At 42.4% G+C, this 72089-nt stretch overlaps 1 protein-coding gene across 5 annotated transcripts; it reads right to left on the bottom strand.

The window, feature by feature from the left end:
• Positions 1–39428: 39428 nt before the first annotated feature.
• On the bottom strand, positions 39429–71201 carry RAP2A (RAP2A, member of RAS oncogene family). 5 transcript variants are annotated; one of them, XM_038134496.1, is made up of 4 exons: positions 69959–71201; positions 68748–68804; positions 63818–63848; positions 43431–43489 (listed from the first exon to the last, which is right to left on the bottom strand). In XM_038134496.1, the coding sequence occupies exons 1-2, from the start codon at positions 71125–71127 to the stop codon at positions 68762–68764; spliced, it is 1212 nt and encodes a 403-aa protein (XP_037990424.1). In that variant the 5' UTR covers positions 71128–71201; the 3' UTR covers positions 43431–43489; positions 63818–63848; positions 68748–68761. The 5 variants fall into 5 exon arrangements, with proteins under 5 accessions (XP_037990405.1, XP_037990415.1, XP_037990434.1 ...); XM_038134487.1 differs by lacking the exon at positions 63818–63848 and having other exon boundaries at positions 43360–43489; positions 69959–71200; XM_038134506.1 differs by lacking the exon at positions 68748–68804 and having other exon boundaries at positions 43368–43489; positions 69959–71199.
• Between the last annotated feature and the right edge of the window lie 888 nt (positions 71202–72089).

The raw sequence follows: 72089 nt of genomic DNA, 5'->3' as shown, positions 1-72089 counted from the left end.
TCCCACGCACTAGACACACGTGTGTCAGTTGTGCTTGCGTCATTGTTAAAAGCCTTAATGACTGAGTCATTTTTCTATGGCATGTGGCGAATGTAGGCTGGACTTCTGCAGGCTCTCGGAGCCAGGGAACAGGAGGAGGCTGAGGGGAAATAATATCTGCAGGAGGGCAGGCTCCAGGAAGGCAGCACAACAGGCAAGGCTCACCCCACCAAGCTCTGTCTGTCGTTTCTCCGTCTTGCTTTGGCTGCTCCGTGTGATGTGCTTGTAGCCAGGCATTCGCTTTGCAAACTGATCAGCTGATGGAAAACCATGCTGGCTCCAGCTAAGTGCCATGACTTCTCCAAGGGAAGTGACCACCTCCCCCTTACATTTCTGTCAGCAAAGGGGGTGGCACAAGCACATCTTCAGGGATTTCGGGAGAGCTTTATGTTTGCTTGGCTCCAGCTGGTTGCACCAACCCAGCTCACCTAAGCCGAGGAAGAGGCAGGAGCAGAAGAGGTGCTCATATATACAGGACAAACATTGGCCAATGTCACCATTCTCTAATATCTTCTCACATAGAAAGTTGCTTGATTGTTTTGGGGAGTGTTGCATCAGCCATCACAGTGTCCCAAGAGGAGCAGTGTCCTGTTTTTTGTCCCAGGCTTCCTTAGTATCATCATCACTTTTGGAATTAATAAGTGATGATGTTCTTGAAAAATTGGTCAGGTTGGGCCAGAGTAAACATGTCTCAAAGCCAATCTCAGATATGTACAAAATGGGGTAATGGATGGACAGGCAGCTTCAGCAGTGATGTTTAACAGTGGCTGTAAAGTCAGGTGGATCAAATGTCTCAATTTCACACGGCTTTGAAATAACAACAGCTGTCTGCAAAAGGTACCAACATTCTGACTTTTCCATGCATCTGTTTTACACCTGCTGTGGCGTTATGGCAGGGTTACCTTGCTTTGGTGGCCAGAGGGCAAGGCTTTTCCAAACCTGCTGCATGTGACTTGCGTCCTCCATGAGACTGGCATCCCCTGTGGGACTGGCAGCCTCCATGCTGCCATACAGCAGGTGCCATCTGGGCAGTGGCTAAGCACAGCTTCTTCTCACCTTTTGGATAACACATCTCAGCCCATGTTGCAAGCAGCTCACTTTCAGAAGGAGGAGACAGACATCCCTGCTTGTTTTCTGGCTTCTCTCCTGCAGCAGCAAGAGTATCAATTAACATCAGCAACGATGCCAGTTAATTAGTGGTGGTAGGCTGGAGGACACTGATGCCTTTTTTCTTGTATGTCCTCTTGAGAACAGATTAATCCCAGGCGGGTCAACCAACTGTGTGGCAGATGGCTGCAACCCTTCCTGCTGCTCAGCTTGGCTGGGGCTGGTCTGGAAGCCCAGCACTGCCTGCCTTGGTGTTCAACATAATCTTCCCAGGCCATTGTTCAACCACACAGAATTTGGGGTGACATGTTAATTTTTCAGCTTGGTTTTGGAGATGTAGATGGGAACCATAAACACTCATGCCACAGCTACATTTTGTCAGAAACAAATCTTCCAAGGAGTGAATTCCTCCAAGTGAAATTTCTATACAGTCGAATAGGTCAATTCAAAGTCATTACATACTAATGCTGCTGCAATAACCTGTGCACGATTCTGCTTTATGATACTCAACTATCATTTCAAATAAAGCTAATCTAAGACCTCATTCATCTTTATTGATTCCACAACAAAGGCACTAAAAGCAGTCTGGGAACACCTAGGATCAGCTCCAGGCTTTACAATGCACTTTGCCATGTCACTCCAGTTGCACATTCATGTTACCTCTAGACTCAGTTGTCTTCCCCTCAAAGTTAGTTGTGTTGGCTCCTCCTAAGACGCCAGAGAGTGTGCTGACCTCATCTTGTTCAGGTGACCAGAGATGAGAAGACAAATTGCCCTCTGGTGACCCTGTAAGAGGTCCTCTTGACTGGTATTTCTCTTTTGTCCAGACATTTGTTCCCTTTACTTTTAAACTGTGCATTCTTGGCAGTGATATATGGGAGGCAGACAAAGGCTTGTGCAGTTGAGTTCTGCACCTCTAGATCTACTCTGCAGCTTTGTGACAGATGCAAGGATCAAGCTCAGTTTCAAAGTGGGCTGCACAACTGCTGGAGGAATATTAGGTCTGAAATGATCTTACCTACAACTTCTCTCCAAGACTTTTTACTACACTTTACATGCAGCTGGTTACAGAGAAAATCACATTTCCTTCAGTGTCAACAGTGAAGAACCAGGCTCATCTGGCTCCAGTGTGTGTACCACCATGGAGGGGTCAGTGGGTTCTGGGGCAGCTGATCAAAGGCTGGAAATAGTTGCACCTTCTGAACCTTACTGTGCCCAAACATGGCTGTTCAAAGAGCAGTGATTTCATCCTTCAACTGCTCTGAAACTTTCCAAGTCTAACAAGTTTTAACTACTGCAACTCCACTTCTCAGAGCAGGAAACCATGAAACAAACTTCTTTTATATGTGTCTCCAAGAGCAAGGGCTTATTATAATGTAGTACATTTATATTTTTTGTAATATCTCTCCGCCCATCTTTTCCCACAGATGAAGGTTGCATTTCTGTGGGTTTTGTTTCTACATTTTGCTTGAAAAGAGGCTTGAATGCTGGGACACAGGTGGGTGCTGTGGGGGCACAACACTTTCCAGCTGGGATTGGCACATAGATCTCACCAGGGTGGTGGGTCTCATGGCTTCAAAACTCCAAAAGAAGGAGAAATCCAGCTAATGATATGCTAGAGACATAGGCTTAAAATCAGACACCAGTTATAACTTGCTTGTTAATTCATGTTCACAGAAGGAAAGTCCTTTTATCTGGATAAGCTATACTTAACTGCTCCACCTCATAGAACTGGGAATTGAGAAGCTTTCCCAGTTGAGGAGGCACCGATGTGGAAGCACCAGCTTTCATGTGCTTCTCATTTGGCTGGTCCAGGTGAGGGCCAAGACTAATGCAAACATCCAGCAAGCTACTTCCCACATGGAGAGGATGCTTCTCTTTCAGCAGGCTTGCCTCTTCAAAGGTGCAAACTGCTCAGAGCAGTGAAGTCAAAATGAAAAAGGTGCTGTAGAAACACTGCTTTCTTTTGCCTTTCCTCTCCCATGTGACTAGATTTTCCAGTTTTCAATGATCTCTTGAAAAAGTGGTCCAGCCCTCAGAGATGAAAGTCAGCAGCGCCAATTATCACCTGATGGGCAGGGTGGCAGAAAACCAGTCCCTATGGTCTTACCACAATCATCTGGACGTCATACCCCATGTGGGTGAAGCATCCCCAAGCTCTTGTGGCCTGCAGCCAGGGAAATAGTGAGCTTGGCTTCCTCAGCATGTCTCAGTGCTGATCACACCGTGGTTTGAGAAACAAACCGAGCGAGCACCAGATGAGACAGAACACAAGGAGATGTGTAAGTAATCTGCTGTTGGCTGCAGTGATTAACCAACCATACAAGATGTTCCTGGGGCGATAACATTACACAAAATAAGAAGCAGGAGCTTGAGACAGGTTCAAAATTATGAGGAAGAAACTATAGTTGTCCAAACAGAGCTGCCCTGCACCTGTGGGGGCGCTGCGAGAAGTTTGCTGCTTCTGCTGCTTCTGCTCTTCACTCGTTTTTGAGTGTGGTGAAGAGCGGGTATTAGATACTGGGAATTAAGAGCAAGTATTTTTAGGAATGCCTGACTGAGTCTGTATCCAACCTCTTCTCTCTGTCCCAAGGCCTCCTAATTACCAAATTTTTTCCTGTGGCTGGAAAGCTGATAGAGACAAACTGCTGCTAGGCGGATAATAGCAGATGTGTTTGCCCCCGAGCTATTGGCAGCCAAATTATGACTTGACCCAAAGTTCCATAAAAGATCACTCCAAGTTTTTCTCTTACTTGCATATGGATGCAACTAGTTGGTTGAGGAAAAATTTAATCAATGAAGGCAGCAGCAGCACAAAATGTGCCATGTGAGATCAGATTCAACTGCTGTCAGGAGGAAGAAGCTGTATATAACATTTCATTTTGGATCCATCCCAAATCAAACTATTTCTGAATTCTGGACAAACATAAAGGATTTCCTCAATCAATTTAAATATTATATTCAATCTCCAAATGTTTTTTGAATGCTTTCTTTTCATCTGAGCAAGGAGTTGAAATGTTCTAGTCAGCAGTGTGGTGGAAATAGGAGGAGGATGCAGATAGACCGAGGTTCTGACCTGGGGCAAAAGATAAATGAAAGAAGGAAAACTAAGTTATGTCACACCTCAGAATCGTGTCCTGACTGCTGGGAGTGCCTCTCCATGCTGCATGGTTTTCTGACTGATGGTTGCACAAATTTTCTCAAGTTTTCTCTCAAGCAGCGAGTATTCCTCAGAATTCACAGATAATTAAGTCTGGCTGAAACAGATTTTTTTTCCCTGCCAAGATCTTTTTCCAGGCAAGACATAATTCAGAATTGATACCAGGTATGTAGCAGAAGTCTGCCTGACTGTGCAATACAGAGGTAATAGAGCCTGCAAAATGACCCCAGAGGGACAGGATTCGTGCCTTCCCCCAGCCTTTGGTCGTGATTAGCCATTGTTAGTCCTATAGTGTATTCATCTCAGAGCTGCAGAACCCCTTTGTAACAAAGACAAATGTATATTGTATTTCTCTAGCTAAAAAGAGATGAAGCTGGCAATTTATAATGTTGAATTGCAAGTTCAGCCGAGTTTGGTGGTTTGCAGAGCTTAATCCTCTTTATTTAAAGTTTTATTCAGTGCGGCTGCTTCATTCTGAGCAAATTTTTCAATTGACCCTCAGAAGATGGGGAATCATTTACAACCTTTGACAGATTTGATCTCTTATCATTTTTAACTGGGGATTTGGAGATGTAATTATTTTAATGCTTTATAATTTGAAAATTAAACTTGCATTTATTTTATGAATAAAAGGACTAATGAGTTCCTCAGAGGGAAGGCCCTGCAATGAAATAAGAGAAGTGTACAGTAAGAATACAGCCTTAGAGCCGGTTTGGGAGGGGCTGTCTTTGAGCCAATTCTAAGACCAAGATTGTTGCCATGTTCATTTTTGGAAGCCTCCTCCATTGATTTTTCATTTGTGTATTCATTAGACTGAAAGCCCACAAAGTGCAGTTGATAATTACCATCAATGGTCTGGTTTGAATTCTTTTCAGACGAAGTTGATAATTCAGCTAAGTATCTGAATGGCTGAGGCTGCTTGATGCCAGCCTGCTATGTTGCCTTTCATTTCTTCTCTTGAAGGTCTTTGTGAAGCAAAGCGAGGGCACACACGCTGATTATCCCCAGCTTTTCCTGGTGGTGAGATGCCAGCTCCCCCGTTGATGTCTATCATATTTTTCCTGCAGGAAGTTTGGGCACAACAACCTTGTTTTAACAGAAATTAACAATCTTTTATTTTACAACAATGCAGATTGAAAATAGTTGTATCAAGCAGCAGATCAAAATGGTCTCTCCTACCTGTGATTTAGGCAAAATATTGACCATTCACTCTTCAAGAGCAGGGATGCAGCAGGTACTGCTCTACTGTGAGTTTCCCCATTCTTTAAAAGGTGGAGAAAAATGTAGGGTGACAACAGGCCCTCCACTACAAAAAGAAGGTGGAAGATGATAAAAAGGTGTTTTTTTTCAGGTTTTTAATGGCTGTTCAAGGCCAGTAATAGCTTGTGCTAAGAGTTATTTTTTAAAAAACTTAAAAATGTGTAACAAATGATTTAATGAGAAAAATGACTTGAACACAGCCCAGTCTCCTGCCAGCCCACAGGACAAGACTCCACAAATAAGGACTGGAAGTGAAAGAGGTTGAACACCCCTAAATGCTTCAGATGCAGCTTCTAGACTGTAACTAGGCTCTCATCTTCCCCCCGCCGTGGTGGCTGCTTTGTGGGGGTGGAAGAAATAGTTGCTGAACATGCAGAGCACCGAAGGGTGCTCCTGGCTGAGGCTTCTGATAAGCCTGCTGTTAGTGTGTTCTCCATGTAATCATCCATATTTATTATTTTTTAAATGACTAGTTGAAAGTTCCCCAAAATTTAAATAAAATTGGCTTGCTAATGAAAATCAGAAACATGTGAGAACTGTGACCTTGATAAAATTTTCAGGGTTTAAATATTTCTGGTACAGTATATTTATGCTTTTTTTTGCAAGGAGTGCCTAGGAGAGGGTGCTATGAAACTGTCAGGCATCAGCAAACAGATAACTCTACATTTTGATAGTTTTGACTATGTAGCTCACAACACCCAGAGATCATGAAATACCTGAAACTTCAGACTACTCCTGCTTCATAGATTAGAAGAGAAAGGGGATAGCTCTTGGTTCTCTAGTAATGTGCTAAAAATGAGTGGAAACCTTTCCTTTGCATTATTTTATCACACTTTAAATCTGTGTGACTTTCCCCCCCCCCCCCCCCCCCCCCCCCCCCCGACAATGTGATAATTTAAGTAGATTTCTGTACTGGCAGGCACAACACAGAAGGTATGGCGAAATTCACGGAACTTCTTTTGTAAGAGAGCTGTCGTGCCTGAACACGCCGATTGTTATTTTTAATATCTCAGCTCCGAGACAGCTCTCGTTGAAAGACAACTCCTGCAGCATGCTCAGCACCCACGCTCCCTACCCTGGCTCCAGGTGCTGGGGGAGGTGGTGCTGATGGAGGTGAGGGTGCTGGGGCAGCTGGTCTCAGGTCACCCATGGATCCCTGTGGCTCCCCCCATGCTGTGCCAGCCACAGTGCTGCTGCGAGAACCGACTGGAGTAGGGGGATGAATGGAGTTTGGGATGGTTTGCCAGAGCAGATGACACTGGGGTCTGTCACAGCAGGTTAAATGAAAGCATGCCTTTTGATTTACAGTACTGTCCAGGTTTGCTAATATCGAGAATTTCAGGCTTGTGTTGAGGGGCACATCACAATCAGATTCTTATTTTATTTTTCTTCTGAATAGAAATGAAATGTTGTAAAATATTTTATTCTCCTAGCCTGGTTATTTTTTCAGCACGGGTCATTACCAAATCACTGCACCACCGTTGACATGCCTGAAATACTTATCTTGCTTCAGTTACGTTTCTCCCGAGCTCTGGCTGGCTGTGTCTGCCAGATAACTGAGGGTGCGCCTGGAGCTTTGCTGAGGGAGCCAAGGTAAGTCATATTGTGTAGGCTGAGGTGTTCTAGCTTCTGCATACTATTGCTCATGCCTTGCAGTCCTTGGAGTCACCTTGCTGCCTTACTCTACAGACTTTTTTAAGTGCTGCAGTGCTGCTTGTTACTAGGTGGAGAGCAAGCCTGAAGATTGCTTTGAGGAGGAGATTGTTGCAGCTCTGGAGTGGCAGCATCCAGACCCTATTTACATTGTTCTTCTGGTCTCCTGTCTTCAACTGTAGTTATGCAGAGAGAAGCTGTTTACTTATTTTGCATGGCTCCCAAATGTCATTTAAGCATTATTAACACGAGGGTTACTACCTCCCAAATTTCTAATTAAGGTCTTCCCTTCAGTCTATTAGCTGTGCTTTTCTGGACATATTCTTTAATTAGTTCTGACTTTCTGACTCCAGTGCGAAGTAGTTTTTAACTACTGTCTGCAATGCCCACGAGTGGTGAGTCAACCTATTAAAAATTAAAAATCAATTTTAGTTTCACCAAATGAACCAACCAAGTACTATTTCATCTTATTTTCATTATCATGATGCCTAAGAATCCAGGTGTTGGAGAAAGCTTTACAGAGAGCAAAACCAGCCACATAACAGGCCCTGGGTGAGGGAGGTGTTGTGCCCCCATGACCATACCAGACCCTCATCTCAAGGAAAGGAGGGGATGTATAGTAGAAGGAAATACAAGGTGGACACCTTGGTAGGATGGGGATGCTGAAATCCCTGAATTTTGATGTCTGCCCTGTTGTGGGTGCTGACGTGGTCTCAGCTGGTCGCAGGTCTGGGGGAAGGAGACCCCACGGATGCTTCCCTTCCTGGTTCTGCCACTCTGAAAAAACACTGTGTTTTTTCACAGCCCTGGGGAAAACATCTTAGAGACTTCAAGCAGCAAAACCCTGAAGATGATGGCTCATCATAACCTCAGGCCATTTTTACCTGAGTCCATACTTACCTTTTGAAGTCACACCTATGCACTCAGCACATAAACATCCAGCCTGGGTCCAGTGCCTGCTATGGTTCCTGTCCTGGGTGTGATAGAGTGTAGGGTAACACACGTCAACCCAGCTAATGACTACCACCCACAAAAAGCCATTCCCACTCTTCTCTCCACCTCCCACTAAAGCCCTTGTACCCCTTCAAGGAGCTAAACTGGCAGAAAACTCCCCTTCTGCTGGCTGGGGAATGGGACAGGGACATAACCAAGCCTGGGCCAGGGAGAACCATCATCGTCTCTTGCAGTGGCTGCTAGTATTTAATGGACTGTAAGGAGCAATGTGTGGACACCAGAGTGTCCAGGGGGATCAGAGGGGAAAGGACACCCACCTGGAACACGGAAGAGCATGACTCCCCTCGAACATATGTGAAGATTCACATCTAGGTTTGCAGCTCTCAGAAAAGGAAAATTTTGAGGCAGAGCGCTATGATCGGGCCCTTTGTTCATGCTGCCATGATCGGGGGCACACTGGATCAGAATTCTGCTCAAAGCCACTTGCAAGATCAAGGCCTTTCTTTGTAGCCTCTTGTAGACCAAAGATGGTCTCTTTTTCTAAAATGCTTCATGTTCCTGCAGCTTTTGCAAAAGGAGGAAATTATGCCAGCCCTCTAAAACATTAATGTGAAAACTTTTTGGTTCAGACTTGGTGTTCACCTTTGTGCTCAGGCTTGATTTTCTAAGTGTGTGCATAATTACTAATGTATTCATTAAGAGTATTTCCCATGGTGTCAAACAACTCTAAATAGACACCAGAACAGAGGGTCAATCCAACCACTGTGCATAAAAGGTGGAAAAAAATCTGTAAAAACAGGTCAAGAGGAGTCTAATTATGGAGCATCTTTTGAAAAAGATTCATATGTAATTTTGGGTATATATTTCAAAATTAAAAAACTCACAGACCTTACTGATTCTGTGTTAACAAGAACTAAGGATAAATTATTTTCACAAATCTAAATATAATAATTCTGTTGTGCATATAATTTAAAACATACTAGAGCACATCAAATGCTCTTTGAAAATAGTAAATTATTCACAAATATTGACATTGTTTGTCAAAATTTCGTGCTTGGCAGTTTGCCACAAGTAGAAGAAAACCAGTGTGGTCTAAAGTGTTTTCTGGACCATGTAAATTTTCCCCAAGTGTTTTTGCCTTTGCTTTAACCAAGTAGCATCTGAGTGGCAAAAATTATGCAGTACTACATTATGAGGTGCTGGGAAACAAGTCTTAATTCCAGGGCTTCTACTGTAATTTTGGTTGAATTCTTTCTTCTAGGATCATGGCCAGTAGGAAAGGAGGACTTTCAGAGCTCAATTAACAGATTGAAAGAGGGTATAAAGAGAAGCAGTTTAAATGCATTTGCCATTGGAGAATGTTTTGAATGAAAGAACCTGGGGCTGGGACTGACTAGGTGTAGGAAACAAAAACATAATGCAAGAATGATTGAACAATGGGACAGGTTGCCCTGACAAGTTGTGCAGTGTCGGAAAATGGAGGCTTCCAGCATCCAACCGGACAAAGTAACATGGTCTGAAGCCAATGCTGACCTAGTTCTGAGCCATAAGTTGGATCTGAGATCTGATGTCCTTCCTGTCTGAGCGACTTGGCACTTTAGAGTGAATGGGTCTACCACAGCATAACGTGAGGTGGCTTTGTAGCAAAAACTCCAGTCCCAAACACCTGGCAATGCGTGTTTGGAGTTCACCAAGTCTGACTGCCTCAGAACAACCCAGAGCTCAGGGCAAGGGAACTTCATCCCTCACCAAGTCAGGATCTGTGTATGGCAATAGGAGCATGATCTACCCATCTGTAGGACCTGTGTGCTCCATTGCTCCTTTTCCCCTGCCTAAAATGGGCCTTACCCATTTAGGTCAGACCCATAACCTAAAGGGATGCTCATGGAAACCATTTCCCTCCCACTACTGATGGGGAAGAGCCTCCAAGAGAGAGACAAAAGCAGAGGAGAGGCTGACAGGGCTGTGTTGGTATCTTCCCCACTCTGGAAGCTGCCTCCCTTGGATGGAGAACTCAGCCCCTCATCCTGGTTCTGATTTTGCTCCATTTTGCCTTGGTTTGTTTTCATGTCCAGCACCTGCACTGCTGGGGTCCCCCCTAAGACCTATTGGCATGGAGGGGTCCACACAGCAGACACCAGCTGGGGATCACCTGTGATGCCCAGGTCATCAAGACCCTCCATCTTTCTCAGCTCAAAAAGACAATGTCTTCGCATGCTGGCGTGTGAACTCAATGACACATCCATGGTCCAGAGGACTGGCTAAAATAGCCAGTCACCAGGAGGATATCTGGGGGTCTGGGACTCTGGCTGGGCTCTGTGCAGCTCTTCTTCTCTTTGACGCTGCTGGAAAACCACGAGGCATGATGGGCATCTGGACCCAGAGATGTTGTTCTGCCTGGTACATGTAAGGGATGACCCCCAACATCCCAATAAGCACCAGGATCTCTGCAGCCAGGGCTTGGCTCAGCACACATTGAACAAGCCCCTGTGAGGAAGGGGAAAAACCTACCCACAAGGTCCTTTGCCTCCCACCATCTGATCAGCTCAGCACTGCAGCTGGATCCTCAAACATGGGTTGCAGGAGAGTTTTATTGCATCTCAAAAGAGAAAGACTTATTTCCTCACATCTTCAGCAGAACATCCCACCTGTTTTGCAAATCCTTTGGCAGTATTAGTAATTTATAAATATAAGTAATGATTTTCCAGGCCTCTCTTCGCAGCCAGTAACTAGGAGAAAAAAAATACACCAGAACAGAAATTGTTTGTGTTTCTAAATCACAAACATCAGCATTGTGTTATCCTAACAGCTATCATCTTTATTTTTAGGATATTTAATCAACTTGGATGCTTTCAGATATATTTTAGTCAGACCACTTTGCTCTAGCTTACCTCCCAGTTCTGGTTGCCATGGCATAACAATGATTTCTCTTCTAGCTAAAAATAAACCTTCAGCAACAAATGTATTAGCCATTAAAAAAAAAACAAACCAACCCAAAACAACAAAAAAACTGCCCCAAAAACCAACAAAAAAACAAACCATGATGAAAGCAAAGCACCTCCCCATACACCAATTCACATTACCCCACAGAGCTGCTCCTTTGGCATCAGTTGTACAAGGTCTTTGATGGACTCTCTCTGCCTCTCCTTTCCTTTTCACACTTCTATATTCTGGTTAAGGAAAGACAGACAAATGTGTAAAACATTGCAAACATTTTAAAAACAGCATAAAATCAAGTGCTGTAACAGAGACTGCTGGTCCTCAGTGAGGCAGAACTGCCTGTCCTCAAGCCTCTGTAGCTCCTGGGTTCTGCTGGGAGAAATCTTTTCTTTCTTTAGCATGAATCCAAGCAAAGGAAAAATCCCCTTCCTTGCCAAAGAGGCTGATGGAAGACAAAGCTGGGGCATGAGGTGCTTCTCCTCTAGTGTGGAGGCAGCCCTGACCCCACAACTGCTCAGCCACCTGTGACCTTGGCAGAGTGGTAGGGGATGGGTGAAGTTCTACTGCAGCCTGGTACAAGGCATTTCATCCCTTCTGGTGAAAAATTCTCTCTTTGCAGCTATATGTTTTGGTCAAAAACAAAGTTGTATGCCACATATTTAACAATAAAATTAAACTACTGGAAAACAAAAATCAAACAAATCACCTATAAGCATCTCCACATGATTTGCAAGTGTTAATTTAGAGGTTCAGAAAGATACAGCAACACTAAAGATCAGAAAAAAATAATATTGGTAGGTTCAGGGAGGTGTTTTCTTTCAGTTTTGATTACAAAAACTTCTTCCTTTCTCTCGCAGTCCTCTGTGAGTGCAGTGCAAAAGGAAGAGGGCAAGTCTGGCCAGGTCTGTCCTGCCCTGCCCTCGTGCCTCTCAGCCCAAATGACTGGGTAACCTCCCCCTGAGCCCTGGAAGGAAATGCCTCAGCCACGCAGATCCCAGCACGCCTGTGCAAGGGTGTGGAGCAGAACACGCAGCTTGTTCTGTTCCTTGCTACCAAAACAGCTGCTGGCCAGCCACGGTGAACACGGGGCCAAATGGTTACCTGGATGCTTCTGAAGTTCACTTAGAGAAAAAAGACTGAAGCAAAGAAAAGAGCCCTCTGTGATTTTGTGGAAGATGACCAGCTCTTTCCCAAACTGTCCATATTTGCCTGGTCCTTACATTTGCTGGTAACATGCTCCTCTTTTAGCTTGTGAGACTGATCCTTGTCTGTCTCTGTAAACACAGTAGATAAAGGAAGGAGAGGAGCAACTCCTGTCCCCAAGGACTGCTTGGCTCCTGTTCACGCAGCAAAACTCCCCATTCTTGATGTCATCAGCACTCTGCTGAAAATAATATGCATAAATATATATGTATAAAATACACCTATAATGTTGCTGTCCTCTTGTAGCTGCTAAGAGCAGAAAGGTTGGTGGTTTTGAGAGTGTTTCCTTGTGAACCTGCTTCTTCAGCTCCTGCAGAGACAGCCAGCCAGGGTAATATTGATGCTTCCATGGTTAAAGCCTGGCAGGTTTGAGGCAAGGAAAGCTCTGTCCTCCAAGACCTGGGTGTCAAGGCTGGGGAGTTCAGTGGGTGTTCCCCAGCCTGCAGCAGAGGAATATGCTTTCAATGTGCTTGCAATGCCCAGTCCCCCCCTCCAAGAAAAAATAGATGGAGCAGGGAAGTTTCTGTATTTGGCAGATCTTTCAGTCCAGGAGATGCCCTGGGGCTCAGCACTGGTGTGAATGCTAGCACAGTGGCTGACCAACCCAGCAGGGTCACCAGCTGAACTCTTTGTTTTACCTGATGCTAATGCCAGTATTTTAGTAAAAAACTACCCTTACCTGGGAGAAAAGTAAAACACTACCTGAATAGAGCTGGCCTGAGATCCTATAGCAAATTTGTACCTATATCCACACAAGCCAGGACATCCCTCTCCTACTTTTCTTCACAAAACATGGCCCTCAGGCCTGGAGCTTGTATTTGGGTAAGAGAGCAAAGCTGTGCTGTAGGTGGATGGATTAAGGTTTCAGACAGAAGACACCTTGACTGGGCCAGCATTCCCAGTTGTGACCTGAGAACCTGCAGGCCTGGAGAGGCTCTCCAAAACACTTGATGTTTCAAGTTGCACTTGGTGTTTCTTCCTTCTCTGGCCCTCAAGCTTTGAAGAACAGAAAAGGTTCATCCCATCTCCTCACTAGTGAAACATCACAGTAAAGAAACTAATCTCATTAACACTTCTGATGAGCTTTTTGAACATGGTTTTTCCCATAATTACACTGTCCAGCCTCCTCCTCTCATGTCTTACCAGCGCAGGTTTGAAGGAACAGAAAGGCAAGTTCCACATGAGCCGTGTGGCTGAGCTCACAGTGGAGGGACTCACGAGCTGAGTGAGGATGATGGGGAAGCTGGACCGAAGACTTTTGGAGCCTGACTGTGCTTCTTGTGCCAGACCCATGCCAATGTCCCCAGTCCTTGGAGGAACATGGCCTTCCACTCATTCTCTTTCTCCTCTGGGCTGTGGGAAGAGTGAGAAGATGGTGGGTCTGTCTGCAGGTCCCAGGTCATGGCAGAGTGGGGCTTTGGCTGCCTTTTCCCCCAGGGCCTGGCTCCTGAGGAGGATGTGTAACAGCCCACGTGCACAGAAATTTCTGGAAGGGCTGCTCAATCTTGAAATTGCTTTTGGGAGAGACAATGAAGAAAAGCAGATCCATTTTCTGCCTAAATTCAGCAAAGCTGCCCTTGTTGGGCTTACAGAAACATTCTGTCTCTCCATTTGAGTTTCTGTTTCCCTTTAGAGTTCACATTTTTTCCTTTCTGCTGGATGAGGTCAGCTGACAATTTTAAAGAACTTTAAAATCCCTATTGCAGTATCTAATGGTTTTCCCAGAGCCTCTTCCCTGTGTTTTACTCTCCTCCTCTCTTTGCTCATTATATCTTCTGGAATATGTGTCTCCAACCAGCTACAGAAGACCCTTCCCTCCTGAAATTATTTTATTACTAGTTCATCATCTTGGAAACCAACTGTTTTCCAGCTCTGCTTTTAATAGATGAGGTCATTTCTCTTCATAGAGACCCAAACCTGAGTTTCTGAGAACAAAAATCCCTCTGTTGATCATCAGCGTTGTCATTGTTTGGGCTTTATTTATATTGTTTCTTTCTACCTTTCCTCACAAAGAGAAGCTAAACCCGCTCTGATGCACTGCCTATCACGACTGTCAACTAGCTGGCATTGTCATTATTTTCACTGAAACCAGAGGGATTTCTCCGCACTCAGCTAAATGTGATTGTGTGTGTTTGCAGGCTTGAGAACAAAAAAGAAATTACAATATCTGAAAACTTATGATAATTTATGGACCTGGACTTCCACCCCACTAATGGAATCCCTGTGGAGGGTGAAACAAACTGCCACTGGTCTGAAACAGGATCATGCAACCTAAAATAGCCCCATGCTGCCTCATTCCAAACTGCTTGGCATTTTTTGCTGTCATCTGTCTGGCGGACCTAAAACAGCAAGGGTGCCTCAAAACACGGCATGCTTATGGCCAAAAGAGCTCCCTGAGCTGTTTAGCAAATGCAAAGAGAATAAGGGGTTAAAAGCCAAGAACTATTTTTCTTTTAATTTATCTGAAAAACCCATCCTGGAGGCTTCTTCAGGAAACACTGCACTGTGCAAAAAGATGCCATATACTGGTGCTCTCTCGGTGCTTCCAGCACTAAGTACATTGTAAATATACTGCTTTAAGGTCAAAGAGGTGGCAAATCTGTGGGAGAATCTCGCATCAGACTCATAAGAGCTTAAAAAAATGACAGGATTTTAATGACCTCTTCTTCCTCCTCCTCCTCCTGTGAGCCTCTTGCCTAGTCACTAAATTGTTTTCCTGCTGCTCAGATGTCATCCAGGAATGGAAGAAGAGTGCCCAAAAGCTGTGTGCTGGTCTCTGAATGCACAGCGTGTGCTGCTGCTCCTTCACAGGAGGAGAGGCACTTTCTGATGACAGACAAGATTTTAACATTCCCATAGAGGCTGAGAGCCTGGCTCACCCCTGGGCCATCAAACATCTGCACAGCTGTGCCTTTGGGCGCCTGGCTGTGGGAATCACGGAGCTGCACCTGCGAGTCGGCTCACTGCGTGGCACTGCTGCCAAACCATCGCCCGAGGGAGGAGTGTTAGCCAGCGAGGGGAAGGCAAAGGTGGCTCACAGGTGGCTTCCATCAGGACTGCATGTTCAAGGGATGACATTGCACCCTTGGTTAGTTGAGTGTTGAGGACACTGTTTGGAGGGGGCTGGTCATCACTCTAGGGAAATCAGTCTGCCAAGCAGACACCATACCTATGTGAAATGTCAAATTTTGGGCTGTTTTTCAGTGGCCTGTATCAGCCATTGAGTTTCATCTGGTTTTCCATGCTCTTCTTCTTGCCCTGGTTTCATTCAAACACCTGCATTTCTGTTTAACACTGTAAGGGAGATGCTGTCTTTAACTTATCCCCATCCTTTGTAAAATCATGTCCAGAACAGGCCTCTAATGAGGTCAGGTAAAACACAAGTGTATTCACACGCTTAGATGTCTATGACTCACCCTGACCATTCCTGATACAACCCTTTCTAAGGGTGTGACTTTGCTTAAAACTGTGCCTTGTACCATGCCTTGTACCTATGTATAAATAAATATATGTTGCATATGTGTGTGTGTGTGTGTATACACTCATATAAAAAGTCTTTAAAGCTGTATTTAAATGAAAAATACATATGAAGCTAAAATAATGTATGTAGTTAGATTTTGATATCCCTATAGCCAAATGGATTATAACTCACCTTAAAATGTACAATCACTGTCTGCTGGTACTGTGAGTAGGCTAACTGTTGGTTAGGTCTTTTTCTGTGCACACATATCTGCTGAATTAAGAAAATTACTGATTTCCCTGTGTAAAAATATAAGTAAAAAAATGCATCATGGAGGATGGTCTAATGAGCTTGCACAGGAGACCCAGAACTGAGAGCACCTGCTTCAGCCACCCTCACTCCTCAATCAATTCAGAAATCTTGGTGAGAGCATCCAGTGTGTTAGGGAAAGCCCTTAGCTATGGATAATTTGTGATCATTATGCCAGAGGAAATATGGTGCCCTGGGTCCTGATATGAGGAGGTGACGGTGGGCACAGCTCCCCCAAAACCTATTCTGGGGTCTGGTTTTCCATCTCATATACTGTGAGAATCTGCTGTGAGGCAGAGCAGCCCTCCTTTCCCAGCCTGCCCACAAGGAATAGAAGTCTCCAAACTCCTCTGGTAGGTTTCCAAACTTCCAGATTGCTATAGATTCAAGATTTTTGACATTGTTTATTTTCCAGATTGAAGTTTTCCCATGGACCATGTTCTTACTGGAAAAAAAGAATTACTTCTGGGTCAGAAAAAAAAAAAGAATTTAGAACTGGGATATTTTTCATCACAAAAAGATTTTGAAACATTTATTTAGAACCACATATCAGGAAATTCTTGTTTCTATACACCTCCCTATGGTAAAAGAAAATATGTTAGGAGGAAATATCTCAATCTGCTCCAAATGTTTACGGTTTTCTTTTCTTCCCACATTTAAAAACAAACGAACAAACAACAAAACAACCCAACAACTCCCCCCTCATATGGTTTAAGAGGATATTTTGGATTTATGAAAACCCAACCAGAATGACCTGCACTTGGTTTTGGTTCCTTGATTCCTCCCTAGGAGCTTGCTCCTTTCTCCCATGGGACATCCTGGTCATTCCTGTGGCAGCCAGAGCTACCTCCTCCTGCAGCTCCAGGCACAGCAGGCAGCTGTGGAGCATCCAAGTCCCAGCTCAAGCCACAGCTGCTCTTGTAGCTGCAAGGGAAGTAAATGCTGGCCTTGCTGCTCTCTGGGATGCTGGAGCTGTCCAGGCATGGAGCTGGGAGTCTATTTTTACAGGTCAAAAGTTAATAGAACTGTTCTTATAACACAGGCACCTTGACAGTCAGCTTTGACAAGCAATTCAGGAAAGCTCCTGCATACTCCTTCAAGCTCCTTGAGTTTCAGAGACTCTGCTGTTAAATTAAAGTAACCAAAGCACAAAAAAGAGCTGAAGATATGGGGCCACAAGTCTGAGAAAAGCTGTGTCTAGAGCAAGGGAAGGAAGTGAGGAGATACAGGAAAGCAATTCCTCTGAGAGCCTCCTTCTGGGTACTGCTGTCCAGATCTTCTGTTTATGGACCCGCAAATGTTTGCATTGTGTTGTTTTTTTTCTGAGTTCTGAGTTCTGAGTTCGTGGGTCAGTGCAGAACAAAGGGGGATTAGCAAAACAACCACAGCAACATTTTCTAGCTTTTTCCTTCTTCTTTTTTCCTTGATCTTATTCTGACTTGTCTTGATTAGTAGAATTAATGCAGGACTAAACCTTTAATCCTCTACATCCCAACTGGCCACAGTACTGCTGTCCATGGGAGCATTATGGCAGGGCCAGGAGTGAGTCATGGAGCTCAGGGATAATTGACTAAAGTAGCAGCAGAAGATTGCACAGCTCATTTTGATCTGCACTTTGTTGAACAGGGGCCAAAGTTCCAGCACTAATGTGCAATTTGATGTGGGACACTTGGGCGGATCAGCCCCACAGCAGTGCTGGCACATATCTGTATTCTCTGTACATCTACGTCAGTCTGTAAGTACCATTTTCAGCCAAGGCTTTCTTGCGAATAGTTATAAGACTTGTAATACTTTTGTTCAGACTGGGACTGACTTGGGCAATGGCAAGAAAATACCCTGAAAGTGCCTCCTGTCACTCTGTGAGGAATTGGTGGGATTTGGTGTCTGAGAGTCTGGGCAGTGGACACGTTGCAGGGACAGTGCAGGTTGTCAGTATTTCACCTCCTGCCTCTATCCTGTCCCTCCTGTCTGCCATGTCCCAGCACTGATGTCTGCATGGCCTTGCAGTGACTGGTCCCATGGGAAAAACATTTATAAAACTCCAGTATTGAGTTTGCATAGCTGGCTCTGGGTAGCAGGGGGGCTACAGATGTGTCTTTTGTGAGAAGCTGCCAGAAGGTTCCTCTATGTCCAGCAGAGCCAATGCCCAGCTCCGGGATGCACCCACTGCTGGCCGAGGCTGAGCCCATCAGCGATGGTGCTAATGCCACCAGTAGGCTGGGGGTGGATCCTTGGAGGGGACACAACTGACCCAAATTAACCAAAGGGTTATTCCACACCATGTGCTGTCAACTCAGATATAAAAGCTGAGGAGAGGAGGAGGAAGGGAGGTGTTCATTACTCGCAATGTTTGCCTTCCGGAGCCAATGCTGAGGGTGCTGAAGCCCTGCTTCCCAGGAAAGGAAGTGGCTGGGCATTGCTCACTGATGGGAAGCAGAGAGTAAAGCCATGTTTGTTTTTTTTTCTTGTGTGCATGCAAACTTTCTCTTTTGCTTTGGTAAACTGCCTTTACTCAGTAAAGTAAAGGCAACCTGTGAGTCATTTTCCATCTTACTTTCTTTCTCCTGTCCAGCTGGGAAAAGGAGTGATAGAGCAGCTTGGTGGGGACCTGGCATCCAGCCAAGGTCAACCCACCACAGCTACAAGTCTAAGTTAAGCAAAATTTCCATGTTAAAAACTGTCTTATAGGCTGTCTGCCAGCAACCTCTAAAAGAAAAAGGAAAAATCACTCTTTAAAGTGAAAAGAAGGAAAGAGTTGCTAAAATTTATGCTAGGCTTGCATACAAAATCCATCAAATTTTCATGCTGGCAAACATGAGGACTGGGTATATCAACAAAGCTGTTAGAAATTGAGTTGCTGAGCACCACAAATAAAGAAAGGTCCCTGACTGTAGAGCAGGGCCCAGCCCTTCCTCTGAGAGCTCGAGACTCTACAGTTGCCTGCTTGCTGCAAATGCAGGTCCAGGTTCCAAGTGCATTTGCTCTTTGAAAACAGAAATTACCTTTTAAATGGATGTTTTTACAGAGTTTGAAGCAATGACTGGGCATTCACCCACTAGCTCAAGATACCTATGGGCTTTCTGATCAAATTGCTCAATTTTTTTTTTATACTGCTTTTTCCAGAGTTACTGGTGTAAGAGCACTCCTTGTTTTGACAAGGTGACATACCTGCAACACAATAAAGGTGACCAAAGTGGCCTCAGTTACTCAGTTACCAGTGTCCAGACATGCCAGGCTGCCTCCCTGCAGCAGGGTATGTGCTGTCACCACCCTCCTGCCTTGCCACCCAGGCTTAGGAGTCCAAGAATGAGCAACAGGCTCTCTCCTGGATTTCCAACAAGCAAGCTGCAGCTATCCCTCAGGTCTGTGCATCCTGAGCCAGTAAGCTTGCCATCTCACTGACCTTTGTTTGGCTTATGCTACATTTTAGCTTTGCCTTCTGCCATGTCTTCAATTATTTGTTCGCTCAAAATTTGTTTTATAGGGTTGTAAACCAATGAGGTTGGATTAATGAGTGTGTAAACAGCTTGGATCATACCCTCCTCCCCATTTCTCACACCAACTGGAATCCTGTGTTATGGTATCTGTCTCTGATTTGATAGATCAGAAATCCTTACTATCAGACTGCCAATTTCATGGGCCAGTTCCCTCAGCTCTGGGGATGGAGATTATCTGGTCTTTTTAGCTGGAATATATTAAACTCCGAGTTTAGCTTCCATCTGTAGCTGGGTAATTTCCATTTCTCTGAACATTTCCATTAGTCATCCTGGCTCTGACCCGGCAGTCTAGATAATTATTCTTATTGAATTGCAGCACCAAGCTAGTCTCTTATGTTTTGAGACCTGAATAAATTGTTACTTCTTTTAACCTGAGCAGGAAGCTGAATGTCAGGATCTCACAGATAATTTCATTTGGGAAGGTAAATCAACAGGAGGAATTGAGTGGCTCTGAAGAAGTTTTGTTGGTTTGCTTGCAAAAAGGTGCAAAGACCAGAACAAAATGCTCTAATGGGTTCCCAGCTGCCTGTCCCGAGCCCATATGGATGGTGCTGGAGCAGCCAAGACCAGGCAGGGCTTCCTACAGAGCTGGGGCTACTGCCACTGTGGCCACCCTACCCTGCCAGCAGACAACTGCAATGCCTCCTGTCCCAAGCATGCAACATTTTGTTCATCTTTGAGAAATTTTTATCATTAGCATTATTTTTGTTATCTGTTAACTTCAACCAAATCTGCTCATGCTCTTTTGGACCAAGGTCATCTTCTGCAATGAGATTTTCTATAACCAGTCCAACGGATGACAAATTAGGTTGAGGTAATGTCACCCTTGCTTGGTTCAATGACAAGTGAACTGCTGCATCCAAGAATACCTGGGGCTTGTCAACTATTAGCAGAACTATTTTCCAGATAGCAACTCTGAACTTCAGGTCTTTTCAATGATAAAATTCTCAAGAGTGTCTATTTCTGCTGAAACTGCAAAGCATTCTCCCACTTCAAAAGCTGCTGCTCGGAGTGTGTGGCAGAGCACATAGAGTCTTTTTCACAGTCCCTAGTTCCCCAATCATCTCTTCCAAAATTAGCTGATAACATCCCTTTTTTCTGTTTGCATTGGTTTCTCTGTTTCCTTAACAGCTTATAGATTGGTCACTGTTCCTTCTGCTTATCTGTCTGTCTGTCTATCTATCCATCTAATATCTTCTATCTACCGGTCATGGTCATTGCTTCTGTTCCACCACTGTCTATACAATATCCACATTTTCTTCCCTTCACTCACCCTGACCAGCTCCCTAACAAGTGTGCCAACACTGCAGTTGTGTGTTTCTGATCCTGTGCACTTTGTTACCTGTATCAGGCCCAGTTCCTCCCGCTCTGTACTTCAGGCTATATGAAAGCTTTTTCAACAGTAGGATTTTCCCTCTGTCCTTCCTTTTCTCATTCCTTTGTCCATGGATAGCTCTGCTTTTAAATTGCTTTTCTCTGTCTCTGTAATAAAATCAAGCAAATGGCTTTACTGAGTCTCAGATAACTTCCTTCTCTTAATTTTTTTTGAAAACTCTTCTCTTTTTAGGCTTGTCAGCATTTATCCCACCAGAGTGGTAGATTAGGCATGCAGGTGAAGTCCCTTTGCCAAGAGAAGTCCCATTCCTGGAAATGTCTATTATTGCAGCAAGAGTGTGATGAATGTTGTGTTCATGCTGTGCTGCCATGAGGGATGTCACATGAGTTTTCTCTGTCCTGAACCCCTGAGTACTTTTCAATGTTATTATCAAAAACTTTTAAGAATTTGCTGATTATTTGGTGGGAGTTAATCAAGCTGAAAAGTAGATTAACTGCATTAATTCACTTCCATTTAGCTTTTACTGGAGTTTACTTCTTCAGCAGTTATTTGCTGAACTTGGAGATTGCTTACTTCATCTTGTGAACAAACCTTTATGTCTACCTGCTTTTGTAAGTGCTTGTAGCTTTTATCTTTTAAGGTTATCAAGCTAGGTGTAGATGTACAAGACACAGCATCTTGACTCATCTGCCCTGGCCCCTGGCTGTGGCTGGAAGTGCTGAGATAGCAGTGCACTGGCTATTGTTGGGATCACATGGAGGGTTGCACCTCTTGGGTCGACCAGACATAACCTGGCAGGAAAGAAGTGATCCATGGAGAGCAGTAGCAAACCCATTGGTTTGATGATGTGAAAACAAGCCTTCAGGCCAAAAAGCTTTTGCAGATGTAGACTGAGCTGTTTGAATAGCCATCATACCCCCTGGCAGCTGACTGTACCCCCCACTAGCTGAGGCTGTCACTATGAAAGCAGGGCCCCATCAGAGCTGGATGAAGACTCTCCATGCCACTGTGGCAGCCCTTCATTCTGCTAAAATCCCTGGGGAGCTTGCACTGAAAGGGAGCTGGAGCACTCACACGATCCCTTACAGGGCTGCCTGTGTGGCTGCCCATCAAGGGCAGATAATGATCACCTGGGGTGGGATTTCACCCAAGTATGCACATCTAAAACTAAAGGCAAATCAGATACCTACACCCCACCGCAGTTCATGGAGCCTCAAAAGTGACTCAGACACTCAGATTTTGGTATACACTGGAAAGTGAGAGGAATAAATTTAGGAGTCCACCAAATGAACCTATATCCTGTCTTTGATGACAGATAAAACCTTCATCTTCTCCAAAGGTTTTCTAAATCCCTGCAGTTGTAAACCCAGGCACATAGTAAACAAGTTGGAGGCTTTTCTGCAAGGTCAGTCACAGAGCCAGCCAAAGCTAATGGTTATCCCCCCATCATACACTTTCTCCATCCATCCTTGGGCTGGAGAAGCTACTCCAATCCCCACCTCATGCCTCTTGTGCTGGAGCTGGAGGGAGAGCAGCGACTGCTCCTCTCCTGCCCCACATGTTGTGCCACAGATGGGGTGGGTCAGCACAGCTGTTGGGTGGCAGACACAGGGGTGGGGAAATAGTCACTTCTTCCTTTCTATTTCTCATGCTGTTCAGTGTCTGGGGAGGGACCATGTGTTGGATTGGGGATGACATCCATGCCAGTGTGTGGCCCCATCCCCCCTCTGTCAGTCAGGGCAGAATGGCTCAGTGCTGTTCCTCCTTTTGTCCAGTGGTACTGCAAGGGGGGTGTATTTTCTTTGCCATTTCTGACACCTCTAATCTCTGTTTCAAAATCAGCTTTCTGAAACTCAGGAGGAAAAGCATTTCCCTCCCTTCTCAGCACAGATATGTTTTGCTTCTTGAGGTGAAGGGTTGCAGTGCCTGTCTTTCTGCACTGCAGTGCCAGCAAATATGTCTCACAGGAACATTCAGGCATCTATTTGCTCCAAGATAGGAACACTGAGACTTTTATTTCCACTGCTTAACCTGTTTAGCCTTGTTTGTCTACTGACAAACCCCATTTAAGTGCTGCTCTTTTTATTTTGGTTGCTGTTGCACAGAAAAAGAAAGTTCATCAGGAGAAAAGCCTCTCTGCTCATGCCAGAGCTTGAAGAAAAATAGGCTTGGATTTGAGTTTCATTTTTTCCCTTGCAGAGAGGCCCAAACCAATCACAGGGCTCCTCAATTCCTTCAGTGAGTCTGCAGCTGATGCTCTCTGGGAGATGCTGTATGGGAGCATAGGGCTTCCCATCCATTTCTTGACCACCTGGCAGTGATGCAGCAGCAGAACTGGGAAAGGATGGCAATGGGGAACAGGTCGGTGTCCTCAGGCACACTGATCCATCTGGAAGGTTGTCCTGAGACCACATGGGGACAAGGATAACCAGGAGTGGCCTGTGCAGCAGCCAGCTCATCCTGCTGCACTGGGTGCCAACCAGGGCCACATGTCATGCATTCCTATGAGAGACAACTATCCTATCCAGCGCATGACTGGCATGTTACCGTTTGATGTGTATGTTAAGCAGCACTGATTGCAAATTAACCATCTTTTAGCCTGCATTACAGTATTGTCATTGAATAACTCTCCACAGCATGAAAATGCCCATTGATGGCAGGGCAATCTGAAGATTAAAATAAGTTCCCCTTGAAGCAGGATATGCACAGTTACAGCTTTTGTGAGGTGATGGTTTTTTCATGGTAGCCCAGCCTGGGCAGGCAACTATGCTGAGGAAACACAAGTCAAAATGCTTCCAGAAGAACCCCCAGGTAAACAAAGAAACTGTCAGGGCTGTTTAACTGAGCACAGACTCTTGGCAGCACGTTCCAAGCACCAGTATGGTATGATAAATCCCCAACTCATGCTGCACTGAGTCGGAATGTTCCAACAGCAGGAGCCAGGATTTGCCCCTGGGTGATACAGGTGACTTTTTAAGTCATGGTGCTTCTGCCAGCTCCGTACCATGAAACCACTGTGGGCACCTGAGACTGTGCTCCTGGAGAATTGTGGCAGGTTGTGACCAAGAGCAGGTCTGCACCCCCCTATGGGCAGGGAGTATTTCAGGGGCATTCCAGGGAGCCCTGTGGCTCTGTGCAGAGCACCTTAGGCGAAGGGCTTTGGGTACAGCACGTGCCTCAGAGCGCACATCGTGCTCCTGCAAGGCAAAAAAAGGGGGTGGAGGGTGGAAGCAGGGGAGAAAGGAAACAGCTGCCTCATGCATGAAAAGATTTGCCAAACTCCCATGGTTAGATTTAATAGCTGGGTGCTGCAAGCTCAGGAGAACAATGTAATTTATGTCATTACTGCTAAAAGGCTGGTTTGATGGCAAGGGCTTCATTTGAGTTGCCTAAAATGTTTAACAAAGGGGGAAGTGAAAACAAACATGAAAGCTGTATTAAAAATTATGAGGATTTTGGGGAGACTGCCAGGTATATTTTTCCAGGGGTACAAAGTCCTCTCCCGACAAACAGCTCATTTTGCCTATGCTAACTCTAAGATATGAAGCTGGAGCTAGAGTTAGAGGGAAATAATTAGATTTTGCTTTAGCTACACAACTTTCTGGAACAGTAGTTGGGTCACCCTGTTGTGCCTGAACAGCAGAAGCAATAGTGTGCTTTTTTCCTTTCAGTATTAATTGTCTCCTCTTGAAAATGTACTTAATGTCTTTTTTAAAGTATTTTGGGGATGGGAATGGAAGGAGACAGAATAGGACCAAAGGGAGGAGGTCTGGGTGGTTGTGCCAGACCCACCTTTTCTACTAGTGCATTGGACATGACAGTCCTGTTCTCACAGCAGCAAAAGCAGTGCATGTGGCTAACCCTGCTGTTCTGCCTGGTTCTGTACATGGTGCTATTTTTAATGCACCGGCTCATAGAGCCTTGAGTGGAGCATGGTGGGAACTCAAGTTAAAAAAGTGCTGCTGCCTCACGAAGGCACCACCAGGCCGCCCTCTCAGTTCTGTGTGTTATGAGGCCATATGGTGCTGGGTATGTCCAGTCCTCTCCCTGGAGCTCCAAATGCCACCGAGCGCTGCAGGGGAAGCACAGCTCACAGGCAGCACATTCACGGTTCTTTCGAGGCTGTGCTGAAGCTGGGGCAGGGTGCCTTCCTTGGCCACCTGCTCATCCTCTGCCAGCACAGCACTCTGAAGGACTCAGCCATAGTGTCAGCCTCTGGGTCACCATTCGGGCTGAAGGGCTTCTCTGGGGTGTTCTTGCCCTGAACAGACAGATGGCATCAGCTGCCATCCTAGCCAGGGGTGTCCTCCTGCAGCATTGCTTAGGGTAGTAGTGCCTAAATTATTCATATCAGGAATTCGCCACAGAGCCTCCTGGCCTGCAGAGGGCTGTACCTGCCTGTATTTGCCCACCATTTGGCACTGGTGGGACCACTGGGAACAGGCCAGGTGCTTCCAATCCCTTTCCCTGAAGAGACACATGCTCCTTACATCAGTTTGCATTCCCACCAGAAGGCCCTTCTCCCTTGTGCAGGCACAGACAACCGTGCCGGGGGCTGTTTGAGATGGTGGTCAGCTCACCTTCATCCAGCAGGGCTGATCTTTGCATGCTGCTAATCACAGCCAACTGGGTAGCAATGGTTTTGCAACAGAGTGGCTGCCAGGCCATTCAGATTATCTGCTCCAGCGCTTTGAGAGACAGCTGGTAAAGCAAATAGTAACAATCCAGTGAAATTATCTTTATTTGCCTGTAAGCACAGCACTGTAATGCGAGGCTCAAATGAGCCTCTTTTGGCACGCAAGGTCAGCGTTGCCTTTTGCATATGGCATGTATTAAGTCCCAGCCCCACATAGCATCTCTTAACCAAGAAGCTGCATTTCAAAATTAGATGTATTTTGTTGCTCTTGTCAGAGATCAGCTTACAGAATTGGCTGGCAGGGAGATTTGATGGTTCATATGTGCAAATACTTGAATACTTCGAGATGAGTTTAAAGAATATGCTATCATAATTTTTATTGCTCTAAGACTTGTTGCTGCACACAGGAGATGGTCACCAACATCCCATCAGCTTTAAGAGGACAAGATGCAGGATATGCACTTCAAAAAATCCTGATTTTCATGATGCTGAACATCCCATTCCCCCTCCCTTCTACCCTCACGAAGCTAATGTCATTAAGCTGGTGGTTATAATGGTGGTTTCTTATAGTGTAAAATATGCCTTTTGTTGAACAAGCCAGACCCACAGATCCTCACACTCTGAAGATCTCTGTAATTTAAGGGTCTGACATTATTTTTCTGTGCCTTTTTTTGCATAGATGTGTGCTTTGCTGCCCCATTCTTTGACTCTGAAGCCAGGGAAACATGGTAGGAGAGACACTCAGACAGTGAGGAAGCTGCTGGATCTCAGCATAAAAGTCCCAGGCACTTCACAATGCACCATCATACAGGACTTCCACATGACTGAGGCATTTGTGTCAAGGCCCCAGGAAAACTCTACCCTCTGTCTCAGCTGCCACTGCCTGTGGATCCCCACCTGAGCATTGCTGAGGGTGCTGCTGGGCTGTGAGGGCTTTGTGAGGACAGACACAGCAGACATGGCCAGCACTGTGCCAACCTGCTTGCAAGAATCTTCTCTCTTAGCCAGCAGAGCTGCAGTCTGTCCTCTGGCTGGCTCTTCCGTGGAGGCTTCCAACAAGGAGAGTGCTTTGGTGCTGGAGCTAGCTTGGAGCGGGTGCTCCATGGAGATCTGACTCAGACATGCAGGTTGCCAGATACTCACCGGCTGCCAGAGCATTTCAGTCATTAATAACGGCAAGATTAAATGCAAAGTATCAACAGTGTTTCCAGAATGAGCCAGGGTTTTCAGCTTTACTGCCTTTTGCTTTTTCTAAAGGGATCCAGATTCAGCATGGATGGTGCTCCTGGAGAGGCCTCTTTTCTCCTCCAGGTTGTGTTCATCACGTTTGTACCACACCTGCACTGTCAGTGCCACTGAGTGAGGAGGTCACCAGAAAGAGCAGATGCTACTCCTGGCATGAACATATAAAGAACTGACTCCACTGGAGTCAGTTCACTGGACTCCACTTCACTGACTCCACTGGACCATCCCTTCCAAGGCAGAACATTTTTTTCCCGTGTGACCAGCAGTGGCTACTGAAAATCCAAGACATTGGTTTGGGTAGCTCTGGAGCAGTAAGGTTGCTCCTGTGCTTTTATTCCCTCCCTTCACTACGCATTTAAGTGTTGTATAAGTTTCAGCACTATCAATTCCTTGACTGTGGTTATCTCGTGCAATAAACTCCACTGCCTTGTATTTGTGCTGTCTTGAGATGTTTTCCCTTTTGCAGTTGTATGAGACAACTGCATGGACAACTGGTGCTGGATCTGCATGCACTGTGCTGCTCACCAGTTGTCACATCTTCACCTCTTATACTCATCACATTAGACTCATCTCTGTCTTGAGCAGTTCTCTTTTTTCCATTGCTGACTGCAGAAATTTTGCGTATCACTAATCCTTTTCATTCTTGTCTCCGGCTCACTTTGCTGTTGCTGACGTATGATGTGAAATGGCAGGCTAATAACCCTCTACAATCTTTCAAGTGGGAGTACAATAATTTTATAAAGAAGCTCCACATTTTTGTCAGTTTTCAGATTTGGTGTCTATTTTGAGTCCAGGTTATTGAACACAATGAAGTGCAATAATGCTTGGATCAAGGTGACTGGAGTTACTCTAGGACATACGGTCTGTGCGTAATGAAATCATATCTAATCATCCCTTTCCACAAGAAGCTTGGAAAGGATTTCCACCCACTGCTGTGCTACGCGTCTAGTTTTCCCAGTTAGGACCATAACCTCCCAGTCTTCCCTGGTATTTATGAAAGTAGCTGTATATTTTGCTACCAGCCAGTTCTGCACCCACACTGCTGTTCCAGGTCGTTAACAGCTCTATTAATCATTGCTGCCAGTTTGGAAGGAGAGCATACCCAATTCCTCACCTCTTGTTGCATTAAAATGAATACTTTCTCCTTCCTCCTTTGTCCCCTGCCTGTTTCAGTTAATATTCAGAAGCATCTTTTGCCCACTCTTGCCATTTCAGGGCCTTTACTAAGTAGGAATGACAGGTTTGACAGTGCCAGTGAGCTCTTCTGCCAGGGGGTTTTTGCTGACCAAGTCACAGAATGGTTCAGACTGAAGATGACTTCGACAGGACACAGCACCCGGCTCTGAGCAGAGATGGGAGTTGTGGGAAGATAAACTTACTAGGTTCCTGTGGTGTGAGTAGGGTGAAATTTCATGGAAGCACCTGAGCGTACCCCCCTTTTGGCTCCAGCGGTACTATTTCCTATGGTTGCCACAGGGCAAACAGTCAACAGCCAGCCTTGAAGACATGGCAATCACTTGATCTGAGTTCAAGAATGTCCAGAGTAGCTCCAGGAGGCAGAGGCCCAATAACCACCCTTCCCATGGCCACAGAAGAGGCTCGCAGAGAGGAGGACAGCCTGCAAAGGCTTTAATCACATTTGCTACCCAGAAACCAACCTTTGCAGGAGAGTTTGCAAAACAGTGAATTTCAAATGCCTGCAGAACAGGCACTGGAAGTGAATTTCAAATTCATGTCAAGCACTGGCAAGAGGAAGTTTCTTCCTAAAGCCAGGCTCAATCAGGGAATAGATACACTCCATGACCTTGCATCCCATCCACACGGCCTCAGTGCTGAGAATTTCAATTGGCGCTGGCAATGCTCACAGCAAACATTAAACTACCATCTCCTGGGCTGGAAGAGCTTATTCAAAAGTTACTGGGTGGAGAAGGAAGAACATGTTGCCACTAAAACTTATCACCTGTCTACTAAAGGGATAGTGACAAAGGCTGTGAGAGCTTTGACTAAAACTGCTTTTAGCCCAAAAATATGAGGAGAAAAACAAAATGCAGTGAAGTGTGAAGCCCAGCTACTGTCACTCATGTAAGGCTGCCCTCACTGATTGCATTTGAGGGAGGTCAGGGGGGCTGTGCTTTGCTGTTTGCAGTTTCAAATAATTATTGCCTGCATGACAGGCGGTGAGCGTAGGTTTTGCATGTGGCCTCGGAGGAGCTTGTACCCATTTTCTCCCTCAAAAAGCAAAGGTCTCTCTTCAGTGCTGAAGACGAAGAAGGCAAGGACACACAGGCACGCTTTGCAAAATGAGCATGCAGCTTGTGATGCAGGTATAAGAGCCTCCCTGACCACAGCCTTCATTTGAGAAGTTACAAACAAAAGCACCCTTGGCAGCCGAAGCTCTCATCCCAAGGAAGTGTTCCAGTGTGTGTTCCACAAGGAGCCGAGCGCTGGTGTGGGCGGCGGGGCAGAGGGCTGATTGTCAGCATTTTTCCATTAGCAGGGACAAATGCCTGTGGCTGCAGCTCAGCAAACAGCCAGTCCTGGGGAGGAGGTCCTGAGTCCAGGGCCCTGGTCCATGACGGATCTGTTGCCAGCAGAGGTGGCCAGCAGCCCCTACAGGGGCACAGGCTCTGCTGTGGTGCTGTCCCAAAGCCCCCAGCTGGGATCTTCCATCCCTTGGGTGTTTCCTTTACTTTGTCTCTCCATCTTGTCCACTCAGGCCAGGGCCAAACACTTCCTCAGGAGTGTCAGCCCCCTCACACTGATGCCTTGTGAAGGCTGACCTGGAACAGAGACTAGGCTAGAATAAAGTAGGTATTTAATAGGAGGCGAATAAAGTAGGTGAAGAATAAAGTAGGTATTTAGTAGGAGGCCTGAATGGATCTACCTTGGGCAGCACAAGAGCCCAGCCAGGGTTACACCCCAGGTGAACCCAAAATGGTCACAAAATGGACGACAGGTCATGGGGTCTCACACTTCTATAAGTTTTGGTCCATTAGCATATTTGAGTTATTGTCCAATTACAGCTTTAGCCCATGAAGTCCCATCCTTCTTGTTTTTCTCTCTTCAGTCCACCATTGTTTATGCTCTTGGGTCTGAAATTTGGATCATTTGTCCTTGGTCCCCAGCTAGAGAAGGAATTGTTTTGTCTGCCTACTGTGTGAAGAGAGCTTACTATCCCCTAGTATGAAGCCCAGACCCACACACTAAAGCAGTATAGAATCTGAAGAATATAAAAGCTAAAACCTGAGGCATCAACACCAGCCCTGACTCTACAGTGCTGCACTCTGTGACAGGTTCATGTGGAAAGACACTTTGGTGTCTGCATTCCTCCTCCTTGTCCAACTCTAAGGTGTGTGAGTCTGAAAAAAGATTGAATTTCCTTTTGTTTTGCTCCCTTGGAGGCCATTTTAGGCAAATTAATTTACTTGGGGATATCAGCTGGTCTCGGCCTGAAAATATGGGGAGGGTTTAAAAATTGTTTTTAGCAGCTCTAAGAAAGCATTTCCCAGTAGGTATGTGCCAGCAGAGACTGCCAGTTCAAATCACCTCACAAGGGCCCTTCAGAGCGGCTCTCAGACACAGGCAATTTTGATAGTGAGAACAGGCATTTCTGCTACCACTTTTGCTTTCCTCTTTAGAAAAGAACGGCTACTTAGCTTTCTTTTTTTATGGATGTCATTGGATTGGCATTGTTTATGTGGGGGAATTTTGCATACTGACTTGTCTCCTGCAGCTGTTTTTATATTGTTCCCTCTCCCCCTGCAAATTTCTCTATCAGTCAAAGTAGTTACTATTAGTATTAGTAGTTACTATTAGAAGTACAAACTTCTCTCCTGATTTCTCCTGGGATTTGCATGACAACAGGAGTCTGTCTGTGGAATCACTCTTTCCTCAGTCCGTTCAGGGTATCCCATGCACTCATAAGCTGGAGTGCACCACAGTGGCTGCCTAAATATTGGCTGTGGGAAGATCTGCCTCCCTTGGTAGGGGCTGGAGAGCCCCCAGAAGGCTCATTATTCACCACACACTGCCAAACAGACTGGTGAGCTTGCTTCTGCACAGGCAGTCTGTGACATCAGGTTCATAAAGCATTGCTCTGGTTTTTTTCTTCTTCCCCACAACTTAAAGATCAGGAAAAGAATTCAGCATCTACAACCAAGATGTGTGCAAGAGAGTAGTTCTGTCCTCACTTCCCTCTTTTCCATCCACCCAGCCGGAATGCACAGAGAATCCCCAAAAACCATCTTCTGTTCCCTCTGACTATTAAAATTGTGAGCAGAAACATGCTAATGCACAAAAATGTAGCCTTCTACGTTTGTAACAGCTCTTTTAAATAATTCCTGCCAATTTACTAAGCCTGACCTCATGTTTCCCCGACATCACAAAGGCCGGCTCTATTCAGGCTGTCCCTTTCCAGGAGATTCCCCATTCGAGAGCTTGAAATGCCTTTTGTCTCTTTGGCCACATACTCTCTGGCACTAAAAGGACTAGAGTGGAGTTTATGTTTACCCAGACTACTTTTCTTAGTACATCAAGATCTACAGAGCCACTTCTTACTGCATCAGGATTTTTAAGCACAGGAAAAAGAAAGATTGAAGCTTCAAGTTTTTTTAACAAACAGAAATAGTGCCAACTTCATTTCCTCCCTTGTTGCTTTACATTCAGTATATGCTGTTGCACTTAGAAGCAGGGTGGTTTCAAAACCAATGGTCTTTCAAGTTTATTTAGTTTCAGGATTTAATTTTTTTTTTGTCAGTTATTTTTACTAAGAGAATAATTCTCAGTGAGGGGAGTTTTGGGATCTGTTGTGCCATGGAACACTCCTTTGGATGAATATCTGTTTCTACAACTTCCTTTCCACAAACATGAAATGAGGATATAATGCACACACTTCACTGAAGAGTTTAAAGCTCATTTCCCGAGAGCATGATATAAATATAGATGATAAACTCCGTAAAGAGAAGGCAAAAAATCTGTTATTTCACCTCAAGAGATTGTTAGACCATTAAAACAAAAAACTGCTGATAAAGCTTATGTGCACATTTGGATAAATTACTAGTAAAGGGTCTGTTGAGTATCAGCAGGGGAAAGGTTTCCTTATTCCCAGATTTTAACATGGCACATGTGCAAAGGTGTCTCCTTGCTTCAATAGGAAAAAGCTGGGAAGGACAGGTCCTTTGAGATCCTCTGACTCTAGGTTCTTGAATCTAACTCATCCTTGAGCCACTCAGCTGAGGAAAATGTGACTGCTCATCTTTTCCAAAGTATTTTTAAATAGCTGTGCAGAAAACAGAAGTTGGAAAAATAAGTCTTAGCTGGAAACTTTGCTTTAATTCAATATCAATGGTTACCTCCTCCAAAGCACTCAGCAGACATTGCAGGGTATTTTAGTTTTTACTGACTTATAAGATAGGCCTTCAAAAATTAGCTTTACCATCACTGTTGGACTAGTCCTGGCAGAACATTTCAAATGCTCTGGTACTCTAATCCCTAGATGAGAAGCCTTGCCAAGTTTAATTTTATTTGAATTTAGCTTTTCTGTAGGAGCCTCCAACTTTCCAGTTTCCATGACTATTTAGTTAACCACAGGAAAAACTCCTGTGGTCTCAGGTTGTTTCTTTGGTCAGTATTAGTATGAAGAGCCATTATTGAGTGTTTTCCCAGTGACAGTAGGTTGTGCTTACTGAGAATTGGACAGGTAAATGGACAGGTAAGAAATACCCCATCCTTTGAAAAACCTCAGGTGTGTTGGTAGTGAGAGGAAAAACATCCTCTGTGTCCTGACACAAGGACTCCTATCACCTCCCTCACCTTCAGTGACTTGCAGGTGGCCAGATCGTCTCTGCTCACCCTGAAAATCTCTGAGTAGAGAGCTGAGTTCTGCATCCCACTTGGTGAGTCCCTCTGGGTGGCGTCTCCTGGGGCTGTGACAGAAGGTTGGCAGCCCCAAGCACTCAGCTCTGGCTCAGAGGCAGGGCAGGCACACCAAGGACCAGGGCCAGCCACCCTGTGCGTGGTGTGTCTGCAGCCCAACGTGGGCAGCAGCACATTGGTTTTGTTAAGAATGTTGTTGGGGGATGTGCAGGAAGCACATCCTGGAGAAACTGGGGTAGCAATGCACCCACAGTGCCGCACAGCAGGCATTTCACAGTGCTGGAAACCCACATAAGCACCTGGGGCATTGAGCTGCTTTGCTCTTTTGCTCGTGGTGCCATTCAGAGAAATTGATGCATCCAAACATGCTGGCAGCAAGGATGCTGAATTGCCACCCCCCCATACACCTTTGGCAGGATGTTTGTCTCAGACATCCCTGTTTGCCTCAGCAGTCAGGCAGCAGCCAGAGCTTTTCTGGAGTCTGTCCACACAAAGCCAAGGCAATGGGAGGCCGGTTCTAAGGGGATTAGAGGGGATCTCTGCTTAATTAGTCTAAGAGGGCTGATCTCAAAGATTATTTCTCACACAGAGCAGAAAGAGCTACCAAATGACCTTTGGGTCAGTCAATTACTGCCCATATTGGGTGATGTGGCAGAAAACTGGTTGAGACTTTTGATCCAGAAATCCAGTAGCAGAGGTAGCTGGGGCCACACTGACACACAGCTGGTCGGGGGAAGCATAGGACATACCCCTCTCACAGTGGGGCAGAGCAGCAGTCTCTGGAATCATGCTGGCCTGATTAGCCCAGCTTATCTGGAAATACCCTCTGTGGGGGCTCCTCAAGGCAGAACAAGTGTCCAGCATGATCTGGTCCTGCAGTTCTGACTAACACATGGAAGAGAAAGATGGCCCCCCTACCCTTCCTCTATGATGGACAGCACTTGAAGGTGGTTTTTCAAGGAAAATGCAGGTTTAGGGGCAATTACACCATCAGTTAAAGAAGCTGCATGTCTCTAAATGCACTAAGTCCCAGCTGTGGTCTGCAGGGAAGCTTTGCTAAAGAAGGTGAATGCAGCAGCTGCTGCGATGCTAATCCAGCTTTCTCGGCACTCACAGCACCAGTGCAGGAGCGGGCTGCTTGTCACCCAGTGCCCACATGGTGTGGCAGACACTGTTCATTCAAGCACTTCCTTACAGGGACACTTGTATGGGTGGAGAACAGGAAACTCTCTTTTTTCTAGAAGTTTTCTTGTCATTGCTGCCATTGAGTCCCAAGTGACCACCTGCTGCCACCATCTCCTTTTTATACTGGATCAAGGAACTTCATGGATTATTTTGATATTGCCATCCAAGCTCAGTGAGCTGTAAGAGTTCTTCCCTTCCCCAAGTCTTCCCTTTTCCCTCCTTTTAATTTGCATTTATAGGCTTCTGGACACATTAAGGTCACAAATAGTAGCTGAAGCTTTTTTTTTTTTTTTTTTTTTTTTTTTTTTTTTTTTTTTTTTGTTGGTGATAGCAAGATGAAGAAACCTGAATTTTGTTTGTACTGTTTTTTTAATCTTGTTTGCTTGGTTTTTACTGTTTGGTGGTTTTTGTTCATTGGTGTGTTTTAAAACTTTTGACAAACATGCCAAAATCTGGAACAAATGAAAAAAGTTTAACAAGGAGCAGCATTGTGAACTTTTTGAAAGTGTGGTTTTCATAATTTATTGTAAAACTCTACCACTTATAAACAAGCAAACTAGGTTTATAGCTTCAGCGATGCATAGGCTGTGTACATTTCTGAGTCAGAATGCCTCTGGAGAGCAGCTTCTGCCATGAACTATTGATTCAAGGGCACACAGTGGTTGCTTTGTGCAAAACCTATACAAGATTAGAAAAAAAAAACAACAAACAAAAACAGACAAAAAAAGGGAATAAAGGAGGAAGAGTCTCTCTTGTCTTACATGAACCAAATTGTTTCCCACATAGAAAAAATATGAACATGAGAACATGATGTTCACCCAACAGCAGAGGTGACTTCCCTGGAGTGAAGAGCCTTTATAAGCAACGTATCTTCCCTGTCACTATCCTTCCTCCATACTGACAAATACAAAGTTTTTTGCCAGTGTATGCTTGTGGACGAATCAAAGAGCTGTGAAACTGGGGATACCTCGCCTAATGGGAAGAAAGCAATGTTTATTCCACTTCAGATTTCCTCTAGCCATGAAAAATGCCAAGGAAAATGAGCATTTTGCTTTGGATCTGAGGTAGAAATGAGAGTCCTCTCCCCACAGCCATCATAGAGAGCTTATTTGCAGGTGGATGTTGTCTTGCTGGATGAAGGATATCCACCTGATGGGTTAACTTCAAATGCAGAGATTAGGAATTGTCTCAGTAAACTATCATGCATGTCATGCACAGCATTCCCTAGTTGAAAAGGGGAACAAGCAGACAACACACTCTAAGTGCCCACCCACTCTTCATGATCTCTGACTGCTTGAATAAGCATGTTCCTAGAAATAACCACAAATAACACCTTCATCAAGAAAGGTTGATTGAGTTCCCCAAATAAAGAGGTGCTAACTCTTACGAATCTGCAAGTCTTCACCGTGTATCTTTTCCTGAAAAATTAGGCAGAACCAAAAGAGTCTTGGGTGTTCTCCCTCCATCTTAAAATACAAAAATAAATGTTACATCAATACTGCACTTAAGTGTTGTCTTCCCCCAAAAAAAATTTCAATAGAACTACACAGGAAAAAATAAACTTTACCTAAAAACCAGTTAGAGAAATACAAAAGGCTAGAAGGAATCCAGCCCAGTTCTAGCAGCATCTGTTCCAAGTCTTGAGGCTTCATGGAGAATTTGAGAAGCACCTTAATTCACATAGCATTGAGAATCCTCATCCACTTTCTATCAATAGGACACTTACTTATGTAGCATTTATTTTGGTGTGTGGAATCTTATCTTCTTTGCGTTAATCAATTGTTTGTGATCCTGTATTTAAAATTCCAAACAGCAAATATTATAAAGGTTAACTTATTGTTGTCTTACTTAGGCAAGGACTTCCAGGCAAAATCACACTAGCATTTTGGAAAGTTTTTCTTGTGTCTCTGTGTTGGTGACATGGCATCAGGCAGGTTATGAGGTTCCTGTGTTCAGACCAGTCCTCCACCACTGGTGCTACCAGTGTTAATGAAGTCTGCCTCTGAATCTGCTCCTAGATGACTTCACTGCCAGCAAAGCTGATTTCTACTCCTTAAACAAGAAACATTAATATCTACAGTTGGAAACCCTCCCTGCTGAAGTCTCATCCTACTCTTTCCCACTCTATTTCTCAGCTCTAAGCCAGTGTGTACAGACAAGGACTGTGCCTTGCACCCAGCAGCTACTATATATGAAATACAAAGAGCAAAATGCATATCCAATCCAGCTGAAGAGTCTGGACACAGACATTTATCCCTCCTTATATTAGGCAAACCATTTTTCAGAGGCTTATAATTTGGCCAAGTTTAGACCCATGTACCAATATCGTGGTGTTTTGGGCCATTTCCCAGTGGTTCAAACCAGAATGGTGACAGGTTTTGACAGAATATTTTCAAGAATTTAGCACATGCAGGATGGTGCATCTTCCATTGTTTTATCCTTAGAAACAGCTGAACCATTAAAAAATAGAGAACAAACAACCACCCCCAAATCTGGGACAGAGAGATCATACTGAAAAAAACCTAGAGCTCTACTAATTAGTTTGGAAAGCAGAAAAAAATAAAAGAAAAAAAAAAAGAAAAAAAATCACCTTGTGTCATACTGGAAACAAAGGGTGAATAGCAAAAAGAAGCCTATGTAATAACCAAAAGAGCTGTGATCTAGAGTATTTTCTTGGCTGTAGGATGAAAGCATGTTTTGTTTTCCTAAGCTGTGTTGTACAACTATAAAGCTAAGGTGCCCTGTCTCAAGTATGTGGGGATGACGTTTGAAGTTAATGTCTTTTGGTTATTAAATTGTTCAAGGATTGTAAAGCAAGAAAAATTCAGAATCTTTCCATACAACATCTCAAGAAGCGGCTTTATACTTTTTTCAATGAAATGTCTTGCAGAAGACTACATTTCAGATCCAGTACTCTGATCCACTTAATAAGCACTTTTGTGCAAGAATATCCTTAATCTTAATACTTGTATTTCTACCATTCAACATAACACTCAGTCTACCTATGTATTTTTCTTCAGCAGTCTTCCAGGTTTATAAACTTACCTCTTTAACCTAGATCTACCCCCATTCTCCTCCACTTCTGCCAGCTCACTGTTCCATTCTTCAGTGAGACCCCTCCGTTGCTGTCTGGTTGTCTATGTGTATGTGGTCACTGCACCATGAAGAACTTGAAATAAATTCTCAGCGCCCCACAGACTATTTCATATTCCAGTCAGACCACAAAGCATGTGCTTGAAAGTACACAGAAAAACAGTTCCAGCAGAGTGGAATGAAGATGTGCCGTTAGCAGCTCCAGTATCGCGCGGTGCCTGGCTCCCATCAACACGGCGTTTTCTCCCACCCACTTGCAATCCAGCCTGTAAATGCAACCCACAGCCTGGAGAAGAGAAGGCTCCAGGGAGCCTTCTGGCAGTCTTCCAGTACCTAAAAGGGGCTTGCAAGAGAGCTGGAGAGGGACCTTTGACAAGAGCCTATAGTGACAGGACAAGGGGGAATGGCTTCACACGGAAAGAGGGCAGGTTTAGATCCTAAGGAAGGAATTTTTTCACTGTGAGAATGGTGAGGCCCTGGAACAGGCTGCACAGGATGCCCTATCTCTGGAAGTGTTCAAGGCCAGGCTTTGAGCAATCTGGCCTAGTGGAAGGCATCCCTGCCCACGGCACAGGGATTGGAGCTAGATGAACTTTAAACATCCCTTTCTATCTGAATCATTCTATGAGCCTATGACTCTTAACTCAGTACTTTTTACTTCCAATATGAGAAGAAAAACGTGTTGGCCATCAGACAACTTGAAACCCTAAACAACTGGAGTCAAAATCCAGATATATTAACTGACCTCCCTATGAAGAAAAGAAACCTGCATTCTAATTGCAGTCTGACTGCAATTAGAAAAAAACCCAAAAAACAAAAAAACACAAAAAAACACAACCCCCCCCCCCCAAAAAAAAAAACAAACCACACACACAAGAAAAGAAGAAAAGTTCTTTCTACAGGTTTTATGGCAAAACAGGACTTATGTTGAAGACAACTGAGTAGGACATTAGTGCATTCAAACAGTCATTGAAAGCTGGAAATGTCTTTCTTAAATGAGAATGACCAAGATAGTGCCTGCCAAAGGAAGAGATGACTACATTGCTATGGGCCAGATAGAGCAATAAGCACAGGTTCCAGCAATTCCAAAATAATTCTTCCTGCACTCAGAAAAATAGATGTCGTTTGATGGAGAATGAAGCACAAGGTAAACAGCAAGGACACAGTACTACTGGAGGTAACTTGGGATAGAAGTCCAGGGATTCCCTAGTCAAGCAACAAAAATATTGACCAAAGATTGGTGACCCAGTTAGACTGACACCTGTGGGAGATTGATAACAAGATATTATATCCAACCAAAATATTTTACAGGGTAAAAAACTTCCTGCAGTAGCTAGAAAGAAAAAAAAAAAAAGGGGGGGGGGGGAGAAGGGTGCAGAGAGACAGAGAAAGCATTTGCTAGGAGTGAAAAGTTTAAAGTTTTCTAGCTGCTCAGTTACTTGAAAAGAGCATGTCACACATTGGCATTTTTTTAACTGTTCAGAACAGCCCAATGAATTTGTGTTGTCTCTCTATAGGTATCTTCTTGGGCAAAACAAAGGATATTACTTGACTAATGGGACTGGAAGAAGCCATCAGCAAAAGTTCCCTTGGAACTGATTTACAGAATGAATGGGCAAATCAAAACCATGCAGTTAGCAGCATGTGCCAGCCTTCTATATGATCCATAGAACTAAAAGCATTTAAGATGTGCCAGCCTCAGGCTTCTTGCTACTTAAGGCATGCATGACATGAAAACAAGAGACGACCAAGCACCCATCACTACTGAAAATAGGGTATTTTAGTGATACTGGCATGACTAAAATGTAACTGCTGATCAGTGCCAATTAGCTAGAATAATCCTGTTAGCATTAGCTCAACTGTTCATTTATAAATCTCTGCAACACTAATTGTATTTGAAGTTCTTTTAACACTGACTCCTTTTGTATGGTGATGAAAGCCTTCAAAACACTCATCAATTGAACAGCTGATATAACAAACAATCTTTTTTTAACCCTTTGCAGTCTCAGTGCTACAAAAGTAGCTCTGCATATTAACTATATCATATATTGAACAAGTTTTTATGTGGTCATTTTATTTTTATATATGGAACATTTTATTATATATTTACAGTAAGCACTATTCTCTTGCATATTGGAAGTAAAAAGTAGCAAGAGCTGTATCTTATCAAATACTGAGTATTACTGATTGTTGTCAGTGTGTATCCCACTAAGAAAAGTGAACAGAAAACCCACCTCCATTGCTATTGTTCTTTATCAAGCTCATAACTTAGATCACAACATGCATCCATCCATCCAAAATGAATTATATGTGATTTTTACTTATTGCTACTTGATTTGTACCAGAAGAGCATTTTGGCAGGAATACTTTCCTGAACTGAATATAGTTGACAATGTTGTTTCAAATTACTGGGCACCCTCATCAGTTCTGGATGAAGTTTTTAATCAACTCAAAACAGACAATACAGAAAATGCAAGGAAGATTTCATTAAATAAATTTATTTGTTAAAATAATTTAACTCCAAATACAACTGCTGAGTTTGCATTGAGTTCTATGTACAACTCTTGTTTTATTTGAAACATCAAGGTTTAAACAACTGACATTGTTACAAAACAAACTGTTGCCCCATTTTAAGTTGCCAGTTGTATTAGAGCTCAACAATTAACTGTGAAATACATTAATTCACCCCTAGGAAACTCCAAATCAACAGCGTTAAGTCTGACTCCAGAACCCACTTCAGTCTTTCTTCAAACCCTGATCAAGAATTAACAGATGCACAACAATGCAGATAAAAGCCTCCTGCAGCTGTCAAACATTTGCTTTTGTTGCGGAGTTTCACAATTAAAGCCTAACCAGTGCCTTGATGGCACACTGGTAAAAAAAAAAAAAAAAAAATTAAAAAAAAATTAAAAACAAACATGCACAAAACCCCCCAACCAAATGGCTGACATCTTTAGGTAACATTCTATACAGGAAAGCAAATACCAGTAGTTTTCCCACAGAAAAGTAATGGCAACTGTAGCACTGGGGTTAGGGAGAGGCTAGAATCAGAACAGAAAATGTTACCAAATTTCTTTTCTTGATGCTCTGAAGGGGTGGGCAGGGGGATGGGCACAACAGAAAAAACTCAAACAAAATCCAATGCAAGGTATAGTTAATACTCTTGATCTGATTCTGGTTTGTTTGCTTTGAATCATTTTTGTGTGTATTTTTAAGGGAAAGAGGAAACAGTTGCTCTCACTATCATAGCTTAAAAGAATAAAAGTTGCAACTTTTTTTTAAAAAAACAAAACCAACAAAACTGGAGAAATGCTGTCTTTGTAGAAAAGTACAAAGCTCTACCAAGAACAGCCAAAGGAAAAGTGGGTCTTTGGAACAAATCATAATATTTTAAGGCATGTTATAAGAAACTTTCAAATACTATAATTGGTAATCCTATCAGGGTACAAATGAAACAGTGACCCAAGACCAGTGATTCCTGCAGGGTGGCCATGCAGCCGCTGTGTGGCTCACCTACCTCCCTTTCTGCTACCCCTATAACTTGAAAAATCTGTTGAGTGCAACTGTCATTGATTCAAGCTCCACTATCTTCACATTAGTGGAAATACAAATAGTGCATAACTACTTCCTCAGAACTATACAATAAAAAACAACACTTATACTTTGCTCCCCCAGCCAAGTTGCATGGCAGCTTACGTATGGCCTATGCTTTTGAAAATGTAAGAGTGTAATGAAGAAAAAAAACTGGGAGATATTTTCTTTAATATTTCTGTTACAAATTTACTGTGCAATTTTTCCTATATTTAAAGCCCATCTGCTTTATATCATGAACCTCACGTTAGGCTGTTCATACTCTACTTCATCCCATTTTCTTGGTTGATGAACAATCTGTCAGGTAAGATTTTTAACATCTCTGTAAAAAACCTTGCATAACATGCACTTCCAACTCAGTTTGAAATTTGGCTTTGGTTTGTTTTTTTGTGGTTTTTCTTTTTCGAGTGCTTACGCAGTGGATCTCACACTGACAAGCTGTTTTGTGGATGGATTGTGCTGCTTGATTAACCGTTTCCCAATCTAGATATTTGAAACCCTGAAATATCATTAATCCAACATCTCACATCTTGCTTAAGCATGGCAGCTGACAAAATGGGCAGGCAGGGGGTTGTAAGAGAACATTCATACCATCTAGTTTAGGCATGTGAGTTCTGTGACTTGGAGGACTAAAGTCAAAAGCCTAAGTTTGCTATACAGTCAATGGAAAGAGGTAGGTGCCTCTAGGAGGGCGATTCAGAGCACCCAAAATGGGCATTCAGATGCCAGAAATAAACGGTGTGCCTATCTCCCTAAGAGAACAAAGTACAGTAACAAAAGCTCTGCAAAGTAGATGGGAAATGGGCTACATTTACGTTCTAGTAAGGCTTAATGCTCTGTGACATCTAATGCCCTTTGTCACACTGGTTGTGGACAGGTCTTGAAAGATTAAGGGCAGAGTTGGCCAGTTCTCTTCCGTGAACATGATTTTCTTTAGTTATCATCCAGTGAACTATAATTCAAATGGTAAGGATATTTATGTATGGAAATCTGCAAAGTGTTTTCTACTCCAGTGTCCTTTGTGGCAGATGAGAGCGCTTTTAGGAAGTTCTGCAGATGGAGGCAAAACTCTCGAACCTAACTCCAATTACAGCATTTCTAAGGGCCATATACACACACACATACACACTCAACACACACACACACAGCCCAGCACCCCTATTTTCACTCATTTAAACACAAGGAACTACACTGTTACTGCACAAGATTTAAAAACTAATAAACGCATGGTGTTATTTAGACCACAGGCTCAGTGACTGTATTTTTATGGCCAATTTTACCTATAAAAGATCCAGCTCAAGACAATCTCTCCAGCATTTAAAATCTAAACATTGCGATTGAAAACTTTTCTATACTTTGATTGTAAGACTTTGAAATAGGTATTTCTGTGCCATTAGTCATGCAAATGATAAATACTTCACTGCTATGAAACTAGCAAGTCAGAGCTCGAGCATCCTTTCCAAATAAAATATTTGCTCCCACCATTTAACACTCCAATAATTGGGGCAACCTTTGAACAGTGTGTCAGGCAATTAAAGAGCCATTTCCACACTCACCTAAGGAATTACAACCGTAACTATTTCACCTCTGAACCAAATGATTTCACATGGTTATTCAATTTAAGTTTTCAACATTAAAGCTATCAAATAGCAAACTGGATTTTCAAATGTTAGTTTGGGATCACACCAGAGAATGTAGCCCTTAAAGGCAAGAAAAACTGTTGTCTTTAACAAACTTAAAAATGCAGGATGTTCATACTGTCCCACGAGGTTTCTGCAGAAGGGAACATATGGATGAAACATGGCTTAATTTTCCTTACAAGATGGTACTAGTTAATCTATTAAAGTGTTCCTTGTTAGTAAGGCTCAGCAAATTTTTTTTTCATCACAGTTGCTTCCTCCTGGTTCAGTAAAGTGAAAATAAAGATGCTTCCTGCTTTGTAAACAGAGGGTTTGTTTGGCTTTTTGTAGACCAAAACCTGAAGCGATCCTCCATTTTTGAGCAGCAAAATGAAAGATTTAAAACATTCCAATGCCAGACTGTTTCTTCACCCGTCACTTGTTTCCAGATCTTGCCTCTCATTTCACGCACTGTTACAATGTTTTCTATTTCAAGATGTGGGATAAAGTGTAGAAATAATAGCATTGATTTTGAAAAGAATCCAAACTATATGGGTCTCTGGTAGCCTTTTCCTCCAACACTGTCAGAAGTTCTGGTGAAATCAACACAACTGACTGAACAAACTCAGCCACATGTGATAGTTAGTGTCCATTCTGAAGCGTGGTAATCAGACACCAAAAGACTTGGCTCTCCTTTTCATGCTTATGCTTGTCATGAAAGGTCTTCAGAGATATCCTCTCCACTGCTTTCGTCTCCGTTTCCAAAAGGATTCTGTCCTCTTCAGAAATAGTTGCTGTTGTTGCTGTCTGACATGACAGCACACGTACGTTCGACCGGAACGACCCTGTAGATCAACTGACTGTGCCATAAAATTGCAGGTGCTCAAAGGGAAAAAACGGGTGAGATGTGGTCATTTAACCCAATTATATTCAGAGTCAGTGATTGACTTTCAATGCTCAGCTCTGAGTTAATGTTGCTACTTCACTACAGATGTATTTCAAGTGACCCACAAACCAGGAAGTGAAGTAGACAGTTTTACCACCTTACAAAATTTCTGCAAATTAAGTCCAGGTTAGGTCATTTTTAATGCTATTGTATATTACATGCAGAACAGCATGGATCATCTTTGTCTGGCTGTGCTGCATAGTTCATTTGTCTAACAATTTCCGCAAAGAGCTCATCCACCATTGTTTTACTTTTAGCAGAGGTCTCCATAAAGGGGCAGCCCCATTCTTCAGCTAAGGCTCTGCCTTCACTCAATGATACTTCTCTCTCACTTTCCAGGTCCACTTTATTACCAACCAGAATTACTGGCACCTTTTCATACCTACAGTTGAAAAACAAAAACAACAAGAATTAAATTTTTTAAAATGGCAACATTCTTCAAGAAAAAAAAAAAGAAGAAAAAAAAATCTATTTGCAAACAGTACAGGCCCAACAGGAAAGAGACATTTGAATGATCTTAAAATTTTACATTTGAAAAAAGTGTATTTCACATCCTAGCAATTTGTTGCACATCTTGTTCCCCTCAGAGCTTTCAGAGTTCTACAAAAATCTTCCTCCTCGATTTTTCTTTCCCTCCAGGAAACATGCCAGGAACACTTTCACACTACAAAAATGAGGAACATAATACTATTTTCTCTGTTTGCAATCTCCATGTGTAAGAACACGATGGACATCAAACCCTCCCTTCAACATTACACCCTCCTTCTCCCTGAAGAGGTATTTTGTATCTCCTGCTAGGGATAACGATGCAACACTCTCCCTTTCAAGAGCACATTTACCTTTGGTCAATATACACAGAACTCTCTGAATATAGCAATAAATAAGACACAACTAAAAGGCCAGTAAATTAATTCCAAATTTTAGGAAATGTAGTCCACTTCAAGTACTGCATACACACATAAGTACTGTTACATAAAAATACGCATTAGATAATACAGAATGTGTATCTCTCCCTTGCAGCATTCACATCATTATGCCAGTTAAACATGTCAAAGAGACAAAAAAAAAAATCACAATTAAGTTCCAGGCAATACTATCACAGTTCTGCTTCATAATCAACTTGGACAGCACAACAGATCATGCTGCTATGAAGGAATTCTTTACTTTGCACCTCCTTGTGAAAGGATCCTTGCCAAATTTTTTTACAAAATTGAAATGCCTGCCTTTTTTTTTCCCCATCCTCGCATTCATAAACCTTTCTTCAGACATGAAACTAAGTGTTCCATCAGGCTTCAAATTTACATATTTGCCACAGAAAAGAAAAGAGAGAAGAAAACACTGGGCCTATTTCCAAAATCCTCTTCACAGGTTTTCTCACAAAAGCAACTAGGACTGAGAGAAAAACCACTTTTCAGCACTCAAACCAGACCTAAGAGAAGCAAGATGGTACCTTCTTAACTTAAACCTGATTTTCTCAGTAGTATTGCATTGAGTGGAATCGCTGAAGTAAGACTGAACTGTGGCCAGACAAAAGACGCAGCTGACACCTGCAGCAGGTGAAGATGACAACCTCCTTAAGTCACCTTCTCCATCCCTCCCACCCATCCCCTCTGCCTGCCAGGCAAGGCAGCAGAGCAGAGCTGGTGCATCTGCCTCATCTGGTTGAGGGGAACAGTGTGTTTCCCTCTCCATCCCCACTCTGCACTGGAACAGGTACCCTGTGTGCTCCTGTTGCTTCTGCTGCAGGGACAGCAGGCTCCCCCAAGTCTGAAAGGATAAAAGGCCAATAATGTCTCAAATCACATCAGCAACTCTTACATCACCAGACTAGTACAAAAAATTTGTCCAAATATGTCACAAGATGTGGCTGAAATTCTAAATTTTGTTATGCCTCTTTGCTTACTAAGGGAAGGTCCTTTAACCCATAGTCCAGGCTGTCATCAATAATTACAGAGAATTCCCCTCACTTTTACCATTTATCCTGCCTTCATTTACCATGTGGAGAGACACAATCCATTTCTTACTCCGTGGATAAGTGTTTAGCACAATGATATCTTTGGAACTCTTGCAAGAGCTAAGCTGCCATTAATAAAGTACCAAAATACACACAAGCATCTTGAAATCTGTCCTCCTGCATTTAAACACGAGATAGCATAGTCTTTAATTACATAAGATGGATGGCATTCTACAGATAAAAAGAAACACTGAATTGCTGTCTTATCTTTATTGTTCAGATGCACGGGTCCTATTGTATTTGCTATACAGCATTAAAAAAAATCCTTCAGTGGAAATGGAATCAGGTACCCCCTTCACTGAATGTCTTGATTTCTGAAGGCCCTGAACTTCCTCTCACTCTCCACTGGCTTGCCCTCTGGTAAAACTGAGAAATTCAGAGCAGGTGCTTGAGAAATGCCCAGTGAAGAAATAGATGAGCCAGAATTAAAACACAAGATCACCTCTCTGAGTTTTGTGACATCACTCAAATTCTTGAGAAACATAGAAGGAAAAACATACGCACTTGTTGCAGACTTACAGTCAGTTCCACTGAAACATTCAAGTGCTTAAAAGCTATAAAAGCTGGGCAACTAAATATCTGAGTGTCTGTATGCTATGAGTACTCAGCACCTGGGAAATGGAGCAGTGGAAACCCTGATGTTTTGTACTGAAGAACAGAAAGAACTGATGAGCTGACAGAAAAGATGTGAAAAGCCTAATTTAATTTATTTGCACAGGACCATCTAGGAACTATTAGGTGGAACTGATAGAAGCAATTTTCTGTAGTGCTTTTCTTGTTGCATTTACCCAATTCACTACCTACCTTCACCACCTAAAATGAGATCCTACAGTCAATAGCCTTATTCACCTTATAATTCAGATTCACCCAATAACCAATAACTTTGCAATACTGAAATGTGTAAGCTTTGTTTCTGCAAAGCTCTCATTATGTCTTCTTAGCAAAAATAAAGTTCTCTTGCAGAATACATCCCTGTACTACCTAGATTTTGAGTAGTTAATTTTACAGAGAAAATACACTTTTTATATATATACATAGCCTGTGTGACATGTATTTCAGATTTTTATATATACTCATGCCTGTCTAATACAAATACACACAATTGATCTTTCTACACAGAAGAATCAGTATCTACTACCCAAAATACAGCAAATAATGGAAAACAGTCCATGGATACTGAGCAGAATACTGGCTCTGGTATGAGCTGGACTTAAGTGCTCCAGCTCAGTATCAGTCCTGCCAGACCCAAGCTGAGTAGAGGGAGTCAGACCAGACCTCTGTGTATCATATTCCCCAAGTACCAACAGGATGATGAACTGTGTATCTTCATTCAGAGTCCTAAGAGCCTTTGCACTTTCCAGTTTTGAGTTCTGGTAACACTTGGTGGAAAATCTAGCTCTTGCCTAAATCAAACTCTACAAGCTCTGAAGTTCAAGCTAGCTCTGCACCCTTTACCTCTCAACACTGCCATGCTTTCCTGCCTCACTTAGTATCCTGGGCAATTTCTTTTCTGATGAGTACAACGGAGATCCCTGGCTCAATACTTTTCTTACTACAGCTGCTGATCTCACTGGAGGCAACTCCTGCCTGCATCTGGAGACTCAACTTGATACTCAGAGCTTTGACCAGCCAGATGTTGGACACCCAGCGCTCAGGTGGTGTGCAGCAGCCCAGCCCCACCAAGGGAAGGGCAGTTTCTCAGATGTGTGGGAATCATATGACTCTAATGAAACTTGAAGGGAAGAAGAGAATCTCTTCTTCACAGGCTTTTCACCTTGTTGAATTTCAGTGGCCCAAGAGAAAAATAGGTTCTTCACAAAGGAAAAAACAAATAAACAGAGAGCCACCTTGCAATGTCTAAGCAGCAACACAGAATCCTTCCACACAACCACAAAAATCAAACACAGAAATTCACAAATCCTTCCTCCAGTAGGATCTAACTTGCTCACAAATACTTTTAGCAGAGTAAATGAGGCTGAAACCCCACCACCCATACTGAAGTCCTGAATCCAGGCTGCTGCTCCCATCGCAGGGTCTGTGAGAGAGCAGCTCAGCCCACAGTGGGAGCTGGGCAGAAGTTTTTTCTTTTGCTGCAGCCCACCTGCCCCTGCCTGTTCCCTTAGCAATGGAAAAGTGGCACAGTTCTGTTCATTTCTGGAGCAGGAAAATCCAATTTTCTCAGTATGGCTGAAAAGCTTTGAGCAGCACTGATCATTCCGAATGAAAAGCATGAGGGCCACCTGAAAATAAGAACTGCTGCTACTTTTGTCAGTATCAAAGCAGCACAGTATGTATTCTGGGGCAAATATAGCAGAGCCTGTACGAAACACTCTCAAATGTAGCAGGGGAAGGTTTGACTTTTTAAGACCTCTTCAGGAACAAATTTTTGCAAGACCAATTACATGTGTTTGCAGAACATGATTTAAGAACAAGGCACTTCACCCTGTTTAAATGATCTCATTATCTTTAAGTCCAATATGACAGATACTGAGCAGGGGTGATTCTTGAAGAGGTAGCAGGACTGCAGTCATTTATAGCCCTATGAAAGACACAGGCGCAGAGTCAAATGCCATCATATCTAGGGTTTCCACTACTGGCAAGGTACAGTCATTGCCCCATAAAAGACAATCAGAATGTATTTCCCAGATCTAGATAAATTCAGTGCTAAGCCCACCCTGTTACCCACCTTCAATGAACACCTGGGACCAATAGCCCACAGTAAATCTCTCAGTTTTCCTGAGGATGGACACCACAGCCACATGAAATCAATAAATACACAAACATCAAATGTTTTATGTGGCCCAGTTATCCACCACTGACCACACACCTTACATGTCACACAGCAATAAATATTTCTATATTTTATCTTACCTCACACAGCACACACATCCAACATTTCTGTTTAGATTACCATGTACACTTTGAATAATAGCTTAGAACATTTAGAAGGTGTCAAGGTGAAAGGTATGAGAACGATCTTCAGAGACTTTTTCCTCACAGCTTTTCCACCTCCAATCACACCCAAAAAAACATGGGTGTACCTGACTTCTTTTACAAGGTACTTCATGGATTTCTGGTTAGAACTGTCATCAGATAAAGATAAAAACAAAGATGATGTGCAGTGAAAATATAATAAAAAATGAAGATTGAAACAGCAAGAATTTAAAAACAAAAACCCCAAGGCTAATAAACTGATCTGATTCCTTTAAACAGCAGTAGAATTTGCCCAGTACCCCTACGCTCTGCATGAGTGTGTGAGTTGTACTGGTCAGTAGAGAAAAAAGTACCAAGAGGTTCCTGTTTTCTAATTTCACATTCTGGAAGTGGTGTCTCTTTTCTAAGATTTTTTTTCCTGAGCTTCATATCAGACCCAAATATTTTCAACCAAATCATTCTGTGTAATAAAAACAAACCGAGATAATACTTAAAGACTACTTTTTATAACAAGTTTAAGTCCTGTTGGAGTTTTTGGAAAGATGCATGATTACAGCTTTATATGATAAAAACTGAGACCACTGAAATACAAAAGGTATCTATACAGGATAACTATTACTAATAATCAAAGGAGTCTCCAGTACTAAAAATCCTTTATTACCTTCTACACACAGGGCATCTTTCTCTTTTTTTTTTTTTTTTTTAGTGCATTTCTGTCAGTTTTGATAGTACTTCAAAAAGGAAATTAATTTAAGGGATAAATTGATTAGTGTTGAAAATGATGCAAATAATATCAAAAAGTCAATAAAAAAAATTGTTCTTCATTTTAGACTTAAAAAATTTGTGGTATGAATCCTGCCAAAATACACAGCAAAAGAATTACGGGTAAAAAGTACCAGAAATGACAGTTAAATTTATTAGGTTATTTACAAATTCACACTAAATATAACTAAATATCCTTTTGTAATGTAACTTGCAAACTTTGATTGCCTTCAGTAAAATCTCTCATAACTTGAACAAGCAGTTTTCTCATCTAGAGGAACAGTCAAGAATTTTTCTAATCCCTTTCACATAATTACTTGGATATTTAATACAGAATCCTAGATAGTTAAAACCCACATCAGCTACAGAGGGCAAGAAAAGGCACCGAGTGTTCCCCAGCCTGATTCTGAGCCTCTCAAACACCAGGATGAGAGGAAGCAATAAAAAACACAGAATTTTCAAGGAGAATACCATCTTAAACCTTTCTTGAAGTTACCAATTCTTGAACCAAAGCAGCAGGAAAAAAAAAAACCAAAAACCAACAAACACACACTTCTGAAGTTATTACTATCTTAAGACACTCAGACAGAAGAGACCAAACCCCTATTCTTTGTGTTTTGGTAGTTTTAAAAACTGCAGCTATTAGGGGGCCATTGTGAAAAATTATGTTTCCATAGACTCCTGCAAATAGAACACCAATAAAGATGTATCAATACCTGTATATATGTATAAATGTGTCAGAGAGATACTCAAATCTAAACAAAATTTCTGCAAAGTTTGAGCACTTTTCCCTCTAATGGAAATTATTACAGCTTCTCAGGCAAAACCACACAGAACAGCTGTAAAACTCCCACGATTCTGTTGCAAACAAGTCATTCCAGTTTACTAATTAATTGCATTTAATATTCAGTATTATAAGTTATATTGTGTAGTGATTTAATTTCTTAAGCAATAACTCCCAACTAAAAAAACAGTCTTAAAATAATTTTTATAAATGAGTAGATGTTAAAGAGTTTATTGGAAGTCCCACTGCAATTAGGTGGCTGAGTCACGAATCAGTTTGCTATAAAGAACAGTGTATGGCCTAATTGCAGGACTGGGATCTAACATTTTATTCTAGGATTTGACATGAACTCCTTACATAGCCTTTGGGGAAAAAAACTCTTCAGATGGATAGATTGAGGTATATAAAAGTCATGATAATTGTACTTACTCATAGGACAGCAAATTAAATAATAATTGCAAAACAACTTGGGAGGATAATATTAGAATAATAAATAACACCACATCATATCACTTTTGAGGAGGCTTCAGAAACTTTGTTCTTGTACATGAAACTTTCTGGAAATAATCCTCTCAAATAAAATACCTTAAAGCCAATTCAGTTCTGTGGGTGTTAAGAGATGGCTTCACTTTGGTGCTGTGCTTGTAAGAAATTAGAGGAAATAGTTCCAAGCAAAAGCCCGAGAGACAACAACCAACCACAGTATACAGAAGCACTATAAATATCTGCTTCCCAGCTCTCACAATAAGCACTTTTCAACCAAAGCACTTGCACACATTATTCCTAGGCAGCTTACAGCTGAGACCTTCCAAGGGACTAGAACCATGGATTGTACAACCCAACACATAGTCAAAGGCCATGCAGTAAACCTACATTACCTTGCTGCAACAGAATGATGCACATCATCTCTGTATGAAGGACACCAAAGATCTTTACAGGTCTTTTCATTCACTTCAGAGAAAAATTCTTATCGACAGAGGATTTTCTGCAACTAAGATTCCATAGAGAACTAGAAGAATAGACCTAGAATAACAATAAACTCCTTCCATGTTTTCAGACTGCTTCTGCAAGTCACTACATATAGAGCCTACTTTTGGCTCTCCCTCCAGCTTTTTAAGCTAAAATGTCAAGAGCATCTGAAAATTCAAAGGTCTATCAACATGTCTTGAGGGCTCGCTAGTCACTAAAGTAAGTCCCCAAAAAATATCCCTGATCATTAAGATGTTAGGAAGACATTTTCTCAGTAAGCTTGCAGAACTCCATGGATGTCTAAACTACATCCCATGACACTGTCTGTTCCCCTCAAAGTAAGGCTCCGGCACAGGTGAAGGAAAAAGCTTTCTGAGTGCTGGGGATGACAAGGAGCCAATCACACAAGTAGCTTCAGTTCTCATCTACTGCCATTTCAGACGCTCTAAAGTCTTCACAAACAAGAGGTTATTTTTCACCTTAAAAAGGACACTTCTTCCTAGTATCTATCATTAAAATTCAAAGCTAACACTGAAGTCTATTATCAAGACTGAAAAGACTCTAAGGGATATATAAAATCTACCTTCTTAGCAGCATGTTTGCTGGGAGCATATCCAAACAAGATTTTAATCCTCGAGTTCCCTCCCTATGCCAGTCAAAATCCTCATCTTCACAACTGAGCATCAACATCATCTTATTGAAATCCTGAAATGCCTGGCACATTTAGCAACTCAGAAACACTGCAATTTTCAAATGGGAATTTTCTGTTCCTTGGTTTAGCTTAAGAAGCAATAACCACAAGTAAATACAAAGCAAATGTTGTACCTGACTGTTTCCATTGTGACTAATTCCCTTGTTTCTAAAAGCAACAAGAAAATCAGAATGTCCTAAAAATCTGAGATTCTCACAGCTGCACCAATTTCATCTAGCTCCTGTCTCTCTACTCGGTTCATACTGAAAGACGTCTAATTGTCAAGAAAACTATTAACAGATTATGAGGCATGTTATAGTTGCTTAAATACAAAAAAGTTCTTGCTCAAAAAAAATTTCAGACATTAAAGCTGAGTACCTACTTTTTTTTTTTTTTAAATTACTGCTACTAGCTGTAGGAATAGCCCAACATCCTGAAAATTAGGCCTCACATTTCAATATTTAAGCTTGGCATTCATAATTGAAAATTATTCTTAATAACCACATTAGTTTTCTTACCCTGAATATTTTTAAGACATATCCATGCTAATATACTAATGTTTATTCCAATACAATGAGCATGACTGGATATGTCAAAGCTTTCAGTACCTACCAAATGTGCAACATATAGAAGATTCTAAAATTAAAGAGACTACCATCTATCTTTTATTTGTATACTAAAGTCTCAAAAAAAAACCCATTTCTTTTAAATGACAACTTTTTTCAGACATAACTACTTTTAATTAAATCTTATTCTCAATGTCTGAGAGCAAAAACATTAAGCATCAAGCAAGAGGAATGCTGACATGTGATTTAAGAGATGTGGGTTCAGTTTCACACCCTCTTACAGACCACCTGTGCAATTTCTAGCAAGTCCCCTGAACTCTGTACCTCTGCTCTCCATCTGAAGAAAAGAGCTGTCAGCTTTAACCTCTATTGCCTATGACACATAAACAGTTCTGAGGTCTTCCATCCTTAGTGATGGAGGCAATCTGAACATCTCGAAGCATGCAGTAGCAGTTTTGCTAGCTCTTCAACTGAAAAAGCACCCTGCACCCCAACTATTCTCTGCAGTAAGCTATGTAACACCACAAATTTTCGTGATTTCTTTACAAGTATTAGGAATGTTAGGGCAGATTCCATGCCAACATCAAAGCTGTCAGCAGAAAGAATAAAGCTGGTGGATTAGGTGTGCCTTGAAGCAAGAACAGCAGCTTTGGGGTCAAAGTCAAAGTTGTTATCTCACTTCAACACCACCAATTTGAGCAGAAACTGCAAAGGCTCACAATACCTTTAAACATATGCCGACATTGAGGGATTTCTCCTCTTCCTTGCTCCTCTGTACAAAACTCTACCAGGTCATAAAACCTGTCTATTCTGGTGATGTGGGACTGAATAGGTGCCTTTACAAAGGCAATTAAAAATGCAGATATTTGTTAAAAGCCATGCAAGCCTCTTACACATCATACAAATCTATGGATTCCAATTGTTCTAAAGTTATTACATTGCTGTGTTCAAACAACAGTGACCCTAAAATACATTAATCTATCAATACATACTTTGTCAGAAGAAATTTCTCTTAGAAGCATATCTTGATGTGCTGTAATATCTACTGTAATATTTTAAAATATACTGTAAACTTCCTGTACAAGCAAGCATCAACAAAGGTGAGGGAGGAGAAAGAAAGTCACCAAAGAGCTTTGTACCAATTCAGATATATCAAAGTCTATGCCAGGCTAAAAAAAAAAAAAAATCTTTACAATAAAATACTGTTAACAATCCTCCTGGAAAAGCTGAAACAGCATCCAGACTTTCTATAAAGTGCAGAGTCTGTAAAGTAATTTATGAGTACAATGGCAGGTCTAGTTTCTTACAGAGTCTATCAATGCTGCTATCTAAAGCTCTTCCTACAACTTTTCTCCTCACCATTCCCCAGTCCATAAATAGGATTAAGCATGTGCCAGTTTCCTCCATAACTACAGCAGCAACAGTGTGTCTTTCCCACCAAGAATTCTGACAGAACTTAATCATTATTTAGATTTCTAATTTGTTCCAGATGTTGATCTGGGCAGGAAGGGACCTTGGGAATTCTCCAGTCCAACCCCCTGCTCAGAGCAAGGTCAGCCAGGAAATCTCAACCAGCTTCCTCAGGGCCATGCACAGCTCAGTCTTGAAAACTTCCAAGGACAGGCCTTCCATGATCTCTTTGGGAATTTGTCTTAATATTTAATTTAGGTTAACTGTGCTGCAGAATTCAAAACTTAACTGGCAGGTAACAGAGGAAGACAAGACAAGCGGACAACTGAGATGCATAATACTTGTTTACAAAGAAAGTGGGCTGAGAAACAAATGACAAAGTTATACAAATATTTATAGCTATTCATTTATGTAGAGGAAGTGATAATCATACTTACAGGCCTTGAGATAGACATATATCTTAGAATTTTGAAAGCAAAATGAACTAACCAGATTTTGCAGAATTAACTAAAGCTCAAGCATAAGTTAATGACAACTTCAAACTCTTTATCCTTGTTTATTTAAATTATAAAAACTGAAACTTTTTAGTGGATACATAAAATAAAAATAGGAAAAAGTAGTGAAATTCATATGCATTTTAAAAGGGCCAGAAGACTATAGTTCTCTAAATTATTAGTTCACTCTTCAAAGCCAACACATTCTTATATTATTTTAACCAATTAATAATCACTGATAAAAATTCCACTGCAAAACTTGTTTAAACTATTCTAATAGGATTTTCTCTAGCTCATTAAAATTACACTTTTACAGTCTTCAAGAATAGGCCTAACACTTAATTCAAAACCTTCTTAGTAGCATCACCCACTTCCAAAGGATTAGAGTTCAGGAGCAATCATGTTGTCCTGTCCAGTCAGAACCATAGGGAAAGAAACAGTTTCTCTTCCATTTCGAGGTAAGAACCTTTTACTCCAAAAAGTCTGTGCTCCTGACTTTCGGCATTACCCAGATCTGGCCCCTGAAATGCAAGCCTTGGTCACAAAACTGCCCTCTGACAATTTGAATGCCACAATCTAGTCTGCAGAATTGAGCATTACATACTGATACAAACTGCAGTTCCACAGAGACTTTTATTTATTTGCTTTTCAAAGAATTTGACTGTTTGCAATGAACCTAGCTGCAGGTCACTAAAACTTAAGAAAAAGTAAAACAAAAATAACAGGGCTAATTGGCAAACAACCTGGCCTGAACTTGTGCTCTTTCATCAGTCCCTAAGTAGAAGCTAAGGCAGGTAGACACCAGAGTTTTTATTATACTGCATAGCCTGAAAAAAATCTGTGCGTCTAGTTCAAAGCAGAGACTTTCGTTGCCCTAGAAACTAAAGAAGAATACAGCTTAATGTCCTTCAAGCTAATAAAAATATCCTACAATGCACACAAAAAAACTTTGCAAAAAGGCTCTGTTGAGACAGATCTTCCTCACAATGGTACAATTAAGGCGGAACTCTGGATACTTTTCAGAAGATGCACTACTTTACAGAAACTCTAAGCAAGTGACCACACTGATACAGTGAACCAATTCAGGACAAAACAGTATAAATGCATTTTCTCTTTTACTGCAGAAATAGTATTCTTATTCCAGTTCCTTTTGACCATAGTCAAACACCCCTCTACCAACAAAGTAAAAATCCAAGGCCTTGACTAGTATCAGGAGCAGATGCTTGGAAAACCTCTTCACTCCTGCCAAGTTTCTACTAGAACATTTTATTTTCAACTTGGCAAGCAAAACCATTCTGCCATGACTTCAGAAAGTTGGTGGCCCTTACCTCACAGAACAATTTATCTAATTACCATATTACCATAAACAGAGCACCAAAAAGGTTTTATTCTCCACAGGTTTAAGAAGTCAGCTCCATCTTCAACATCTCAACTTTTTATCTCCAGAACTTGTATCCAAAAAGTGTATATAATCTTGTTAAGTGAAACTGTTTCCATATCTAAAGATGAACAGACCAAAATGAGAGCTTCAGAATTGTCAAGATTTTTTGATTGTTTACTTGTTTGTTCTTATTAAAATCAATTCTGGTTCATCTTCAATAAAAAATACTGCCTCTCAACATACTACCTTTAAGTGGAATAAAGATAAATATAGAGAACAATTTCTTGATAACCTCCCTTTTATCTTGAGCACAAACTTCAGAAATAATTTTCTTAGGAGATTTTTTCATTCTTTCTACAATAGGATGGGTACCAATTAAAGAAAAACAACAGACTACTTCATTCTGAATCAGTGTTGTGAATATAATCCATTTGAATATCCAGACATTTCTTAGTAAGAAATTGTTTATAAGATGACATTAAATACAGGGTACCTGGTAAAACAGCAAAATCTAAACATTTTACTTTTTCTCACATACATAGATGTGTGTATGAATATCTCAAGTCTAATATTTGATTAACTATCAAAATGAAGCCATCTAGAATGAGGAACTCAGATATAGTCATCATCTCAGATGTCGAGCTATTTATATTTTAACTACTGTATAAATGTTAATTTCCTTGGGTCTACTCTAGGTTATAAAAAGCTCCTCTTTCCCAGAAGAGTTTTACTAACCTGTCTGACAGTCATTTTATTGTCCAGGAAGACACTCTGTGGCAGCCAGTCAAGCCTGCAGACTGTTTTATCTTGTACCTGTTGACCCTACCAGCAGGGCTGGCCCCTGGGACTCCACCACCACCACGCTGCTGCATCTCTGGGGACGTGGGCACCTCGGCTGTGCCAAAGCTGTGTCAGCAGTGCCGGGGTCAGAGCCCAGGGCTCTGGCTGTCAGCATCCCTTGGGCAGCGGAGCGGCTCCGCGCTGGCGTTCTGCCGGTGGCCGTGTGCCGGCCGATGGCCGGTGACACCCAGAGATGGGGAGGACAGGCCTCGCTTGCTGACAGAAAAAGCAAACCGTGCACAAGTGTGTGTGAGAGAGGGAAATAGAATGAAATCGGTGCCTATGTTTCTTACTGACATTTTTTTTTTTTTTTTTCAGAGAGAAACACAAAAAAGCCAGGTCAGCCAAAGAAACTTCTTTAAAATGCTGCAAATTCCCGCATGGATCCCAATTTTCATATTGCTCAAATTAGGTATGAGACAAACAATGTGGCTTTACACTGGTTTATACAAATTTGTTCAGAAGCAATTTGGTGAAAGAATTTTTACATGTAGACAAAGCCTATTTTATTTTTTTTAAACAGAAGATGACTGCAGAAGCTGATAGAATTCATTCACTATTTTTTCCTTTTATCCTGAGTCCTGACCCCACATGGCTAAAAGACTGAAAACTTCTTGTGTACATATATACATATATCTGTGTGCATGTTTTACATACATTTTAACTGTCTCTCTTTCTGAGCAAACTTAATTTAAAAACCCATGTACTTCATTTTATTCTAAGAAACAAAATATTACCCCAATATTTACATGTCTATTTGCCACATTTTAGGTACAGAAAGGATGGTAATTTGTATACTTAACCCTCTAAAGTAACAGTAAGAAAATATTAGAAAAATATTGAAATATTTGAAAAACAAGGTTTACTTTTAAGAAAGAGATTATGTTTAAAGGTACTGCACACACACCCCCATGTCCATTACACCTTCTTCATTGAATCACTAATTGGTAACTAGAATTTCCTGAAAATAGTTCTTTAATTATTTTTTCCACATTAAGTTGTCCTATTCAGAAAGGCCATTCCAATTAATCTGAAGGTGTGTGCAGAGGTGTGAAGCCTAGACTGTTCCCAGTCCTTTTAATCTAACCACATTTCTTGCTGACAGACAAAGTCTTTCAAAGCAAGCGTTTTGATCATTTCTTGGAGAGGAATGTAAACTTCAATTACCAGACTAATTATCCCAGCTAGGATGGCAATACAATTGCTTAATTTTAAAGTAATGATGGACTTTCAAGGTGTGCCATCTCAGCTTTCATCCAAGGCTGAACTCACCACTGTCCCTCACTGACAGATGAAGCTACCACGATGGCAGTCACTATTTCTGACTAAAAACCATCTGGAGGAGAATTCAACATTCCCCAATGTGTGATTTCACACCTTTAGGTTATTTGTTTTCTTTCTTGAATAGACTCATTTAAAAAATTATGCTTTTATCTTTTTTTGTTTATTTTTTACCAAATATAAGTCGTGAGAAAAAAATAGAAAAGGCAATATCCTGCAAAAAATTGCAGCAGTTACACTGAATGACCAAAGTCTTGAGAAGCCATGGAAATAAAATATTTTCTTTTTTCAAAAATCATACTTCTTTCCACTGTAGAGTCTACAATGCAGCAAATTTTTCCAGAGGTGAAAACTTTGTAAACACAGGGTTGTTTCTTTTTCTCCAATGTGTCCCCTGTCAAGCCTAGGGACACATTAGTAAACCCTGCAATTCATAGCACCTGCCTTCCCTCTTCCTTATGTTCCAGAGCAATTTGGACATTTTAAGTTCAAGTACTTCGATGGTAGCTTTCTGTATATTTTTTTTTCCTTTCCATTACATAGTTACATTGTAAACTTTGGTAGGTAAAACCTGAATTGCATGGATTTGTTCAAAGAGTTACTAAAGTACCCAAGATGAAGCACTCTGGATAAATCACCTTTCCACCATCAAGCTACCACCATGCTTATGTTCGGCTTCTTGTGATACAATTTTTAGAGATGTAGGCCCTTTGAGCACACCTGCTACAGTTCAGTCTTGTGATGGAGGGTTCATATCATCTGCAAGAGCCTGTCACTTCCTTCACTTGAGAAAGGGCCCTGCTTCCCATTAAATGTTCACATGTCCTGTCTACAAACCACCACTGCAGCCCAGTAGTTGAGCTCTTGGCAACTACAGGTGTAACCAACAGTGTAAATCATAAAGATGAAAGGAACAGCAGCTCCAGTCCAAGGACTGCATTTGCTCATTGTGTTTCTTGAAGACCACCTTCACACAGATGAGGAGCGAGTCTTCCAATTATATGGTCAGTGCAGAATCTGGGGCAAAAGGCTGGGTGGCAGCAGGACCATTCCCACAATGCAAAAACTGGAACTCAGAGTGATAATAGGAACAGAATTCCTTGCCAACCGTTGTTAACAGACCCATCTGACAGGTAGCAAGTTTCTGATTTTGGTTGCTAAGAGATCTGGTTATGAGATAGCATGAGAAATAAAAGAGTTACAAGAAGTTTGTCTACAAACTGCTAGATAGTAAAACAGACTCAGAAATTTGCAACAACAAAATAACATGACAGCGATACTTTGTTAAGTAACAGAGCTTACAAAATCCCAGAGGGGACAACTACATTGTGTATGGTGCCAGACTAAAGGTGAGACCATTAGATAGATACCCATTCATGCAGTCCAGGCAAAATTATCAGCTGATCCATTATGTTATCTCTAAAGGCAGCTGAGGACTCTTCAACCCCACTCCCATCAAAACAATAGCCACACACAGCAGGCAGCCTGGCTTCTCCCCAGTTTTAAGGAATTTTGAGTGAAATTCTACAATGTGTCATCACGCCTAAATTTTCTAGAACATGAAGGAGCACAAGGCTACTGATCCTCTCACATGGCTAACCTATACCAAGTACTGGAGAAACAGATGGCATGAAAGGAGACTGCTGAGTATCTGCAGCTTCTGATGTTAAGTGAGGCTGCAGACAACCAAAATAAGGGACAGACAGAAGAGCTACTGAATGAAGGCAAACTAATCAAGTTTCTTCCTGTTTGATACTTAACATTAAAACTCTGTGAACTCTTGACAGGCTATACTGATATCATCTTCTTCTCCAGTTTCTTTCTACGAAAGAGTCTATCATCCCTCAGACTAGGGGATGATACTCAATAGTTATTTGTATAAGCACAGACACCTAAGCAGATTCTACTCCAAATAAAATTTTATAATCAGCAATATAATATAAGCTGTGCATAGAGCTCCTTCCAGAGAAGGAAGGGATCTGAAGTACAAGACTTGTTAAGCCTATGCTGTGGATGATTTGATCATCAAGGCTGTGGCCTATTCCATAGTCTATACTAAGAAAGTCATGGAAAGGCATTCAGAAACTCATTGCTCAAAACATACAGAATGAGACTGATATGAAAAAGGAGGTAGAGAGATTTACTCATTCTGATGACAAATATTTCTGGGTCTGAAAGCAAAACTGAGATAGATAAATATACTGTGACTCCAGAAGCACTTAGAGACCCATGACCAGGAGACTGCTCCACAAAATTTCTCCCTCCCCACTAAATTTCTTGAAAGGCTGCACCCACCCAAAGTTTTTGTCAAAACAAGGTATCTGTCTGAGGGCCTAGAGCCGTGCAAGCCCAGCTGAGCCACACACTGGAACCAAAATGGGGTCACACACCTATGGTCTCTGCAGATTTACACAAGCAGCCAAGTCCCTCAAGAGGCCTAATTCACTAAACATTGCTTACTGAGGCTACTAACACAACAATAGTAACATATTCAACAAATCCACAACAGATATCGCTTCCACAGAAAGCCGTGGGAATAAAAGCAAGTGGTGTCAATGCTGTTTCTCACATTTAACATAGTACAGCGATTATAACCCTGATCAATGAGGTGACAGATGTGCACTACACACCTCCTTTAGTCATAGGAGTTTCACATCTGCTTTTCCCAGAAGACTGTTCTAAGCACTCAACTGCAAGAGAGGTTCAGAAAAATATTCTTCAATCTTTTTGTTGAAGATGTATCACTCTGAAGGTAAGTACAAACACAAGAAGGCAAATTCACAAATCCCAAGGGAACAACAGAAGATTGGACGTACAAGATAAAGAAAGGTACCAGGACTGGCACCCAGTGATTTCTCAGGACTGCTTAGTCTCTTTAGATTAGGAACTCACTGCAAAAATGCGAAATTGATATTCCATATAGTTAATGATCACCAGAAGACTCCCCTAGTCCAGGTGATCATAATATTTCAGGAAAGGTCAGCTGTTGCTTCATGGGGACATACTGACTTCCATTTCTCTTCCATTCTTTTTAAGTGTTTTGACCCATGGCCAAGCCTGTTTCTCAAGAGAAAAGATTCTGCATATATGATTTGGTAGTTTGAGTGGTTTGCTGCAATAGTATTATACACCTTAGAACAAAGCAGATTCAATGACCCAAAATAGCTGAGTGGTTTTTTCCTGTAAGGGCCGGGTCTCATTTATTTCTAAATGAAATGCATAAAAAGAGAAGGCTGGCATTGTGGAAAAATATTTTTAAAAAGGCATCTGTTCCAGAGCACTGCATGTTCAGAAGACTGATGCTAGGAGTGCCAGCTTGCATCCTGCACATTTGGTACAATAACGAAACCAACCTCTCCTACCTCCAAAGCCTCCATGCATCCTGAGGAGCTCATCTGCTAAAGAATCCAAGCAGATTTTAACTGGTACCACACTGACAACCACCACTCCCCTCCCTCCAAACCTAAAACCGCACCCAAAGGAAGAAAGCAATGGGAGAACTCACTCCACGTTATCACTTGGACTTTGACAGTGGACTGCAGCAGCCTCAACCCAGTAGAAGGTGACTCATTCTTCTCTCTTCCAGGCATTGTAGGGAGTGACACGCATGTCAGCTACCAAGAATCTAACTGCATCTGAGACTGTTGTAACAGAGCAGATGCCTTCTTTAAGCACTGAGATGGAGAGCCTGGATTTAACTGGAGACTGAAACACACTCAGACCAGTTTAGATTTTTTGCTTTGTGAGGTTAAAGGGGTATGAAAGGCATCTGATAAAATCCTTCAGAAGAACTAGTTCAACATGACCATCTTCTGCCCTCCAAATTATTAAAAAAAAAAAACAAAACCCAACCTGAATTCCTGAAGCTAAAAAAACCCCCACAAATAAACCACAAACACCACTGTGTGACAGGCCTTCAGCAGAATTATTTCAGCAGAAGAAGGGCAAATTCTGAACCCGGGGATAGAAGACGAGTACTAGAAAAACCTATTTACACATCAAGTTCTTTTGGCACTGGAAAGTAATCCACAGACTGAAAACATGCCTTCCTAAAAACAGGTATTTACAAGCAGCAGTGTACAAATTAGGACTGATGTCATAATTCAAAAAAATACACTTGTTCAGCATTTTGCACCATTAAATACAGAGGTGGATGAAAAAAAAAAACACCAGTTTTTTTTTCCCAGTCATTTCTAAATTCTGGGGGAAATGGTACAAACCCCCAACATTTTATATTCATTGTTTAGTTCTAACAAAACCAAGGAGTTTCTAAAATTAATAAATTAAATAAAAAACATAGTAGGGACATTTCAAAAGAAAAGCAATTCTTGAGGAGAGAATTTATGCATTTCTTCATTGGTCTTATAAAGTTCAATGCTTCTTAAAAAGACAGAAGCATTCCAATTATTTTATAAAACGTTTCAAGTAAGATTTTGTACAGCACTTTAAAAGATGTTACAGCAGTGCTGGAAACTGCAACCAGATCTAATCAGATAAAGTAGGCTGATCAGTCCTGGTTTACACTCTTTACTGTAAAATATATTAGGGGTAAGAGGGCAAACAATTCAAACATTCTCCTACGAATACTTGCTCATAATTCAGCAGACATGCTTATAGGCTAGTGGTGACCTATTTGGCTGTTTCTTGAAAGCATCCTTTCTCGCAATTAATCAGAAATCCAGGATCAAAGCTCTTCTTCACAATATTCAGAGCACTTAAGTTCAGTGCCTTATCCAATTCATTTCCAGTTCAAATTAAATTGTAGTTGAGCTGAAACTCGCATGGGAATCTCAAACACTATTAATCTTTTAGTTAAGGTGGCTACCTGTTAACCAGAAAAATAATGGAAGTCCCCAAACCATTCTTTAAAGTAAGAACTGTATTTCATTTTACCACAGACCACTACCCTAACTATTACATCCTAATATTTTAAAAATGCTTTAATATCTTCCTCATTACCATGACTTTTGCAGAAGATAATATTTTAAAAATTATTTAAGCTCCATCTACATGACACAAGCAATATTTCAAAACAAACTAATCTATCCTAAAAACATTCCTTTTGTTTGTCCTTCACCTCCCTCTTTCAGCCAGTCTAGGGCTAACCAAGACAAGAATTAAAATATTGTCACCATTGCATTTTTGAAGAATACAGCACCCAACTGCACTGAGTGAGCCCCATGACATTAATGATGAGAAAGGATAACATACTCATAACACACCTTTAATTCTCCTGTCTAGACTAGGATTTAAGACAACACAGCTGCCAAAATGCATCCAACCCATTGACACAGAAAGTGTTCAAGTTGCACTCATCATTGTAAGCTGCATCTAGGCTATAGTGTTTGCCTTAGTGCAGCAAAAACTGAATACTAGTCCTGTATTGGAAACCTCTGGAAAACAAACCCAGAACAAAACAAATCCAAACCCCCCAAAAAAGAGCAGAAGCATTCATTCTCCTCTATGGGCTCTTTTGAATAAGAGAACCCACAGAAGCAGATAGCTACAGTTCTTGTCACCTTAAAATCTTTATACAAGTCACTACGTGCCAGGGTAATTTAGCACTGCAGTCCTGATTGCTTCCCTATTCTCTCTCAAAACGTTATCATCACATACCACCTACACAATTTACAAGGAGGAAAAAAAATTGTTTCAGCAACACTTGTAATGCTCCAGAAATTAAATAACCAGTAACCCCAGGTTTTTTCTTAGGTACAAGAAATAAAAATCTGACATTTAATTATTAAGAAGAAAACTAGAAAAAAAAGTAATGGAAGGATTTGATAATTTTTTTGGGATATCCACCCACTCAGACATTTCACATTTTAATTAAAAAACTTCCAACAGGCAAAGAATGACTATTTTTGAAATTCTGGTCTAAAAAGCATGCCTGATAACATAGGAGCTTTAACTAAACATAGTGTCACCCAGAATGCTTAATGTTCGACCAAAGAATCTAACTTATTTCTATCCCCACACTACCCAACTGAAGAATTATTTTGAAAGAAGATATTAAACTTACTGACAACTGTGTTTGCTATAAAACAGTATTTAAAGAATTGCTGTCCTCTCAGCAAAATAAGAAATTCAAAGGCAAAACCAGAAATCCTAATGAGCAACGATTTTTTTAAAATAAAATTTTCCAAATATTCAAAAATCTTTGTCAAAACAGCCTAATGAAGTGCAAGATAGAAAACATTCAACCCCAAGCATTAATGCTACATTACTGAACTAAGTTATGAAAGCAATTAAAGTCATGATAATATTTGGTCTTTAACACATTAAATGACATTTTTACAACACAGACACAATCAAGCAATATTGCACAACCAAACACAAATTTAAGAAGTCTTGCCACATACCGTTCTACCATTCGATAATTGTAGCTATCCAAAAATTACCCACACAACTCTACAACAACATAAGCTACAGCAGCAATTAAGACCCAAACCCAGAAAATGATGCTAGGGAATACAGGCATCATTAAAAAAAAAAAAAAAGAAAAAAAAAGAAAGAAAAAAAAGCACTATACTCTAAACTAGCACAATCTAAACTAAACACGCATACAAAAGGAGCTTGCCTACCTGGCTTTTTCAATAAAAGTCCAAAGAACACCTAAAAAGCAGGAGGGGATAAAAAATATTTATATTCAGTGTTCGGATATGAAAACTACCATGTCATTTTACCTTACAGAGAAAAATAAGTAAAACTTGGGAAGGAATACCTATAAAATTATCTGGACAAGGCCATGGGGATGGTAGGGAGCAGGAAAACAGTCAAAAACCCCAACACATTAGAACACTTTGGTTATAAGCATTGTCTCCAATTTTCACATTTTCCACTGAAAGAAATTCAAAGTAATATGAATATTTCAGATTATCAAGAATGTGAGAGTGGGAAAGTGTGAGGGGGAAGACTCAAGAGAACTCTGCAAATATGTAATTAAATTCAAAAGGTGCTACAGGAAAACATTAAAGGTTACATGTTTGAAGATGCATGGGCACCTTGAAATATCTGATTTTAAGACTAAGCCAAACAACTTTAAAATAGTCTTCTATAGCTTAAAATTGCACATTGTCAGAGACGTTTTTTAGAGGATTGTCTGTATAAGACTTGTAGGAACCTATAATTTTATCTGACAGAATTAGTTCATTAATTTCAAATTAAAACAAAGGAAGATTCACACACACAAAAAAATTAATCTAAACTCTATACAATGCTTCTTTTGGACTCTAAACTTTAAAAAAACATGAGAGCACAAATCTGAGTTATGCTCTTTCTATTACAGACACTTCCTAGAGGACAGTCTATGTACCAGTTCCCCAATAAAACACAAGAGATGGCCAGACAGCTGAAGGTTTTGATATTATATACACAGTCAATTAGGTATGACTGACTACTTCTGTCTGCCCCTCCTCTATATCCCTACAGATGCTTCAAGTGTTTACATTTTGTTCTTATAAATCGTTGAGGTTCCCACCTGATAAGCAGCTATCCATAGGTGTCCCTTAGCTAAGAAAAAAAGGAAAAGGGAGAGCAGTAGAGTTCTTCTATTGTATTTAAATATGTGCAAATGTTTACTGAGATTTAGAGTCTGTTAATCTGTCCTTCCCATGAAGCCCTAAATTTCACCTCATGGGTGCACAAGAGTGGCTGGCAGCTTGGCCAAGGGGAGAATGAGGGTTTTTTTACCCACTCTGCCTTTTTTTACCTGAAGATGAGTACTCAAAACAATCCATTACATTAAGATGATTGCAAGAAAAAGAGCTTTTCCTAAAAAAGACTTAAGGATTTCAATGTGAGCTTATTTTTGCCATCTCTACACAGCTAGCACCTGTGAAAATCCCCAGACATTTATCGAGCTTTGCACACAGTACACTTCAGAAGAAACAGGATTTTCCATATTTCACTTCTACCAAACACTTCAGTGTTTCTTCCTGAAAGGATGAAGCCACGTTTGTGGTTGAAGGTATTATACCAGTGTTTATGAAGAATCCTCTAACTACTTCTCAAAAGTAGAAAAAATACTTTCTGAAAATAAGGATGCAAAATATACAGAACTTCAGAAAACTGAAAAATTTGACCTTGTTTGAAGAGGTCTTATGTTCTTTGAATAAAAACCATACTTCAATTTCATAGTACTTGGAAAGCAATATATTCAACTAGACTTTTGGGCAATTTCAAATATAGTTCTCAAGACTTAATCACCACTAAGTCACTAAATACATCAACTATCATTGACTGAAGATGCTGATTTCACAATGAATAAATTTCAATAATTACATCTTTTGTATGTTTTAATACTACACAGAATCCCTAGACTGAGAAGCAGATTTTCATCCAGACCATAAACCACAAAGAACATTGTCAACTCAAAGACAGATTTCTGTGATATTTCATAGCAATACACTTATATAATTTAGTCTACATATCCAGCCAATCTAAATAAAATAAATTTTCTGGTCTTTTTCTTCTAGAGAAAAAGCATTAGGTTAATGAAAAGGAGGGTTTTTTTCACTACTTGGAGCAGAACAGCCCTTTTGAGAAATACTTAAGTAGGCTCTGTTAGTCTCTAAAACGCGAACGCCACAGTCCTGTACTTAAAGCACAGGTCAGACACCCAGAGAAATTACTACAAGTGAAGAACTCAGAATTAACTTCGAGTTTGCTTTTACTTCTAGGCTCTAGTTTTCTGCTTTAATAGAAATAATAATACTTTCCTATTTCTTGGGGTTCAACTGAAAAGAACGCTATAAAAGCGCCTGTAGAACAGATTGAGAAATTACACTACTGAAGGCTAAGCAAGCACCTAGAATTGATACCCAGTGAGTTTTAAACATACCTTCATAACAGAAAAAACACTGGCAGTCATATTAAAAATTAAAATTCAGTATTTGGCAAATACCAGCAGATTCTCTTCAGAAAGCTTTCTAATCACACAACAAACACAAAAGTGTTAGAAGATACGCAATTCCTTTTTACACAAAAATAAAAATAAAATTTGCACTGCCTAATCTTCATACTCACTAATTACTTCTAAATCTCAACATCTAACTGGGGTGTACCACTTCCAATCTGTTCTTTTGACAGCTTCTGTTCTTCCTTCACTGCAGACCTTTGTTGGCATGGGCCCACTCATCCAATTTAGCCCTGCTCTCACAAATAGAAGGTTTCTCCAGAAAACAGCTCATTCTGAAACGATGGCAAGTTCTGTCTGCACCACAAACAAGTCAAGTCTTTGCTGCCAAGCCTGTACATATAAGGAAGAAGCCCCAGAGCTGCAGCACCCACCAATGCACAGGTAACATACTTTGTGTATTACCTCACCAGGAGGTAAGGAACAGGTGATTTTCTTTATCCTTCTTGAATACACAAAGTAAGTACTCTTCAAAGCTACCTTATGTACACTCCACCTTCCTAGCAGTACATATGCAAGAATCATTCAGCATATGCAAGAATCAAGAAAAAGAATCAAGAAACAAGGCTTAGTGGACCTATTTGGCAAAAGCAGGGTTCAGAAACCAGTTCTAGGTGCCCAAACTGGGATTGGATCAAGGCATTTCAGATGAAGCATCTGGAGGAAGAATGGCAGCTGTGATTTCATACCACTGTGATCCTTCATCCAACGGTGGCAGCACACTGTGCTGCCTGAAACTCCAGCCCAGAGTACAGTGACCACCTCTGAAACCTCTTCCTCCTCCTCATCCTCTGTCTAAGCAGAGCTGCTGGGGGTGCACCTATCCACCCAGAACTGGCAGGGCTCCCTTCTCAAGGTAAAGCACCTGGACTCACTCTTAGAAAGTTCTAAACAAAAATTTTTTTTTTAGTTTGAAAAGAGGAATACTGTTTATATTTAAAACATTTTCTGGGAAAGAATTTTAATTACCTGTTTAAAAGCCATGGAGACATTCTCCACTCTTGATAAAGCTGTGCACCATTACTGAAAGGGATGCAAGGCCTACACACACGACACAAGGAAGCTCAAACTCATAGTTTTGCCATTAGGGGAGTTCTCTGCAAGCTGGCAGAGCTGGATTTCAGACTAAGCGTATTTATGCACTAATATTAAATAGCCATTTAAAGAGAACAGAAACTAGAGTGGCAAGAGTGATCTAAATCTCTTCTAACCACTAAGCTTCAGAGTTAAGTGAAGGTCCACTTGTTTCCTCTCTTTCATTCATGAGCATGTCATTCATTCCTCTAAGGTCACTCAGATTCATCAGGCAGGGGGAAGGACTCGCTTAGCTTAGCTGGCCTGGTATGTGGTGGTTAGACCAGGGAAGCAGAAGACTCAAGTGTGCATCTCTTAACCCAAAGAGGGAATTTCAACTGGCTTTTCTACTTCTTGGGAGTGTAATTAAAATTACTCTCTAATTATGGTATAACACAGGGATTCTTTCATCCGAAAATAAAACAAAATAGCAAGGACAATATGCAAAAAGGAACAGATACCTACCACTTAGAGACCTGGCCAATTGGTTTTCAGTACAACTAAAGCTCAGAGAATTTTCAGAACATGCTTTTGTATCAATAAGCATATAGTTGTCATCTAAAACCCCGAAGAAAATAGTACTATGATTATTCGTTTCTCAGCATGGATCAAATGCACTTCTGCAACTGTAAATTAAAATTTAGAAGTCCTTGTACAGATGCATATTGTATCTTAAATATCCATTTTTCAGGTTCAACTGGTAAGAAAGATGCAAGCTTAAGTCTACAGCGCATTAGGTCTTACACTGCCTGCGAACCTAAGTTCCAAAACATAACACCCCCACCACAACCCACATATGTAAATCAGGCAAGTTAACAAGTAAAAATCTGGTACCCTTGCTGAAGCTACATCCTTTTAATGCATCATATTCCTTTCAACCACAACTCAATTAAAATTATCTGGGCTTGCTAAAATTTTCAGGATTTCAGCTGCATTTAGATTACTTGGCATAAATGAAATTTAGGATTACAATGTTGCTCATATGTCTCACAAAATATCTAACCAAAAGCTGGAGTCTTGCAGTAAAAAAGCTGTCAGATGAAAAATGAGAGCAGCATTCAGACCCACTCTCAGCAGTGCTGAGTCAATGTAACTATGGAAGTACAAGTTGCTTTCTATTCTGCTTCACCTATCTACAGCTGGTCAGCTGGGGTTTGAATGCAGATGCTCCAGCCCAAGGCACAAAGCAAGCTGCAAAAGCCACAGATATAAATTCAGAAGCTAAATGAATTTATCGTGACTATTAAATACAAGAAAACCAGAAGCATTTATTTATGAATAAAGTCTACCCAAACTATTTAGAGAAAAAACCTTCTTCTGTAAGGTATGTGCGAATGGTAAGAATGGAAGGATACTGAAAATGCACTTTCCATAATAAATTCAAAATAACTCCATTACACTGGTCTTTAGAAATCTCCACTGAAAGAGTCAGGACACACATTAAGGAACACCCACTAAGAAAAAGTTGCAAGTCTTTAAAAATAGCAGCGCTTTGCCTCCTCCCTCCCCTTTCCCCTACTCACCCTCCTCCCCAATTTCAAAATACATCTTCCCCAGGCCTTGGTCTGGAATGGCAGTTTCTGTGAACAGACCATACCCGACCATATGATTAGCCATTATTATTATTATCACCACCTTTTACGCTCGACTCTACATTAAGATGCAAATCTAACAGATGTGGTCCAACTAAGTTATTTACAAGGGTTTCCCTTTCAGATGTCCAAGCCAAAGCTACAACCAGTTCTGCGATATAATTACAGCCTCTCTCCACGGGCAGTAACAGAGCTCTGTCTGTGATGATCTGGCCAGCGGCATTTTCTCATCTACGCTCTGGTTCAAACGGTTGCTATGATTTCAAATGGTGCATCTACCCTTATTTTAGCGCGACCGGCCGCATTTCAGCTGCCGACATCTGACTGATTGATGCACATCTAAACAACGCAGCGATTATAAAAACAAACTGGCAGCAGGCACCGGTGTTTCACCACCGAGGGCTCGCTCCTCACAGAGCGGCTGGCAACGCGACCGTGGGAAATTTAAGAGAAACACCAGCACACACGAGGCCTAACACTCACAGCCGTCACTTCCACCGAGAAACAGGCTGCCGTCCTGCACTTTTAAGAGTGGGAAGTTCATGGAAATACCTATGCAGGCATCTGAACGGGCAGATCTCTCGTCTGCCGCACGAAAGCATCCAGGTGCTCCCCCTGCACACCGGCCACGGCACGTCCACCAAGAAAGTGCACTCGAGGGCCGGCTGAGCCGATACACCGCCGGGGGAACTGCTTTATCGCCCCCACGGTTCCTGCCTCTGGCCAGATTCTCCACCGTATTCCATACGGGAGCGCCCCAAACTCCCCGCACACGCAACTGGGGGAAGGGCGAGCGGTGGAAACCTCCGGAGCCCCCGGCCCCAGCCCCCGCTCCGCCACCCCCGGCCGGCGCCCGCCCACGGGGAGCCCGGGGCGGCGGGCGCGGCTCCGGAGGGGGCGGCGGGACGGGGGCAATGCCCTGCCGCCCGGGGGAGGGCGGAGGGAGGCGGGCGAGGGAAGGGAGCCGCGGGGCAAGCACCTGAGCGGGCGTGGGCAGCCCCCGGGCCGGAGATCCGGGCACCGGGGCGGGGGAGGAGGGCACGGAGGGGGGGGCGGGAGGCCCGCAGGCCCCGGCGGGGCGGGCCGGGCCGCAGGTGGGCGTCGGGCGCGGCCGCCGGAGGAGCGGCCGCCGGGCAAGTCACCTCTTGACGCGGATGATCTGGTCGCGCATGGGTCGGATGTCCTGGAAGCTCTGCTGGTTGACCAGGCTGTAGACGAGGATGAAGCCCTGCCCGTTCTTGATGTAGAGGTCCCGCATGGAGGCGAACTGCTCAGTGCCCGCCGTGTCCAGGATCTCCAGGACGGAGGGGGAGGCGTCCACCTCGATCTCCTTGCGGTAGAAGTCCTCGATGGTGGGGTCGTACTTCTCGATGAAGGTGCCGGTCACGAACTGCACCGTGAGCGCCGACTTCCCCACCCCGCCCGAGCCCAGCACCACCACCTTGTACTCGCGCATCCTCCCGCCAGCGCGGACCGCCCGCCCGACCCGCACCTGCCGACGGCCCCTCCTCACCCCCCCGCCATCGGCCGCCCCGCCCTGCGCCCGCCGCCGCAGCCGCCTCCGCTCCGCTCCCCGCCCGGCGGATGCTCCGGGCCGCCGCGGCGGCTCCTGGGCGGCGCTGCCGGCGGCGGGGCCGCGCTCACGGGCTGCGGCGAGGCCGGGGTGGGGCGGCGGCCCCGCCTCCTCCTTCCCGTGTCGCCACGGCAACAGCCAACGGGGCGGGACGGGGGAAGAAAGAGCGGGGAGGAGGAGGAGGAGGAGGAAGAGGGCGGGCACCTCCCCGTCACGTGGCGCGCCCCCCTTCCTGCCCCCGGGCGCGGCGGCCGCGCGTGATGCCGGCGGGCGGTGGCAGCGCCGCTGTCGCCGCCGTCGCCCGCGTCCCTTCCCCTTGCCGCGTCCCCTCCCGTGCCGTCGCCCTGGGCGCACAGCGGTCCCCGGGCGGGCTCCGAGCGGGAAGGGCGGCGGGGGCGGGCCGGGCCAATGGGAGCGCGGGCCGGGCGCCGCGGTTCCGCTTCCCGGGCGGCGGGGAGGCGGCTCCGGCGCGGCGAGTGCGGGCCGCGGCAGGGCTGCCGGCTCTCCGGCCGCGCCAGTCCCGCTGCTGCCTGTGAAAGGCCGTGGGATTCGTCGAATCCATGGCAGTGGTCCGGCGCGCCTTGGATCCCTTTGGACGCACTGCGGTCTGGACTGTGCCTGCAAAGGGGCGGCCGGAGGTGTTTGTTGGCAGTGGGTGCCTGCCTGTCTTCTCGTCCCCTTCTGATAGAGAGAAGGGGCCAGAAAAAGTGGTGGTAAAGTTTTTGAAAAGTGCTCCATCAAAACGTATAGGAAATGAAGATGATTGATGGGATGGAATTCACAGTTCCTCCCAGGAACTGGTGCCACTCCGGAAAGATGCTCACTTGTATGTTTGAAAGATGCTCACCTGTCTGCTATGAGACAGACTCCTTAACTCTTTTTTTTTTCTTTTCTTCTTTTTTTCGTTTTTCTTTTTTTTTTTTTTTCTCAAACATAATTGGCTAGAATTATTTGATACAGGGAATAAAGACTTTGTTTCCATTAGAGGGTTGAAGGTCAGCCAGAACCCTTAGTCTGCTGTTCAGATGTTTTCTGAAAATGCTTTCTGGCTGTTGGAAATGAGCCCAATCCTGATGCTGTGTTTCTTGTTGTGCTTTTCTTCCCACTGCAGTGTCATATCTTCATCTGAAGTAAGGCCCAAGGTGTCGGCCTGCTTTCCAGGCAAGTCCGGTTCTGCTTCCTTTTTGGCTTGTTTTCATGTTTCCAAACCTAACAGTGGCAGACGTATTAAGGGCTTTTTGAAGCACATTTTTCCCTGCCCAAGTCTTTCAGTTAAATACTTGCCAAGTGCGGTATTTTGAGCTTTGCAGTGTTTTGCTTGGGTATTCTGTTTGGCTTTTCTTCTGTGTGTTTTTGATTTTCTTTTTTATTGCAGAGCTTCAAAACAAATTTTTATTAGTAGGATGGCAATGGCTTTGGTGCGTGGAGGAGAAAGAAGATTATCTGCCAGCTTCTTGCAGTTCCCATGTCCAAAGCTGCCAGTTTACAAAGAAGTAAACTGGAAACCATACGTATTTGAGTCATTTGTAAATATTGCAGAGCCTGGTCAGAGCTGAGTAATAATTTCAACAAAGTGACCTAATTTCTTTTGGTGACTTGAGACCTTCAAGTATTAGAAATGAGCCTAGAAGAATGTGTAATATCACAAAATACAAGATACTGTACAGATTAATAACTATTGTACAGATTAAATAACTGTA

This window comes from Motacilla alba, chromosome 1 (assembly GCF_015832195.1).
Source record: "Motacilla alba alba isolate MOTALB_02 chromosome 1, Motacilla_alba_V1.0_pri, whole genome shotgun sequence".
Classification (NCBI taxonomy): Eukaryota; Metazoa; Chordata; class Aves; order Passeriformes; family Motacillidae; genus Motacilla; species Motacilla alba.
The sequence above is the reverse complement of the archived record's forward strand: the minus strand, read 5'-3'. Positions and strand labels throughout refer to the sequence as shown.

Excerpts from the sequence above, each read along its gene's own strand:
- RAP2A (XM_038134496.1), bottom strand. The coding sequence starts at position 71,127 with ATGGAGCACTTTTCAAAAACTTTACCACCACTTTTTCTGGCCCCTTCT. Across the intron at positions 68,805-69,958 it reads CAGATCATCCGCGTCAAGAG|AAACTGCCATTCCAGACCAA; the intron begins GTGACTTGCCCG and ends GTCTGTTCACAG.